The following is a 72,089-nucleotide window of genomic DNA, read 5'->3' as shown; positions in this document are numbered from 1 at the left end:
CGTCAAAATATAGATTTTGCCCCTGCTTGTGATAGGTAACGGGCCTATTGCATCAATCCCCCACTTTTCAAACACATCAAACGCCATAATGGTTTTTCGTAGCTCTGGCTTCAACACTCTCTTCCCAAATGCTTGACACCTATTGCAAGACCTACACCAATGGTGAACATCCTTGTGCAGACTAGGCCATACATACCCCTCTTGCAAAATCTTATGCAAGGTGATCTTTAGAGCAAAATGGCCACCACATGCGCCTTCGTGATTCTCTTCCAACACTCTGTAAAGCTCCTCCCGCCAAGGTACACGTCTCAACACGAGATCAGCCCCTTTCATGTATAAGACATCACCAATCAATTTGTACCTGTATGCTCTACGCACAAAGCCATACTTCTTAGACTTCTGAATCTCCTTTGGAATGATTCCTGTTAGCAAAAACTCCTCTTCTTGAGCCAAACTTTCCCGGCCATGATAAAGAGGTAAAGTGGTCCTCAACACAAATAGCTCCCCAACCATGCCTTGAGCTGCTTCATGTGCCTCTCCATTTAGAGCACGTTCAATGTGTCTGATACTCCATGCTTCAAACTTTTTTAACAGGCCTTTAATTCTGAAGCACATTTCCTTCAATGAGGTGTTCTTGCTCTTCCACACCCCCAACACTTGCTTCACCACTAACAAGGCATCACCTTTTATGCTCAACCTTCGAACCCCATGCTTCAAACAAATGTGTAATCCGGCTTCCAATGTAGCATATTCAGCCTCATTGTTACTATGCGCATCCAATTTGAACCCTCTCTTGCATACTAGCTTCCCCTCTGGATCATAAAGTGTTATACCCCCTGAAGCTGCATCGTGGCTCTTTCTGTATGAACCATCAAAGAACAACACATGTGCATTGCTGATCTGTGGCACTTCTTCAACTACCTTTCTCACCACCTCTTCCTTAACAATAAGGGGATTCTCCTTGTAGGTCAACAAATCAGCTAGGGTAGCCCTTGTACTATCTTCCACTAGAAAAGAGAACTCAAACTCTTGCAGCTCAATTACCCATTTCTTCACCACATTTGACATGTTAATACCATTAATTAACTGTGGCAAAAAGGCATAACTCATCAAGAAAACAAAAGGCCGTTGTAGCAAGTAATGACGAAATCGTCGACAAGCAAATATTACACTGGCCATCACTAGCTCTACTTCCGATAACTTTCTCTCCGCTACCAACTTCACTCGGCTTGCACAATACACTGGCCTCATATAATGGCTGCCTTTCCCCTTTGCAATAGCATGGCTCCGATGGCATCATCCCCCACTGATGGATTTACATAAAAAACTTTCTCCCAATCACGAGCCTGCATGGCTGACAACCCCCCTAACACCTCTTTCACCTCTTGAAACACTTCTTCACACTTGTCATCCCATTGCAATGGATCATGCTTTGCCACTTGCTGTAATGGATAAAGAAGCTGCGAAGACAATGGAATAAACCGTGCCATGTACTTCACTTTGTGTATAAAGGTTGCCAATTGCTTCGTACTCATAGGTGATGGAAGAAGAATAATAGACTTCACCTTATCTGGATCATCCTCAATGCCATTTTCTGACACCATATGTCCCAATAACTTCACCCTTGGCTGTGCTAGATGACATTTCTTTGGATTTAGTTGTCCTCCACATTCATCATATTGAGCCAATACCATCTGCAGCTTCTCATGGTGTTCAGCCCTACTGCTATAAACACAGAAGTCATCCATAAAAGCCTTAACACAACTACCAATGAATGGTTCCAGCACCCAATTTGCTCTTTCTTGATAGAAAGATGGTCCATTTGACAACCCAAACGGCAACACTGTGTAGCAATAGCAGCCCCATGGCGTAATAAATGTTGTTTTTGTGCGGTCTTTAAGAGCAATCTTCAATTGAAAATAGCCTGAAAAACCATCACACACACTGTACCTCTCATAACCTGCCACTGAATCCAAGATCTGATCGATGAATGGAAGAGGATATGGGTTCTTCTTAGTGGCTGCGTTTAAGGGTTTAAAATCTACACAAATTCTCCACTTCCCATCCTTCTTTGGACTGACTACTACTGGACTCACCCATTCTGTGGTCTCCACTGGAACTATGAACCCTGCCTTCAATAACTTGTCCACCTCTACCCGCAAGGCTTCCATTTGCTCTTGAACCATCCTTCTTAGCCTTTGCCGCACTGGCTTAGCACCTTCTTTCAGCTCTATATGCATCTCTTCACCCTTGAACCCTCTGATCTCTTCATATGAAGTAATGAACAAATCAGGAAAACTAGCCAGCATATGCAAATATATATCCTTCTCCATAGCTGAGAGGTCTCCACTAATCATTTGCGTCATTAATTCCTGCTTCTTTGACAACTCAACCTTGGTTTGCATCAGCCCTTCAATCACTTCATAAGGCCCTTCACTTTCATCTTCAACTTCATTCGCAAATGCGACTAAACCACACTCCTGGATTTCTTTATCCATCAAAATAAATGCAACATCAGCATCCTCATCACTGCTGGTAGTGCTATCACTGTCCTCATCTGTCACCGTGGAAGAGTCTTCATCACTAGACTCATCCTCATCTTCATAAAGCTCCTCTAATCGTTTCCTTGTGTCCATATTATAAAGCTTCTTGGTACCTGTCTTTCCATAGAGGCTAATCGTACCATGTCGCCAATCTTGAACAGCTCCCACTGCACGTAACCATGGTCTGCCCAGTATAATAGGATATGCCCCAACCCTGCTGGCATCACATGAAAATCAACCACTGCCTTTGCATCATATGCCTCCACTTCTAAGCTCTTTACAACACCCAAGCATTTTACTTTTTGATGGTTTGCCAATCTGATCCGAAAACCTGACACCCCAGCCACTGTGAGACCCATCTTCTCAACGCATGAGTGTGTTATGACGCATATTTGGGCTCCGCCATCCACATAACCTTGTCCCAAATTTTTCCTTTTATGCCACACATCTACTATTGGACAAATGTCTGGTAGCTCATCCATTGCCAACACCTTTACTGAACCTCTCTCTGGCTCTTTCTCCATTGGGTTAACCATCCTCTTCCACTGTCGCTTTAGTTTAGGAACCATTTCTATGAGCTGCCCAAAAGTAACATCTGCCTTCCTGCTCGTCAAATCCTCCTTCAAGTCATAGCTTAATTGCCCATCCCCTAGTGGAAAATCTGAAACATGAAACTTTCGACGAGCTCTCCTTTTCCTCTTGGCCTTGACATCCTCGCCTTCATGGCTCTTTCCCTTCTTCTTGCTAGGACCTGGGACACTTCTTCCTTCCTTTTCCTCTGTCGTCCTCTTCCCAATAGGCATCACTAATGTATCCTCTAGCTTTGATGCCTTCTCCAAGGTGACTACACTTAGCACTTTTGTCTTTCCCTTTTCCTCCTGGGTCAGTCCACTGGTTCCTTCGTCTCCCTTAATTTCAATGCCATAATCATTTGACCTAGTTAGCACCTGTCTTGGCAATGGATACATGTCTCCCCCCATCCTTGGTGGCTTATCACATTGCGGGCTGATGTGACCCAACTCTCCACAATTATAACATGTGGGCGTCTGCCTCCAAAACCTACTATTACTTTGTCCAGCACCATTCCTAGGTCTTTCTTCACCTCCTGGCTGATTTGCAAACCGCCCCCGACCTCGATTATTTCCCACTTGACCTAGCATGTTTAGGCTGAGATTCTTCATCAGATCAACCACTTGCCTCATGTCTTGCCTTAGGCCATCATCTTGCACTGCTGTAGTGACCACTGCTGGCATAACCTGAGTAGTAACAGGAACCACTGGTTCATGATGAACCCCTGACATGCGCCCTTGTAAAGACTCTATAGGCTGAAATTCAGACCTCATTGGCAAAGACTCCACCCCTAACTGGCTCATTTTCCTCAGCTTCCACTCTTTGTTCCTTGCTACCTCTAGTGCATCTTCATATGTCCTAGGCTTCTTTAGCTCCACTATCCAACGTATATTCTCCCAAAGACCAGCCAAGAACCTGTCCTTCTTCATCATGTCAGGCGGGGGTACCTGTGGTGCTAAAGCCTTGCACATTCGCTCCCATGCCAATGAAAACTTACGTATGTACGCATCTACTGGCTCACCTTCCTTTTGCACCAAAGCCTGTACTTCTTGCCACACCTTGTCAGGGTCTTCTATCTTCACAAACTCCACTTCCAATCCATGCCTTAGATTGTCCCAACTCAATCTTATAGGTGGATCAGCCATACGCAACTCCTCTTCAAATGCTTTGGACCAAGCTCGTGCATCACTCTTCAAACAAATTTGGAGAAGGCGTAACATTTGCGTAGGGTCATGAATCTGGTTGCTAATGCAGGCAACCTCCATCTTTTCCAAAAATTCTTCCACATCTTCATCACTTCTTCCATGAAACTCGGGATAAGAGAAAGCCATGGCTACCCAAATTATGATGCTTTGAGAACCCCTTCGAACACACGTGCAAGAACCCAAAACTTTTCACTTCCCAATCCCTAGAAACTTCAATGGAGCTCAACTTTAGATAAGGACAAACACATGCACATCAAATGAGTTTTCATAGTTGATCATCGGAATGACAACAGGCAAAGGACATTCCAGGATCTCTCTCAATCTTCTTGGCCCAAACATAAAGACTATGCGCTGCTGGAAAAAGATCTTCCTGGACACATGAACATTAATCTGAATTCTTTGCGTTAAATGAAAAGGAGTGAACTGAGGGCCATTTTGATCATCCATTAAAGCCAACCATGAAGCTCCCAAGAAGGCACACCTGACTCAACCTCTGATTTTGCCAAAATTTCAGCAGCATAACAGCATAAATGGCTCAAAATACCAAAAAACCAGCCATCATAACTTGGGAAAATTTCGATAGAGTTTCCCCAGAAGTAGAGCAATGAGAACCCAAAATATAGACTGTATCTGTATGCATAAATTGCCAACCCGAGCATCAAATAGGAATCACTAATACATAGCCTATGGCGAGGTCACGAAAAGGGTGCTCCAGCTACCTGTATCACCGAAAGGATCTCCTCATTTGAGAATCCCCCAGCTCAATAAAAACCTCACGCTATCGACCCTCACACGAAAGCTAATGCAAATCGCGTATAGTCAAGTCTCAGAAATGACTATCTTCCAGACCAAGTCTCAGAAATGGCTGGGACTGCCAAATAAAACCATATATGGCTCCACAAAGGCGTACAATGGCAGTTTCCACAAGTAACGTACAATCCAGCAGACAATGCGCTCACATAGGCGCCAAGTGATGCATTCCCACAACAACTGCAAGTGACATCATTGCTAGTATATCACTGTACTCCAGCTACCTGTACCTGTGTGAATCACCTGTACCTGTAACCTGTAACCTCTAATCTGCACCCTGCAACCTGTAATCCCAAATCTCGAAGCTTGAAGCTCGAAGCAGAAGGTACTCGAAGAAGATCCTCCGTGGGGGCGCCAAAAGAATGTGAGCGGAATGAAAACACACACAGCGCCTTTATAACGACCCGACACACACCCTTGGGAAGATACACACACACACTATGGGGCACCACTCGGCTTAGACAACACACCTGGCCGAGACAGGGAACACACCTCTGGAGTGAGAGGAGAGAAACTATCCACTTATCCACTCCACACAGACACACACACACACACACACACCCAAAAAACTCAGCTCAAAAGAGGAGAATTTCTGATGTTTAGATACAATTGAGCTTGGGCCAACACCAATGGGGTAAACAGCTCACACAATATGGGTAAAAGATACCAGATACAATCACAAATTGGAGAAGAAGCTTCACTCACCGGAGAAGATTACACAGAAAAACAACAGAAAAAGAGTGAGGAATTTGGCAAAATGGACAGCGCCATCGCGTCCGGAACGGCCCAAAACCCCAGTCTACAATGTCAAAGTGCTCAAATCCGACCTCGGATGAGCAGTTTACGGCCAAAACAGGCTCCAAAATGAGCAAAAACACACCTGCGGCTGTTCCTCCTCTCTTCTCCACGTTTTTTCTGGTCTTCTCTCAGTTTTTTCAGTTCCCACACTTTGCTTTATTAGTTGGGCACCCTTGGCCTTTTAGATGACCTCAAACAGACCCCGAACAGGCCGAAAACTGACCTCGCAGTGCATAGTTGTCACCCTGCTGCATCCATACGCCACCTGGCACTCGACTTTTTTCCAATAATGCATCTCGCCACCACGTGAAGTGGCCCCAAAAAGTGGTCCTAATGATGACCTTTCTGCATAACTCTCACAAGAAAACACCCACGTTGTGTCCGTCCTCATCCGCGTGCAAATATTGACCTCGTTCGCCCTCCTGACGCCACTAGATGCCATCTGACGCACCTGCTTACCTCATGTCGTTGGCCCGCGGATAGCTTCCTCGAGAAGTTTTACACGCTACCAACTCCTCCTTATTGTAGAAAAAAACACACTGGTATTGGTAATAGTGAAAATCGATGCACTATGTACATGCTGTCCTACCTGTACACATGTGGGCCCCACATAACCACCTGGCTAAGGAAAATGGGCAATTCTTTATTTGATGCACCATGCATGTGTATGTACATATGCGCAATCCCTTGCTCCAAAAAACTCCTGACAGCGGCCTTAGATGACGAACTCAGAAAAGTTGAAGGGTGGTGAGGTTTGCATGGCATTGGCCTGATACAGTGAAAATCCGGCCTGACTCAGCAATTTGTGATTCCGACCTCCGGTCATTACATGGGGTCATGGTGGAAGTAGGCCAAAAAAGACACTATGGGGGGGTTCTTTGAGTACTCAAAAGGGCCACATCGAAGGCAGTTCAAGAGCTAGCTGCCACATGGCGGGTAGGGTGGTCCCACATGCACGGCCCGCGAGCAGTAGCGCAGGGTACAAGTCCTCAAGAGGGCGCCCATAGTGGGTATCGAAGTGAGTTGGAGAGCTTGGAGCTCCGGCTATGGAGCGAGTGTCGTTGGCGCTGCGCGAGGCGGTCGGTGGTGGTCCGTGGTGGATTTTGGCCAGCTTGGAGGCGCGCGCGTGCGGGCGGCGAGTTAGAGGTGATGACATGGCACCCCGTAGGGTCGGGGCCGTTTTCCATCGTGCGGACCTCGAGGTCCCCCCGCCCAAAGTCTTTTGAAGGAAAACTTGCCGTTAGGAGCAACGACGGCGCCGTCGTTTGTCCCTAAAGGGCTCTCACATGTGAGTGTGCAAGTGTGGCCTCGGGATGTGTTCAAATTGGTCAAAGCAAGGTCAATCCTCCCTAGAAGAGTGCCACATGTCGGCTGACCATGAAAAATGCCTAAAAACTCAAAAACGAGCCCAATAAAGGGGCCAAACTCTTTGTAAAAAAGGAGTCTCTTTGTATTTTTGCATGGTACATATAAGAGAGCAAGTGAGAGAGAGAGTGAGAAGCTTAGAGGAGCATTGTAATGGGGTTTTGAAGCTATTCATGGACAACCCTCTTGGCCAATTGTGCCGTGTCGCTCCCCCCTTCCCCTTTTCCCTTTGCCGTCTCGTCTAATTCTAGCCGCAGTGCTGTTGAAGCGTGTGTACGCCCGGATCGTTGGTGCTTTGCAAAGAGAGAGAGAGAGAGAGAGAGAGAGAGAGAGAGAGAGAGAGAGAGAGAGAGAGAGAGAGAGAGAGAGAGAGAGAGAGAGAGAGAGAGAGAGAGAGAGAGAGAGTGTGGAGGGAGGTAGAGCAGGTGTAGTGAGGTGTGGACTCATTTTGCAATCTTGGAAAGCGCGTGTGCGCTTGGGAACGGTGCAAGTGAAGCGCGTTATGTGCAGATTGTCGTTTTGAAGGTGTCTTCGAGTGGATTGGGGTGTTGTGTTGACCCTCGGCTATAGAGAGGCATCGTCAGTTGTGCCGGGTGTCATCCCTCATTCCCCCTCTCCAACGTCGCTATGTTACAAATAAACTAGCGACGCCGTGAATTTTCACTTTTAAGCGTCGCACTGCGAGGCCGCTAATGTGAAGTACCTCTTGTAGTGTTATGTCTCCTACATGTAAATCCGTTGGTTTCACTCCACAAAGATACACCATTGGCAATGAGCATACCCCGTGCTATTACACATGTGTAAAAGTAACTTTCCATAGTGATTCGGCTCTTTCTCATCCACTAAAGAATAATCATACAAGTGAACTTCCTCCAACTCCCTTGAAATGTATGGCATATCAAATTGTTGAGTATCACGTTGCAATGTTTTTGTGCGAGCATTCATATCCCCAAATACAATAACATCACCTTCACCTTTGCAATAAGCAATATCCTCTTCTAAATCAAAAAATGGATGATCTCTATCCATGCAAGCATAAAAGAGAGAATCATGATGAGGAATGTAGCAACCGGCTACAAAAATGGGTGCTCTTTCTGGTGTCATAATTTTCAGCCATACATAACGTTTGTACTTGTCATCTTTCACAATTGATACAAAATCTTTCAATCCTTTCTTAACCATGCATACTACCCCTCCTTGTCCTCTTCGTTCGTTAAGATTCTTTGACCACATCAATGAATGTACATTGTAATTCTCCAAGCCGTTATCCTTTGTGTATCATGCTCCCAAGTTTCAACAAAAAGTACAACATCGGCTTTGCTTGTTAGTTCATCAATGTCAACCCCCGCATTCCATGGGTATCCGTTACAATTCCAAAAGCATAGTTTCAATTGTAACTCGGTCTCATAGGTCACGCATCCCTATTTGCTCGAGGGATTTGTCTCCTCCTTGGGTACATTTTCTTCATGAGAGATCTCCTTGTTTTTCTTATTCTTTTCCTCATGCCTTGAAACACATATTTTTTTGCTTGATAGTGCGATCTTCACATACAAAACATTTTGTATCCCTCAAATAGATCCAACTCAGATTATCAAGGATAATCTTTCGCTTGGTCTCATGTGGCATGGTGCATACAATTGGCCGTTCTTCCGAGCGAGGAGCTCCTTGCTTCCCCACTCTATGTGCTCCATAGACCATAACTCCGGACATACCAAAGTGGGTTTTGAAGAAATCTTCGATAACAATGGCAAGAGAAGGAGGTGTCTCTAGCTTCTCTTTGGAAATTCTACGAATAACAATGTTCTTGGAACGTCGCTCCCGTTCCTCCAACTCCTCCACATCCACATTCTCAACATTATTTGTTTGAACCATATCTTGCATGAGTGAGGAATTAGAAACCACATTGCTACCACATACATCAACCCAAGACTTTTTTGTGCATACATTTTTCATGTCGCATACATTTCGGCTCATGGTGTCAAATTTCTCCTCTTTCAATACATGGTCATGCTCTACTTTGCTCAATCCGCTCCTTCAAAGCATTCAAGTCCACAAGAGAGCGTTTACATTCCTTCACTTCCTCTTCAAGTTGCATCAAACGTGTTGTTGCATCTCAAGTGTCCTCTTGAGATTCTCATTCTCAACCACAAGTACCTTCAGTGTGCCATTCTCCATTGCCAGTGCTCGTAAGTCTTTGCCTTGTTTGTTTACGGTCTCTTGCAATGATACCAAGTATTCCATGATCATGGTTTCCAATGTAAGATCCCCAACCCGCCTACACCAAGATCGGGATGGGATCCTTGACAGGTCTCTAGGTCTTATAAAAATCGGAGTCTCTAGACAAGAAAAATCCAAGGAATAAACCTTTGCCATTGACAATGGCTTGGATCTATAGCTTTAGAAGAAGACCTAGTCCTGTCTGGCAGCGGAAACGGGATAACGTATTCAAACAGCCTACCAAAAAAATTCTTATTCCGGCCCTATAACTTCATCATTCAAATTATGGTTTCCTTAACCAACGCTTTTTTCCCCCTAACATATGTGAGGGCACAGCCGTTGGTGGATTCCTCTTCCAAGTGAAGAAGTTTCTAAAACGTTTTAGTGCGCGGGAATGGATAGTTACCTGACTAATCAGGTCCACCCTTCCATGATTGACAACCTTAGTCAATCCCCACTTACCACCTCGCACTCACACAAGATTCGTTTATTTTATTATCACATTGTTTTAACATTTAAAATAATGGTTTCTTTTAACGTTCCATCATGGTAATTCCTTGAAGACAGCATTGAAAGCATTCTTTTAGCAAACAGACATCTTTACACTTAAGACATGGTACTGTCAATCAAAACATTTTCCATAATAACCATGACCAGTACTCGTCTTGTCTCAAGACCACCTAAGGGTGAAAAACGGCACCCATTCCTTGTTCAAATCCGGAGTGGAATAAACCCCCACCCAAGGTTCCGGGTGCCCATACACCAAACTACTTGCCCATACAACCGGGCGGCTCCCCTAGGATAAAAACGGTATCCTAACTTATGTAGAAACATCAAGACATGACACGGAGTAGAAACTCATCGTTCATGGGGGTAACCGACTTAACCGTGGCTAGAAAGCCAATCATTATCATCAATTTATATCAAGGAGTCAGAGGTGTCTTGAGACAAGCTGTCTTAAGGATGATCAAACATATCTTTCCTAATTCAACCAGTTTTAAACCAAACAATTCTTTCCTATATTATAAACAAATGCACGTTGGAAGTTACCTTCTGTTTTCAGCCAGTTTATCCTTCTTACGTATGCAATGCTAACTTATAAAATAACTTAAACTAATTAAAGACTTAATTGAACAATGGGATATCCACCTGGGATTGATTGGCCATCTGCTGCTGGCTGGCGCCTGAAGACTCTCCTCCGTAGGCCTACTACTAGGCTCGGCTTCGTCGTCGTCGATGCTCTAGTTCGTTTTGGAGCTACGTCCTCATTATCAGATGTAGGATTTTCTCGGGTCCTTTTTGGTATCATAACTTCTTATCCTTATAAAAAGGACGTCTCATTATTAGGTAAATAGTTGAAAATGTAGACTTAACCTTTGTATTCAACCGTAACCCCTCCAAGGTTAAATTTATAGTCTTAATTGGTAAATTCTTAACCTAGTAATTTCTTATTTGTCTATATAGGTATGATAACTTTTTTCACCGCTTTGCTAAGGGTTTTCTAATCTCTCCTAACTTTCTTATAATTTTCTATATCTTTTTCCTAATTTTTCCATCAACTTTTAAGCTAATAATCTACTTATTTTGGGCTCAATATTTATTGTATTTAATTTCTCTTAAAGATTTCATTTCCTTAACTTGATATCATAGGTTTTTAATTACTATAGTTTTTCTAAAAACTTTTAACCACAAAGTCTATTTATTTTAATTAATCATTTGCTAAAAATGGGACTTTTGGTCAATTATAATTTCATAACCTCACTAATTAACTATGGTATAATTACCACAAGTAGATTATGATATTTTTGACTTCTGGGAATTAACTTATTATTTTCCAACTTAGTTATATAATTTCCATCTTCAATTTTCAGCTAAAATTAGGATAATTTGACTTAAATAAATACTTATACTACTTTTCTAACCTTGACATATTTACCATAGCCTCTTTATTATGTAAGCTAACTGTGATAAATAGAATGTAATCATATAACATGATTTACTAATTTCTCCCTTGAAATTTACACCAAAATTAGGATATTTTGACATAGATAAATATCTATACTACTTTTCTAACCTTGGCATAATTAGCATGGCCTCTGATAAATAGCATGTAATTATAGCACATGATTTACTAATTTCCCTCTTTAGTTTTTAGCTAAAAATAGTGTAATATGACTTAGATAAATATCTATGCTACGTTTCTAACCTTGGCATAATTATCACGGCCATTGTACCCTATAATATATCTCTGATAAATATCATGTAATTATAGAACATGATTTACTAATTTCCCCCTAAAAACAACATAATTCCACTAAGATAATTAGTTAAACTAATTATTTGACATCAGAATAATTATCACAAGTTTCATAAACTCTAACTAACCTCTAATAAATAACTCAATTCAATTTGAATCTATTTGCTAATTTCCCCTATTTAATTTGTCTAAAAATCATAGTTTTTCTACTAAAATAATTAGCTAAATTAAATATCTGAGCTTTCCCTAATTATTATGGGTTATTGAACACCTAATTAACCATTGATAAATATATCACAACATTTAAGTTCCATTTACTAATTTCCCCTATTTAAATTACTCAAAAAACAGAGTATTTTTGCTTAATTGATTATCTAGATTAATTTTCTTAGCTTTTTCTAATTATCACGGGTTTTTGAACACCTAATTAACCACTGATAAATATATCACAACATTTGAATTCCATTTACTAATTTCCCCTATTTAAATTACTCAAAAAATAGAGTATTCTTTTAAATTATTTAGCTAGATTAATTTTCTGATGTTTTCCTAATTATCACGGGTTCTTGAACACCTAATTAACTACTGATAAATATATCACAACATCTGAAATCCATTTACTAATTTCCCCTATTAAAATTGTTCAAAAAACACAGTAATTATGCCTAATTAATTAGAAAAACTTCTCAGAAAATTATAGGATAATTTTCCTAGATTAATAACTGTCTAATGCATTTCTTATAATTACTTCAACTTAATCTAATCTTAATTAATATATTTACCATTAATTCATGGTTAATTTGGCTAATTTCAGGCCTATTATAATAGTATAATTAATTAGCTTAGTGTTACTAAGCTTAATTCTAATAATCAACAGAGATTAATTAATTAAGAGAGGTTTGAGGAGCATACATGGGCCTAATCTTTGATTTATTAACAAATATCTTAATCTAATCTTGCTAGTTAAGCAAGATTAGACTAATTACCGTTTAGGTTAATCAATTAGAGATTAATCTCTAATGATTTCTGCGTAGTGTCCTCTCTAGATGAGAGAGAGAGTATCAAGGCTCCGAGTCTCTGTAAAATGTGAAGCTAAGGGTCCTATTTAAAGTTTTCTGGCACTCATAAGCTCTCACCGACTGAAAAAGGAAGTTGCTTGAAGTTCAAGCAGCCCCAACAAGTCAAAAAATGCCCCCTGCTGCTAAATGAGTCCGTGGCAGGTCAGTAATGACCCTCCCATTACCTGCCAGCTTTTAAAATGTCAATTTTGTTATAATTTGACCTAGTTTTGCTTAATTGGTAAATATCTTGTAAATATCTAGGAGAACTTTAATAAAGTCTATGCTTAAATGATTACTGCAACCCTTCAATTTTACCTATTTTACTTAATTCACAGTGTAAACTTTCAGGGGTCATAAGTATGCCAGTTTTTATCGGAATTCAATTCTGAAAATTTCTAGCCCGGGGTTTGTTGTGCTTAAGATTCAAAAAATACCAATATTTTCCATGATCGGACAATTCTACATTGCTTTTCAATAATCATATCAGTTTGATTAAGCTTTATACAACCTTTAAGGTTTCAGAAACTGGAAACCTTACATCCGATGTCGTTGGTTGGGTGGTTGGGTTGCTATCTCCATAGTTAGGATATTTTGGATCATTTTCCACAATGGTTGTGGACCTTGTTGAAGAAGAAGAACCCTTGCGAGTGCCTGAAGATATTGTGTGTAAAATAAGATATAAGAGTCAATTTTTCTAAACCTCTTCACTTTGGAAATGTTGTTACAGAAATGACTTCCATAACTCTAAAAACTTATGTCATTACATCAATGTGTAGAGGGCTTTGTGCTCTTCGATTGAGGCTATAGATCACCCAAATCGGAGTTCGAATGAAGAAGTTATGATCAAAAGAGTAAACTGATGTATACTAGGTCAAAAACGGATGTGTTTTTTGTTGGAGAGAGAGAGAGAGAGAGAGAGAGAGAGAGAGAGAGAGAGAGAGAGAGAGAGAGAGAGAGAGAGAGAGAGAGAGAGATCAAAAAAAGGGGGTTTGCTGGGTTGGAAAAAACACTGGTGATGTTAAATTGTAGACTCAAAATTAGCAAGTGAATAGGTAGCCTTATTATGTACCAAGGCAGTCGTAAATACACCCAGCAAACAGACTGTTGGTTATTGTAAAGAGGAGTATATGGGATCTTTTTAATGCTAAAACTCGACTAGTACCTAGATTCGTATCTTACTCTAAGTGTGGATTTAGCAATAGGTGACATGTGTAGTAGGAAGGCTAATGGGGCTCATCAAAAAATTGATAGAGCATCAATCGCTCCAGAAGAGCTTATATATCGATATCAGTATAAGCTTTGAGCTCAATCTCCCACAAAGGGCTATGACTATAGTATCTGACTGTAAGAGAAGAGACTGCGAGACTTGTTGAGATGGAGAGAGAGAGAGAGAGAGAGAGAGAGAGAGAGAGAGAGAGAGAGAGAGAGAGAGAGAGAGAGAGAGAGAGAGAGACGAGACGAGACAAGAGACACACCATGTACGCTCCCAAAGACTGATTCATATTGAGGACAAGATATAAATATGTAGGTGAGACCAAGTTGAGTAGAGTGAGCCATATATAGCTCCAACACCCCCACTCAAACAAAGGCCTCTAGCTTTGGATGAAAAAAACCCTTGGGGTTCAAGGGAAAAACCCAAGCCCCTATACAATGTGAAAATATGAACTAGCGATGATGATGTAAAAGTGAATTGTGTATCTATGTACAAATATACAAGTGACTCAGAGATCACAATGTGCAAATGTGGAGTGTACGTAGTGCATGGTACCTATAGGATTACAATGTCATATGTACAAAGCTACACAATAGCGGAGAAGCTAATCTAGAAAGAGTGAGGCCAAAGCAACTCCAAGCTCCCAGCGCAAGAGGATGAAACGTGACTCGTTGAGACCTTTGGTAAGAATGTCTGCAATCATCTGGTCACTTGGGCAGTGCTCAACCATAATGGTTCCTTTGCGTACTTCATACCTGACATAATGATAATGGACAGCAATGTGCTTTGACTTATTATGTTGAACATAGTCTTTTGCAAGGCTAATAGCACTTTGGTTGTCACACCGCAAGGGTGTGCTAGAAAGAGGAGAGTGACCAATATCAACCAGCATTTGTGGAAGCCAGATTAGCTCACGAGCTGCAAGTTACTCCACGATATATTCTGACTCGATTGTAGAAACTACAACACAGCGTTGTTTCTTGGTGGTCCAAGAAACATGACAACCATTTAAAAATAATTAATTTCCACTAGTAGATCGCATAGATAAATGTGAGCTTGCCCAGTCTGCATCTTTGTAACCCAAAATAGAAAGAGATTGCATGGAATCCGATGTGAGTTGTCGACGATAGACCAAACCAAAATCTGTAGTGCCTTTCAACTATTTCAATACACGCTTTACTACAGACCAATGCTTAAGAGAAGGACGTGCAAGATGTTGTCCAAGATAATTAGCAACAAACAGAATATTAGGACGAGTATTCATGCCAACAAGCTGAAGATATCCAATCAAGTTAGCATAAGATTGATTTGTGAGAAGTTGACCACCATTGTCAGAAGTGTTCTTCGTAGAGCTCACAAGACAAGGTGTGTTGTTGGCTGAATGTGCGGATTCCATACCAAATTTTTGCATAGTATCTGCAATAATCTTTGTTGTCGAAGGAATAAAATATCTTTAGTACGGTTTTGTTAAATCCGAATGCCAAGACACGAGTGAATCTCTCCAAGATCCATCATATCAAATGCAGAAGAGAATAACTTTTTCACTTGCTGAAGAAATTTCAAATCATTGGAAACAAGGATGGTATCATCCACATAAAGAGCAAGAATCACAAAGCTGCTACCTTGGTGTTTAATGTATAAGTTGGGGTCTGAAGAGCAAGAGATGAATCCTTTAGAGGTGAGAAAAATATCAAATTTTGTATACCAGGATCGCGAAGCTTTTTTGAGACCATATAGTGCCTTATGGAGTTGAGCAACAAGGTCTTCTTTACCTGGAATAACAAACCCTTTTCATTGTTCCATAGAAATTTCCTCTTCCAAGTTACCATTAAGAAAAGCAGTTTGCACATCCATTTGATGAGCTTCTAAATCAAATTGAGCAGCAAATGCCAATAAAACTCGAACACTTGTAATGCGAACAACTACTGAAAAGGTCTCTTGATAATCAACACCAGCTACTTGGGAGTAACCTTTTGCAACTAGATGTACCTTGAACTTGTCAAAAGATCCATCTGCTTTTGCTATTGTCTTATACACCCACTTACACTTAATAGCTGCACGACCAGGACGTAGTTCAGTTAGTATCCATGTACCTTTAGAGATAAGAGAATCGTACTCTGCTTCCATAGCCTCTTGCCATTGATCCTTTTGTGGTGAAGAGATAGCTTCATCATAAGTAACGGGATCTTCAAAAGTAGACAAATCATTATCAACAATATCGTCATCATAAACATGACATGAGCCATGTTCAAAATCAATAGGCAGATCAGCAAAAATATCAATATCATCATTGGCAACATTTGGAATGGATGGTTGTAAAGAGGAAAGTTTCTCTTTAGGAATAGTTTCATCATCTGAAAGATATGAAAAAGACTGAAGCAATGATTTAGTATCATCAGAATCATCCATGGACCATGATCCTCCCATAAGTTTTTCGTTAAAAGTGGCATCACGATTCATAATTACTTTCTTGGAGGAACGGTCATAGAATTTGTAACCTTTGGAAGTGTCAGAATATCCTATAAAAATAACTTTAAGGCCAGGAGCATCAGGCTTTGTTCGTGTTTCTTTGGGAATATGAATATACACAATGCACCCAAAGGTTCAAAAATGAGATACAGAAGGAATGTCACCTGTCCATGATGTGATGGGTATCTTACCAGAGGGTGCAGTAGTAGGAAGCTGATTCTAAATAAATACTTTTGTCAAAGTAGCTTCAGCCAAGAAAACACGAGATAAACTAGAATGACCAGCATATATCTTACAACATTGAGAATAGTGCGATTCTTTCATTCAGCAATGCCGTTCTGTTGAGGAGAATATGGAATAGTGTGTTCATGATGAATTCCACTGTCAGCACAGTAACTCACAAACTCTTGAGAAACATATTTGCCTCCATTGTCACTACGAAGCTTCTTAAGGCGACGACTGGTTTGAAGTTCTGCAGCCTTGTGGAATTGTTTGAAAACAGATAAGGCCTCATATTTTTGTCTAAGTAGAAATACAGTCGTATACTGTGAGAAATCATTAATGAAAGTAATGAAATAGCGATATTGTGATCTCAAAGAAGGTAGAGGTCCACATATATCAGTATGAACAAGATCCAATATGTCATGAGAATAAGTTGTATTTGAAAGAGGAAAGGGTTTACGATTATGTTTCCCAAAAGCACAAAACTCACAAATTCCCACATGGGGATGGGCTTTAATATCCATGCCATGAACAAGATCACGATGCTGAAGATCAAAGAGTTTTCAGAAATCGGCATGAACAAAATGGTGATGCCATACTTTGCAATCATGATCACCTGGAGCAGTGACAACATTTGCTATAGCATCGTTGATAGAGAGAGTTTAAACAAATTACCATTTCAAGGAGCAGTGGCTATAGTCTGTCCATCTTTCTCAATTCTGCAGTTGGTATGATCAAATTCAACAAACAGACCAAGATCAACAAGTCTAGCAATTGAAAGAAGATTATGTTGAAGATCTGGTACATGTAATACTCCTTGCAAGATTCGAGTGGAATACCCTTTACTTGACAAGTCGTATCATCAGAAAGATAAACAACACGTTGAATTGGTCGTGGATGATAGTTATGGAGCCACTTAGACTGATATGCCATGCATATTTCTTGTAGCACCAGAATCGACAATAATAAGTGATCCATCACGTACATGAAGTATTCTGTCTGGAGCAACTGAACATAGGACCCAGATTTTTTCTGGTACAATATTGTTCCGATATTCAGTAGCATATGCTCTATTATGATGTGTGTCGAATCGACTCTTATAGTACATATGAGTGGGATGATCAGATCGTCCACAATATTCACAAGAAGAAGAAGAAGAGTCTCTAGATAAACATGGTTGTTTCGTGGTAATATTGTGTTCTTCATCATATTGATGTTGTCGTGCGATGGCACGTTCATAATGTGAAATTGAAGTATCTAGCCTAGAAAGTTCAATGCGGACAATCTCGGCCAAAAATAGCAGGTTTTGTGCGCTGGTGTGAAAGACGTGTCCAAAGTTCTTACCAAGTGGGAAAATGAGGTTCAACATGAAATTTGAACCCAATGGGATTTTTCCACAATTTTAGGGATTTTTCCCAGCTTGTTTGGGCTTTTTACGGACAAAAAGTGACATTTTTGGGCAAAAAATGGTCAAAAATAGCCTTAAAAATACTCAAAATAGCTCAAAATGCCACATCAAAGACGCTGGCATTGTTGCTCAAGTGTGTAGGAATTTTTAGAGCCAAGAATGAGCTCATTTGGGTACATGAGCAAGGAGATACAGCCATTCCTTTACAAGGTGCTAGTATAGTCCCGTGCTGCTTCCACTACATGGTTGAGGCTGTGAGGCCTCCAATTAGGATTTCCCCTCCTCAAATAACTACTTGGGCTTCTCCAAGAAGTACTGAAGCTTCCATGAAATGGTCACGAAGAAGAATCGAAGCGTAAATTTAGGGTTCTTAACAGGTCGAATGAGCACTGCATCTGTGCAATTGGGAGAGAGGCTACACCTAATCTTCACACACACAAGAGTTTTGAGTTAGTATTGGTTCTTTTTCAAAGTGGAGCTTTCATGACTGGATTTTTGTTCTTTTTTAGTGTGTTTTTGGCTTCAAATCGTCTATGCCTTGCTTGATTTTGCTACGAATCCTCACAGTCAGAGGCCCAACGCTTTCCTAGTGGCACTGCGCACTTCTTGACATGTTTTTGGTGAACCCGACGCGAAGTAGGCTAGGGTGAGGGTTCAAAAGCTTCATTGAAGGTCTCAAAAGAAATTTTTAAATCTATGGAGCAACAAGAGCAACACAGGGTTTGGTTTGATCCAGTCACAATGCAAATGTTTCAAGCTTTTGCAGTGTTTATGCAGCAGCAGCAAAGCTGCAGAAAGGAGGGAGCTCTCCTCAACGAAAGCGCTTCAATCTGTGGTGAAGAAATTGGACCAATTTAAAGGTAAAGATGTAACAAAGTATCTTTGTGGATATGTAAAGGAGATGGAGCTTCATCGAGTGCCCGAAGCAGAGATGGTGCAAAGTTTTGAACTTGATGTGGTTCCCGAGATCAGAGAGCATGTAAGGGGAATTAGAAATGAGCATGGGGCAACTTGGGAAGCATTTTAATTAGCCTTGAAGGAAGAGTATTTCATGGAGGATTCCGAAAGGGTAACAAAGAGGACTTTCTTAGAGTGGGTAGTTTGGCCAAAAGAGAGGCTCTCGCCTACGGAAGTGATAAGGGAATTCGAACGCCGTTATGATCAACTTTCAAGAACTGAAAAGGATACTCTAAACTCGAAGAAGACAGATCTCTTTTTGCAAGCCACAGGTAAAGAGATTCAAGAGAAGTTAGAGCTACTACTTGAGGATAAGGATGCGGAACAAGGTTTGAAGACTGATTGGAATGAGGTCGAAGACGCCATTTCACTGCTAGCTAAGCGACAACGACGAAGAGACAAGATGATAGTCAACCCTACTCAATTACCAAGTGTTCCCGAGAGTCCTATAAATACTGTGATTGTGGTTCCAAAGAGTGACAAATCCATCCTAGATGATATTGTCAAAGGAATGCAAGAGCTCAAGTTAAAGCTTACAAGGTTAGAAGAAAAGGGGCAACCATCAGGTCAATCTACAGGGCAACGACCGCAAACCAGAGAAGGCTTTGTCAATAGATGCATATGGTGTGATAGTACTGACCATGGAAGGAGGGATTGTGAAATTTTTAAAGACGCTTTGACAAAGGAGCTCGTTTTCTTTAAAGATGGAAAAATTCACTTAAGTGAAATAGGTAAGCTCTTGGGAAAGAACTTTGGCAAAGGCGGGATGAAGAAACTAGTTGAGGACATGGCTACTAGCCATGCCATCTCAATGGTTGAGGCAGCCGCCTATGGGTTGAAGGTGGATCCTATTAAAAGAAAAGGATCAATCAAGGTTGGAGAAGAGGAATCTAATGGTATTGGAGAGCTATGGCCATGCGGTATAGAGTTAAAATGACTACACAGGTTTTACATGAAGCTGGAGATTGCATTCGGCTTGAAACAGGTTGGAATGACCCTGTCGACTCTTTGTCAGTGCATGCATATATTGCCAAATTTCAAGCAAATGAGGCCATTGCTGAAGAGAAACGTAGGCGAGAATGGGGATGAAGGGCCTTCAAAGCGGGCAACGAGGAGTGGAGGTAGAAATGACACAGTGCCTCCTAGATCACCTTCCCCGCAACAAATGCATGTCCCCAAAGTGCCTATGCAAGAAGCCTCTAAAGACAAGAAGAAGGATGCAACAAAATCGAAAGCAAAGGGTACGTCCTACAAACTCCAATCCAATATAGAGGTAGCAACGGATCTCAAAAAGGTTTTGGAAGAGAGGATTCTAAACAGTAAGGTGGAATTTACCTTGGGTGAGGTCCTTGGTATAGCAAAGCAGGAATTCCACGAAGAAATAATTGATATCATAAAGAGGAAGCGACCATCTCTTACTGAATCTATCCATGTACAGGGTGAAGAAGAGACTTTAAATGCACAAGGTGTACAGGTCTATGGCAAACAAGGTGATGAAACTATTGTTGGATGCTACAAGTCTAGGGGAGGAGTAAAACACGTTCGCTTCTTGGATGATGAAGATGAAGTGGAGACCACTCACAAGAGCCACTACTTGAATAGTCACTGGGCAAGAGCAACTACTGAGACACTGTTAAAAGTGGGAGACTTGGAAGAGCCATACATTGCATTGATAGATCATGGGTCAGAAATTAACCTCATGTCAAAGAGTCCTTATCAAAAAGAAAAATGGCCAATTGATATAAATCATGGATGGATGATTCGTGCAGCAAACAACTCATCAAGGGAGCTGTACGGAGCTTGTGCAAATGTTAAGGTGACTATAGGGGATGTGAAAAATGACCAGAATTTCTTTGTACAGGAGATGTCTACATATCCTCTTATCCTTGGGCAGCCATACATCACTGCTACTCGCATGGAAACCAAGGTGATGGATGATGGGTCAGCTTATGCAAGAATAAGGAGCAGGGATGGGAAGCGTGCAGTACAATTCCTTACTGTTTGTGTGGACCATGAAAGGAACCGTGAAAGTCTTAGAGAGAAACCCTTGCCAAAGACGAACAAAGAATTCAAGGACACTAGGGATATGAGGGGTTTTGGCCATGTACCATTGTAGAGCGGGATTGCAGTGGTACAAGAAGAGAAAGGTTCTTGCATGATGTATATGCAAAGGATACATTTTCTACATGTTTTGTAGGATTATCTGACTATGTATCTATTGCTTTTACAGAGTGTGAGGACTTCAAGCGGCGTGAACGACAACATGTAAATAGTGTACAAAGAGGTTTGAAGATGAATGGTTTGCTAGAAGATGATGAATGCATTGCAGGTGTGTTTTATGAGTGTTCTTTTGTGGATACTATGCAAGATTTGGAGTCTTTAGTGGATTGCAATTTGCATATGGGAAGTGAGGTCGTGAAAGTATGCTCAATAGAAATGTACAAAGTCATTGAGGATTTCAAAAATGCTCAAAGTGTTGATGTACGAGTGGAGACTAAGTATAAGTCCGTGGCAAAGAAAGTGAAACCAGTGGCATTACCTCTACCAAAAGACTGCACAAATAAGATGGAACAAGTTGCTTTGCAACCTAGCCTTCGTGACCCAAGCAAGATTGGACACAAGTTCACAAAGGATTCTTTGAAAGAGTTAAAGGTTGGTTGCGAGGACAGTTTGACAAAAGTTGAAAAGATATTCTTTGAAGACATGCTTACCAAACACGGAAAAGCTTTTGCATTTGAGCCTTATGAGATAGGGTGTGTTGATCCATCCATTGTTGCTCCTATGGTGATCTTCACTATCCCTCATGTACCTTGGAACTTGAGACCTATTCCTGTTCCAAAGGCTCATTTGCCAAAACTCATTGAATTACTTAATGAAAAGATCAAGATGGGTATCTTGGAGCCTTCTTGTGCTCCGTATTCAAACAGGTGGTTCACAGTTCCGAAGAAAAATGACTCTTTACGCTTTATTCAGGATATGCAACCTGTAAATAAGGTGACAATCATAAATGTGGGTATAGGGCCAATTGTCGATGAGTTTGTAGAGGCATTTGCAGGGAGGGCAATATATTCTATGGGAGATTTGTACTCAGGGTATGATCAATTCCAACTAGCAATGGAAAGCAGGGACCTGACTACCATGAGGACACCCTTGGGTTTAGTAAGGATGTGCACCTTACCTCAGGGGGCAACTAATTCCGTTGCACATATGATGAATGGTATGAACAAAGTCCTATGTGACTTCATACCTCAAACTACAATGCCTTTCCTTGATGATGTGCCAATCAAAGGATGTGATGTAAGTGATAAAGATGTGGCTCTAAACTCGAGGGGGTGCCGAAAGTATGTGGCAAGCCATATCAACAATTGTGATGTCAAGGTTGGAAGAGGTGAACATTACCTTGTCCGGCCTAAAGTCAGTGTTTGGTGTGAATGAAGTTCTTATTGTGGGACATATGTGCGGGCCATATGGTAGAAGGCCTTGTCCTGCAAAGATTGATGTAATCCAGAGAATGAAAGAGAAATGTATAAATTTCACTGAGGTTCGAAGGTTCTTGGGTGCATGTGTGTTTTATGTTATCTGGATTCCGCACTATGCACATGTAGCAGAGCCTTTGTATCAGCTTTTGAGAAAGAACAAAAGGTTTCAATGGGAAGAAATGCATACCCATGCCATGAGGAAATTAAAGAAGTTGCTGCTTATGTATCCAACTTTGAGAAAAACAAACTATGAATGTGGAAGATATGTAATTGTGACAGTGGATACCAACCCCACTGGAATTGGATGGACGATTGGGCAAGATGATAATGATGGCAAGCGATATGTGGTGAGATTTGGAGCAAAAGTCCTAAGTGCTCGTCAACGCAACTATCCACAGGTAAAAAGAGAGTTATGGGGAGTAGTCACAGCTTTGAAATGTGACAAAGAGTATTTGATAGGAGCAAATGTAATCGTGGAGACTGATTGTGTACCCCTTCTTGAAATGATAACAAGTTGCTCAACTCCCGACATTGCTATGTTGAGATGGATTGCCTACATAAAGTCCTTGAATCTAGAATTTAAGCATATTGCAGGGAAAGATAATCCAGTTGCAGATATGCTTTCAAGAGCAAGGTATGAAAAAGAAGAAGACATGGTTGTCGAGGGCGATGATGTAGGCACACAGTTCTATAGTATCTCTCATGCCAAGGGTGATCATGTTTGCCTGTCAAATGCACTTGAGTCATTTACAGAGGACCTATATCAAGGTGATTGGTTGCTCATTGGACGCTATCTGAGCACTTTGACAAGGCAAGAAGGGTGAACTGATCAAGAGTTCAAAAGAATATGGAGAAAGGCCTATGGATACTTTTTGAAAGATGGGTACTTATGGAAGCGTCCAAAACAAAGAAATGGAATTCTAGTGAGAGTCGTGAATGATAAGGACGCTCAAAATGAGCTTATGAAAAAGTTTCATGAGAGTCTCTATGCTAGACATAGAGGTGTATGGTCCACCTTCACTAAAATGAAAGAGAGGTATTGGTGGAAAGGTATGTATAAAGATGTATCTCACTTTGTGGAGTCCTGTGAAACCTGTCAAATGTATTCAAATGTACGTCATCGTGATGGGTTGCACCCTACTTACCCATTGGTCATGCATTACAAGTGGGTAGTAAATCTGGTTACAATGCCATTGGGCTTATGGCAAATGAGATACATAGTGCTTGCACAAGAAGACTTAACCAACCAAGTTGAAGGTCGTGCTCTAAGAACAAAAAGCACAGAAGGGATATGTAAGTTCCTCTTGGATGATGTAATTAGCCGTTATGGCTGTGCTGGAAAAATAACAGCGGACAGGGGTGAGTTGGATGCTGAAAAAGCAAGGGAGCTTTCTCTAGGTTCGGCATTAAACTTGCTCTCACTACTGCATATAATCCTGAGGGAAATGGTAAATCGGAGCGTGGGCATCCTCCTATCATTAAAGATTTAGCTAAGGCCAGCAAAGGTAAAATGAGAGAGTGGCCTAGGTTGTTGCCTTATGCTTTATGGGCTGATCGTACAACTCATAGCTCGGTTACTGGTTATATGCCTTTTGAGTTGATGTATGGTCAGAAACCTATAATGCCAATTGAGGATGTAATTCCCACATGGAATGTATTACCTTGGGAAGATGGAATGAGTAGGGAAGACCTTCTTGCTTTGCACATACAACAGTTAGAAAGAAGGCCCCAAGATATTGAGATTGCAGTAGTACGATTGAAAGATGCAAGGTTAAAGAATAAGGACAGATTCGACAAGAGGCATAGGCTCACACCTAAAGCTATTGAGGAAGGTGATTGGGTGTTGGTGTATGATAGTAGTCTTGAAAACCAACATTCAACAATAAGAAAGCTTTCAAAGAGATAGTTTGGTCCTTATGTGGTTCAACATGTACATGGGAATGCGACTTATACCTTGCATGAATTAGATGGGACAAAAATGAAGATTCCCATTGCAGGGAAAAGAATCAAGTTATTCAAAATAAGAGGCGATAAATATCCCTTTCATTCACAGGAAGGTCAAAATGAATGCTCTGATGAAAATGGTATGGATGTGGATGAAGAACAAGAGGATGATGCGTTAGATTTTGTTGCAAGCGATGATGAAATCGACATGTATGTTGATTTGAATGAAGACTGAACCTGCAAAAGATATGTGTGGCAAATGCCAAAGGATGTGCAGGTTTAGAGAGGGTGGATGTCGTGCGATGGCACGTTCATAATGTGAAATTGAAGTATCTAGCCTAGAAAGTTCAATGCGGGCAATCTCGGCCAAAAATAGCAGGTTTCGTGCGCTGGCATGAAAGACATGTCCAAAGTGCTTACCAAGTGGAAAAATGAGGTTCAAAATGAAATTTGAGCCCAATGGGATTTTTCCATAATTTTAGGGATTTTTCCCAGCTCGTTTGGGCTTTTTACGAACAAAAAGTGACATTTTTGGGCTAAAAATGACTAAAAATGGTCAAAAATAGCCTTAAAAATACTCAAAATAGCTCAAAATGCCACATCAACGATGCTGGCGTTGTTGCTCAAGTGTGTGGGAATTTTTAGAGCCAAGAATGAGCTCATTTGGGTATATGAGCAAGGAGATACAACCATTTCTTTACAAGGTGCTAGTGTAGTCCCGTGCTGCTTCCACTACATGGTTGAGGCTGTGAGGCCTCCAATTAGGGTTTCCCCTCCTCAAATAACTACTTGGGCTTTTCCAAGAAGTACTGAAGCTTCCATGAAATGGTCACGACGAAGAATCGAAGCGTAAATTTAGGGTTTTTAACAGGTCGAATGAGCACTGCATCTGTGCAATTGGGAGCGAGGCTACACCTAATCTTCACACACACAAGAGTTTTGAGTTAGTATTGGTTCTTTTTCAAAGTGGAGCTTTCATGGCTGGATTTTTGTTCTGTTTTAGTGTGTTTTTCGCTTCAAATCGTCTACGCCTTGCTTGATTTTGCTACGAATCCTCACAGTCAGAGGCCCGACGCTTTCCTAGTCTCACTGCGCACTTCTTGACAACGTGCCCAACAATCATCTTCAGTATGGCCATTTTTGTAAGAACATTGCTTATTGAGAAATTTGAGGGGAGAGAAAACATTACCGCGATGGCCACCTCTGCGGTTTCCTCGTTGAAATGGACGCCTTCAAGCATAAAAAGCACGTTCCATCTGTCGTGACTCGGTCTCCTCTTGTGAAATCATAGTTGTATCATGACCATCATTACGACGTTCTTGACCTTGAGAGTATTCAATTAAAGACATGCAGCCTTGTTCGAAATCCAGACCATCTTTATTGGAGAGAATAGTAACAATGTTATCATAAGAGGAGTCCTTCATCGTATCAAGAAGAAGTGTAATCAGTTGCTTTTGTGGAACAGGATCACCTGCAGCATCAAGTTGATTAATAATGGACATGAAATATTCATATGTCCCGTCATGGCAGTACCAACTTCATATTGTAACTTGTTAAGCAACCCTCTCAAATAAAGTATTTTTGTAACAGATTTCTTCTAAAAGTTTGCAATAAGGTACTTCCATACGTCGTGGGAAGTAGGTAGTTCATACATATCAAGCAAAAGGGAATCGGTAAGAGAGAAAAGAATATACCGACGAGCTGCTTTAGCACGTCATTGCCAATACGTATAGGCAAGAAGAAGAAAAAAAGGTTTGTAATTTCCAGAGTCACTACCATGGCAAGTGTTTCTTTCCCCACCTTCAGTGGAAAGAAGGGAGAAGATCTCACCACCGACTTTTTGGATGATTTTGACATTGCTTGTGTCGTCTCCAACAAAGATGACGACGCTTCACGACCTAGAATTTTTCCTCTACTGATGAAAGTAAAGGCCATGTCTTGGTATAATGCATTGCCCCAGGCCACCAAGAATGCATGGGATGTGTTAAGGGCTGCTTTTGTAAAGAGGTTTGGTGGAGGCACAACCTCGGAGAAGCTATGGCAGTTACTGATAGAATTAAAGCAGGGAGGTCTGCTTGAGTATGCCACCTACGAGTCCAAATTTGTGGACTTATGGGAGAGATGGGTTGCCTCACTGGAGTAAGAAGAAGGAGTGCCTAATTTCCTAAAGAAGGACCATTTCATTGCTGGTCTATGGTCGCCGCTTAGAGAGAAGGTGAAGGGAAGGTTTCCTGCAACCTATGAGTTGGCAGTCGAAGTAGCCCACCTTAAAGACAAGAAGCTGTGCATACAAGCAAGAGTAAACGAGTCAGAGGAAACAAGCTCGGCCCGACCAACCCCAGTGACTGCAACAGCCAATCATAGATCCCAACCGCAAGAGGCATCCGAAGACTAGCAAGACCTGCTAAGTCGCATCACCACCCAACTAGAGAGTTTATTTGTGCATCTGGTGTAGCAAGGGCATGCCCCTGTCAGGAATCAAGAACAAGGAAGAGGACAACGAAGGCAGAACCAAGAGTACCACTGTTACAACTGCGGGGAAGACGGCCATGGAATGTACTACTACCCACACCCAAGGAGGTAGAATTTCAATAGAGGGCGGAGGCAGAATCAGCTCTCTCTGCCAAGAGCAAGACCACCACCACCTAGGAAACCAGGGCCGATCCCACTGGTCCAAATCCTTCGACCACCTGTACAACAACAACCACCACCCCAACCTCTCATTCCACCACTACCCCCACCACCTGCTGTGAACCAAGCGGTGAGTGTTATTAGCTTGGAAGCTAAAGGGAAGGCAAAGGTATAAGAATCAGTTTGAGAGAAGCACAAAGGGAAAGCAAAGGTAGAAGAGGTGGATGCTATGGGAGTGAAGCGTGCCAGGCACGAGGAAGCCTCTCAAAGAGAAGAAGAAAGGGAAGGCCGAGTCTAGCAAGCAAGCAGCTAAACTAGGACGGAAGATAGACATCGTGGACTTCTCACTAGGTGAGTATGCAAAAACCTATGACTTAGTTCATGATGTGTTAATGCAGGGCCCGAAGATAACTTGGCCCCAATTACTCCACCTTGCACCAAGGATGAGGAGGCAATGGACAAAAATGGTAAGTACCAAGAAATCAAGACCCTGGATAGCTGGGGCTATCTCTGGAAGGGATCTCGACGACATCCTACCACCATGGACGCTCACATCAAGGGGCAACGAATCTCAAGCGTCTACATAGATGGTGGTGCGCAAATATGCGTCATGAGTGAAAAGATGATGCACCATCTAGGTCTAGAGGTAAGTAGGCTGACATTCTGTAGAGCCAAGATGGCAAACAATGTAAGAGTGAAATGCGTATGCATTGTAAATGCGATCAAAGTAAAAGAATTCAATACAGAAGTAGAGGTAGACATCTTCGTCATGCCACACAAAGAGGAGGGCTACCCCATCATTCTTGGGAGGCCTTGGCTTATGGCTATGGAAGCTAAACAAGATTGGATCACCGGGATGATTTAGATGAAGGACGCAGATGGTAGTAGTCAGAGAACATTGAAGATACGGTAGATACAGTTCAGAGATTTGATGGACAACTACCTAATGATTAATCTAGAACATTGATGATAGGGTATAAGACTTATTTCATTTTTTTGGTATGTTTACCAGTAATGTGAGTCTGATGATGGAAAGAACTTAAGTTACTATTAACAGATGCAAATTGAAGTGCAGTTGGCACAGACCAGAGGCTGTGCAGGTTCAGAGGGGTGGATGTCGTGCAACTCCGCTTCCATGATAAGAAAAAGAGCAGAGAAATGTAAGCTAAGATTAGTTAAAGCCTACACATTTGCTGAGCAGTGATCAAGGCTTGTTAATAGGCCAAGTTTAATTATTAATGTATGCCAGATGTAGCTTAAAAGGGCCAACAGATGCGTCAATGATGCCAAAAATGAGTACGCTTGCAATGACCATAGATGAGAGATTATGAGCTAGAACTGTAGTGCTTGAAGTGCTCTACCGGCCTGTCTTTACGGCTTGTCGATTGGAGTCACGGTGAAGAAGTTATGGCAGCTTGCAGATCCGTACCGGATTGGGCAACTGCAACTGAGGTGTCAGAAATGAAATGAATGCACGGAATTGAAGTACTCACTTTGTGGAGTGCGTCGGTCTTTTCAGATCAGCAATCGGAGTTCCGGTTGCCAAGATATTAGCCTTTAAAGATTCGCCGGGGGCCGGCTCCGTACCAGTTTGATCTGCTCGGTCGGTGTTCCGTCTGGGTGTTTTGGGCAGCAACTAGGGTTTTGAACGCAGTATAATAAGTGCTCGAGGTAATTGTGCTTTGGTTGAGATGTAAGCTGGATGTGATGCACTTCAAAGAGCACAATAAATGATTAAGTGGAATCTTTTTTTAAGGTCCTCTCTTGATACGGACAACAGATTTGATCAGGAGGTTGCTCGACAGGGGCTGCTAGGGAAAGATGATATGCTTAGCAATGCCTTGCATGATATTGTAACAGAGTGGCGCCTTTACAGAAGCCGATCGCCAAAAGGCCGCCCAACTTAACCCATGAAGGCCGCCTAATTGTTTTGTTTGGCAATGCTTTGGCCACTATGCATGCCAAATGTGATGCCCTTAAATGGTGCTTAAGCCGAAGTGTATGCCAAATGTGGTGCCCTACAAGGGCATTAAGTCGGCCGCCCAAGCAACATAACAATGGCCGCCCGCCCAAAGGCTCACTGAATGGCCGCCCTAACTATCAAAGGGTGGGAAGCCATGAAAAGGAAGGAAGGGACCAAGGCAGCGACGAACAACGCGAGCTGCACAGGCAGAGAAACGCTCGTGCAGGGCCGAGAAAACGTCGGCTGAGGACCAAAAAGAAACGAAAAGTGCCCAGCATGCCATGGCGCAACATTTCGGAGCTGCTCCTGCGCGATTCCGTGCTGGTCGAAATCCCACCCTCCCACGTCATAGAGACGATTCTTGCCACGTCAGTAGCGGCGGCGCTATTGACTAATAATACGACGCTTCTTTTTGCATGAGAGGGATGGCAAGCCAATGAGAACTGGGAGGGAACCAAGGGCGATTGCATGGAAGCGAGAACGACGAGGGCAATAAGGAAGAACATAACCAAGGCGAGGAGGTGAAGGGAGCCAAGGCGAGGTTTCTCTCTCTCGATCTCCAATCAAAGCAAGGAGTTCTCTCTCTCTCTCTCGACCATGGTGACATAGGGGAGCCAGGAGGGTTAATTTCTCTCTCTCTCTCTCTCTCTCTCTCTCTCTCTCTGATAAGCAAAAGGACTTGTTCTCTTGCACAAGCAAGAAGACTCTTTCTCTCTTGCTCTCGACATTCAACTAAGAAGAGAAAATCTAACGAGTGAAAGGTTTCGAGCAGAAGAAGGTAATCAAGAAAGGAAGATTGAAGTGGTTTGGAAAGAGAGTCGGATCTTGAAGGAAATAAAAAATCAAGTTGATTAAAAGAGAAGTTGAGGTCGTGAATGACAGATAAGGCAGTGCAAAGCGCACAAAGCAAGAAATTGCAGGATAATCGATAATAATTGAGGCTTGATGATTGAGGCAGTGAACTGACTTGAAGCTTGCAGAATCTAATGGAACTTGAAGCAGATAAAGCGACAGGAGGAAATTTTCGTAACCGTCATCAGAAGCTAAATCTTGAATTAACATTCTTTCAAGTCTGGTGTCGTTAACGGCCCGGTTAATCCTATAATTGGGAGCTTAAACTCCTAGTTAGCTGGCGATCCAAGTGATGGTGTTGTTAACAGCCTGCCTTGGCTAACGTTTAAGTTGTACCTAGAGCATTAATCAATTAATTGATGATTACGGTGATTTCTAGATTCAATTACATCTGTTGTTCTTGTTCTCTCTCTTTCACACCTCCCATAGCCAGAGGCCCAGCGCCTGACCGGCTCACGTTGCGAACACTTATCCCCTGACATCGTGGTTTAAATGCGGTTATAGTTAAGAACAAATACCCATTTCCCAGAGTAGATGAGTTGTTTGACAAACTCACTCATGCTCGCATTTTTACGAAAATAGACTTGCGGTCAGGATATCACCAACTCCGTATTCGACTTGCCGATATAACCAAAACTGCATTCCGAACACAGTTTGGACACTACGAGTTCTTGGTTATGCCCTTTGGGTTAACCAATGCACCTGCAACATTCATGACAGTTATGGATAGTGTCTTGAAGCCATATTTGAGCAAATTTGTCATTGTTTTCCTCGATAACATCCTAGTCTATAGTGCTTCTCAAGAAGAACACTTACAACATCTCAAGCAGGTGTTTGAGTTGCACAAACAAAATATATGCCAAGGAATCTAAATGTGATTTTCTAAAAGACGAAATTCACTATTTAGGGCGTGTTATTTCAGCTAATGGGCTATATATGGATCAATCCAAAGTGGATACCATCTGAAAATGGCCTTCTCCTAAAAATCTGGAAGAATTACAATTTTTTTTGGGATTAGTAGGTTTTTACCGAAGGTTCGTTAAAAACTATGCTAAAATTGCTGTTCCCATGACGGATCAACTAAAAGGCAAAGGCAAAGCTTTTCAGTGGGGATCCGCTCAACATCACACTTTCGATATGCTCAAGGATGCATTAGCTACAACTCCTATTTTGGCTATTGTAGATCCTTTGAAACCATTCATTTTGGAAACGATGCCAGTGATCGTGCTATTGGAGCAGTCCTGTTACAAGACGGACGATCGATTGCATTTGAAAGCAAGAAGCTTGATGCAGCTTAGTAGAACTATTTTGCTAACGAACATGAACTCTGTGCAATAGTGTCTGCCTTAAAAACATGGCGGCATTATCTGTATGGTGCTCAATTTGAGAATGTGTTTGACCATGAAAGCATCAAATGGTTTACACAACAAACGGGTTTGAAGGGTCGAAAATCCAGGTGGGCCGATATTGTTCAAGAATATGATGCCAAGCTACGGTATCGCAAAGGCTGATACAATGTAGTGGCTGTTGGAATTAGGGTTGCAGAGAAACACACATAGCTTGGAGAAGATGAAGGAAGCTCAAGGCACACAATAGAGAGTGTGTTACAATGCATGGGGGAAAAAACCTCCTAAAGAGGGAAAAAATGCCCCGGCGGTCCTAGTGTGTTCACACACATCACTACCACATGTATATGGTAACAAATCCCCCCTGGAGTGATGCGGTGAACGAGAGCTGGCACATGAGTAAAGGGAAGTTCCATGCCCTGAGGACATGATCAGTCCACAAAGGGGAGTAAGCCCAAAGATTTGCGAAAAGCTTCAAGCTTCTCATGAGACAATGCCTTTGTGAAAAGATCTGCAAGGTTGTCCCATGTTAGCACATACGCCAAGCTGATCTCTCCTGCTAAGAGCCTCTCCCTGACATAGTGGTAATGCACCTCAATGTGCTTTGTGCAAGCATGAAAAACTGGGTTCCTCGCAACTGCCAATGCACTCTGACTGTCAGTGTAGATAGTGTTGGCATGCAGTGTCCTGTCCAACACCCAAATCATCCATAAGGCGTCTGAGCCAAACACACTCAACCGTAGCTGTGAATACTGGCCTGTACTCGGCCTCACAACTCAAAGTGGCCACAATAGGTTTCTTCTTTCTCAACCATGATATACATGAACTGTCAAGCATGAAACAAAAACCACTTGTGGACACTCGTGTGTCAAAACAACCAGCCCAATATGAGTCCGAAAAAGCATGTAAGTCTGGCGGCAATGATCCCCCCTTGGGATAAAACAAGAAAAGATGTAAAGTGCCACTAATGTAGCGGAAAATCCTCTTGATAGCCTGCCAATGCTTAGACCCTGGGCTATGCATAATTCTGCTGACCTGTGAGACTGCAAAATGAATATCCGGCCTCGTGTTGCATACATAAATGAGGCAGCCAACAGCAGTTTGGTAAAGAGTGACATCAACAGGATCGCCAGCATCATGTGGACTCAACTTCAAACCTGTTTCCATGGGAGTGGTAATAGGTTTGCAATCCTCAAGTCCAAACTTACATAACAATGTCTCTATGTAACTTTTCTGACACAAGGCAATACCACCATCACACTGCTTAAACTGTATACCCAAGTAATGATGCAACAGCCCCAAATATTTCATCTTGAAAGTAGCATTCAAATCAGCCTTAAATTCAGCAATATGTCTCTCATTTGGTCCAGTGATCATCAAATCATCAACATAAAGAACCACAATGAGAAGTACATCACCCTCACGCTTTACATACAATGTGATTTCTGTTGGACTGTTACGAAAGCCTCGTTTAACCAAATGAGTGTCAGCTTTCTCATACCAAGCACGAGGAGATTGCTTCAACCCATACAAAGCCTTCTTACATCTGCACACTTTGTCCTCTTGTCCTTTTATGACAAAACCACGAGGCTGCGTTACATAAACTTCCTCAAGTATGTCACCATTCAAGAAAGCAGTAACAACGTCTGATTGATGTACATCCAACCAAAATGAGCTACCAATGCACATAGAAAACGCACAGTAGTCATACGACAAGTGGGAGAAAAAGTCTCTTCATAATCTATGCCTTTTTTCTGTGCATAACCCTTTGCAATAAGTCGAGCCTTATGGCGATCGATCTCACCATCCGCCTTGCGTTTCAACTTGTAAACCGACTTCGTACCAATGGCCTTTTTGCCAGGAGGCAAATCACATAAAGTCCATGTGTCATTTTCTATAAGTGCATCATATTCTGATTGCATGGCAGCCATCCAATTTTTTGAATTCTGTGCTTCATCAAAACACAGAGGCTCCTCAACATCATGTAAAATAGACACACCCAAAGCAAAACAATCTGATGCATAAGATGCATGGCGAGAGCCTGAACAAGTATGACTAGACAAAGGTGCATCCAATTTACTGTCACGCAAAGTGTGCACTAGCCATTTTGGCATACCTCTAGCCTGCTCATTTTCAGCCCTTGCCTCATCAAGTACATCATGTACATCTGCATCAGTAAAATAGGCTGATCTCAAACATTTTCACAAACCCCCATAGGCTGTACATTTGCCTCATTGGAACTTACATTCGTATTTCCACCACTGAAAAGAGGCAACAAAGTGTCATAAACGTCCTGCGAGCTTACATTACTGTCTCTAGTACATGACAGCAAGGGCTGAACAGAATCTTCCACAAAAAATGTCATAAAATCTAATATCTAATATCTAACCAACCCAAATGATTTTCTCATATTAAATTGATCACTTAATGCGGGAGAATAAACGGGAACAAGTGTTAAGATATAGACATGTACTAATAGATCTATCTCAACAAGGGGCTCAAATGAGAGATGGTCTATCAGAGAGAAAGGCTAACTAATGGAGCATAAGACCTTAGGGTTAGCTTCATTGAAGACCTGCAATAATGTGTGTAAAAGGCCTTTGACCTTAGGTAAGCTAGGGCTGAGCTTGAGGCGCGGGAACCCGACCGAGCTCGAGGTGCTTGTCCTGCTTGTCATGCTTGATGACTAAGGTGCTTGAGGTGCTTGATGATTGAGGTGCTTGAGATGCTTGAGGTGCTTAATTATTGAGATGCTTGAGGTGCTTGACATGCTTGAGATGCTAGGGTTGCACTTAAGGTGAGAACCTAGCCCAAGCTTAAAGTGCTTAACGTCCAAGCTTGTGGTGGGAACTGGGCCTATGTATGAGGGGCTTGAGGTGTCAAAAAGTCAAATATTCAATCCCTACAAGGAGGGGGTGAGCCCTACATGAGGGGGGATGAGAGAGAACACCCACATACTGACACAAGGCATGCATGGTACAAAGAAAGCAAAAGGGACACTTGCCAAGTTCCTCCTCATGTTGCCCTCATGGTGTGCCTAAAGCCTATTGGTTGGCCACCCAAGGGGTCCAATAATAATTTAGGAGATTTAATTAAATTATTTAGCATTTATCTAACTCTCTCTCTCAAAGGGGAAAGGGGGACACTTGGCTACCCTTGCTGCTTGTAATGCCTCGTGCTTGTGATTGGCTAGGCCTGGAGGGGTCCAATGAGCTTCAAGCATGAGCTACAAGGGGGGGTGGACCCAAGCAAGCTAGGGGGTTTCTTAGGGGGTATACTCACCCACACACACTCACAAACACTCTCATTGTGTGCTATGCAAAGTGCAAGAGCTCCCTCTCCTTCTCCAAGAAAGTAGAGGTTGAGAGCCTACACCAACACTCTTGGATATGGAGTGCAAATCCAACCAAGAGCCATGCTTCAATGGTTAAGCTTGCCATCTCCTTCTTCTTCGTTACTATGCTATTATGTATGCTAGCTACAAGAGTTATGATAATTGAGGAACTAATTATTTCTCCTACGAAATGTTTCTTCTTCCTCTTCCCTACCCTCATTCCCTGCTAGCTCTCTCCACCTTCGAAGGTGTTTGAGGTCTTGGGAGTGAGGCTTGGGATAGTTAAAGCTTTCTTCAAGTTTGTGCTATGTTTGTGATGCATGAATCTTTCCATCTTCATTGCATCACCTAGGTCACAAGGAACACAAATATTGTATTGTAACAAGTCTCTCTTAATGGGAGAAATCATAATACAAATGCCTATTGGAGGGGGGACCGGCTCCACATAAATCTGGTCCTCAACTGTTGTCATGTTCTCTAAATTCTCTCTCTTGCAAAAGTATTGTTCATGCCAAGTGTACTAATTGCTATGATTATGTTGCTATCTTCAATTATGTTCACCCGCTATGCTCACAAAGTCATTTCTCAAAAGTACTCTTATTAATTTCCTCTACTCTCAAATTAAATAGGCCAATTCCATTACATTGGTATTAGAGCATTTGGTTTCTCTTTTCTTGCTTAAGAAGAGAGGTCCTTAAGTAGCCTATAAATGGTTGATGTTGTTAATTATATTAGGATAAGTGGAACAGGGATCTATTATCGGTTTTGTTGAGCCCACTATGTGGGGGATGGTGCACACCTCGGGACCTTTGGACTTAATAATGGAGTCTTTTTAGACTTGCCTACGGCTTTACCATTATTGAGCCATAAGAAGTCCGAAAGGAGCTAGCCCTCGGCAACTCTGCTATGTTAGACCTACTCCTCTACTCTCTATAATTAACCACTTCGAGCCGTGGGTGTAGATACTTAAGAGCCGATTTTCAAAGGCTAAGAGGAGTGGCAACTAAGGTTTTGAATTGCCAAAGCATACACTAAGTACATACATAAATTTTATTAACATGGCTGACAATAATCAAGAGAGTAGAATGAACATTGATATCATTGATTTTGCACATGAAGGTGCTAATGATGATGCTCCCATGTTTGTGAATTATCTCGTCACTAGGTTGCAGCAAGCTATGGGCAAACTTGCTTTGCAAGCCAAAGTTACTCAACAACTTCGTGCTTATGGAGTTTCCCTTCCTCTCCAAGAGGAAGGGAAATTCTCCAAGCTCTCTCTCTAAGAGGAGAGAGAGCTTAGGAGGCCTCTTGAAGAGACCCCCAAAAGAAGACTCTCTCCCATTCGAGAGGAGGAATCCAAAGAGCATGAAATTTTAATTTCCTCTGAAGATGTGGCTCCACGAAGACGGCGGTCTAGACGATCGCTCACTCCTCCCAAGAGAAAAAGATCAACATATAGTCCTTCTCCTCACCACTCTGAAAGGCAAGAGAGGAAACAAAGGAAGAAAAGGGCTAGGAAGAGGTCACCCTCTCCTCCTTCTTCTTCACCTTCCTCCTCTTTCGACGAAAGTTATGGCTATTCTCCTAGAGAATACAAGAGGAGAGGACATCGCAAATCATTTCCTACATGGCGAAGGTCACAAAAGCTAAAGAAGTTCAAGGAGGGAGGAAAGAGTATCTCTTTTCTCACCTATGATGGCACCTTCGGTGCTACTGACAAATTGTTGGCCTTCATCCAGCAATTTGATGCCGCCTTTGGAGATGAGGGCTTCACAGAGTCCTCCAAGCTACGTCATGTAGCTATGCACTTTCAAAAATCAGGTCATCAATGGTGGGCTACCCTTCGTGGCAATGGTGAAGCCCCAAAGACATGGAAAACTCTATGAGTTTCCATCATGAAGCAATTCCTTGCAAGCAGATGCGAAGGACAAAGTGCTTAACAAATGGCGCAGCTTGAAGCTCCTCTCCCATGAGTCTATCCACAAATATGTAGACAAGTTTTGGGATTTATATCTCAAGGCTACTGTCTTTCAAAAGACAGACTTTGCCGAGCAAAGGCAGCAATTCTGTGCGGGATTACTTGAAGAGATGGCCGAATACATCAACTCTCAATGGCATGGTACTATTAGCGAAGTAATCCATCACACCATGGTTGCTTCACGCATCAATTTCCATCAAGGGGCTAGACGTAATGTCAAGACCATGGAAAACAAAGACAAAAATGATGCAAAGAGGAAAAGCAATGTTCAAAATACTTCCCAAGTCAATTCCAACAACAACAACAATCGGTCCAAGGAGAAGGGAGTTTACAAAGGTTAAAAAAAACTCTCCCCTGAAGAGCTTGAGGCTTTTCGCAAGGACCATACGTGTTTCAAGTGTGAGGAGCAAGGACATGGCTATCGTTCTTGCCCCAAGAAGAATACTTTCAATGAGACTCCTAGGGCTTCCACCATCGAAGCTCCAAAAGAGGATGCTCATTGCAAAGGATCATCACTTTCCTATGCTTGGGGAAAGGTAAGAGAGCATGATGCCTTCATCTTGTTTGACCATGGCTCTACTCTCAACTTCATATCAACAGAGTTGGCCACCAAGTTGGGCATTCAAGATTTTGAGATGGGAGATATAGTAGTGGATGATGCAGCTTTCAAGGGACAACAAGCCTCCGTTACTCCTTTGATTGGGAAGTTGAGGCTTCATGTCCAAAGCTATGTCGACAAAAAAGACTTCTTCATCTCTCCTCTCCAACATGAGGATGTTATCCTAGGGGCACCATGGTTTGATCTCATGGCTACCAACATGAAGTTCCTTGAAAGGAGAACCTACTTCACCTACAGGGGAAAGAACATGTATATAGATGCTAGTGAGCATGGTCGCACTATCCCACTTGTAAATCCTCTTGCTTTTGATAAGTCAATGAAGAGCTCAGTTTCTGCGTACATGATTTTTGTCAAAGAGTCTCTAAAAGATACTAATGTTTCATCAAATGTAAATGGTAGGAATCAAGAAGAGTTAGACTTGGCTAATTTTCTAAAAGGATTCCAAGATGTGTTCATCGATGATATCCCTATGGACCTACCTCCAAAACAAGGGAGGAACATAAGCAACGAGGTGCTTGTCCTGCTTGTCATGCTTGATGACTAAGGTGACTGAGGTGCTTGAGATGCTTGAGGTGCTTAATTATTGAGATGCTTGAGATGCTAGGGTTGCACTTAAGGTGAGAACCTAGCCCAAGCTTAAAGTGCTTAACGGCCAAGCTTCTGGTGGGAACTGGGCCTATGTATGAGGGGCTTGAGGTGTCAAAAAGTCAAATATTCAATCCCTACAAGGAGGGGGTGAGCCCTACATGAGGGGGGATGAGAGAGAAAACCCACACACTCACACAAGGAATGCATGGTACAAAGAAAGCAAAAGGGACACTTGTCAAGTTCCTCCTCATGTTGCCCTCATGGTGTGCCTGAAGCCTATTGGTTGGCCACCCAAGGGGTCCAATAATAATTTAGGAGATTTAATTAAATGATTTTACTAGCCCTGTCTCTCAAAGGGGAAAGGGAGACACTTGTCTCAAGGCTACCCTTGCTGCTTGTAATGCCTCGTGCTTGTGATTTGCTAGGCCTGGAGGGGTCCAATGAGCTTCAAGCATGAGCTACAAGGGGGGGTCGACCCAAGAAAGCTAGGGGGTTTCTTAGGGGGTATACTCACCCACACACACTCACAAACACTCTCATTGTGTGCTATGCAAAGTGCAAGAGCTCCCTCTCCTTCTCCAAGAAAGTAGAGGTTGAGAGCCTACTCCAACACTCTTGGATATGGAGTGCAAATCCAACCAAGAGCCATGCTTCAATGGTTAAACTTGCCATCTCCTTATTTTTCGTTACTATGCTATTATGTATGCTAGCAACAAGAGTTATGATAATTGAGGAACTAATTATTTCTCCTACGAAATGTTTCTTCTTCCTCTTCCCTACCCTCATTCCCTGCTAGCTCTCTCCACCTTCGAAGGTGTTTGAGGTCTTGGGAGTGAGGCTTGGGATAGTTAAAGCTTTCTTCAAGTTTGTGTTATGTTTGTGATGCATGAATCTTTCCATCTTCATTGCATCACCTAGGTCACAAGGAACACAAATATTGTATTGTAACAAGTCTCTCTTAATGGAGAAATCATAATACAAATGCCTATTGGAGGGGGGACCGGCTCCACATAAATCCGGTCCTCAATTGTTGTCATGTTCTCTAAATTCTCTCTCTTGCAAAAGTATTGTTCATGCCAAGTGTACTAATTGCTATGATTATGTTGCTATCTTCAATTATGTTCACCCGCTATGCTCACAAAGTCATTTCTCAAAAGTACTCTCATTAATTTTCGCTACTCTCAAGTTAAATAGGCCAATTCCATTACAAACACTACATCTCGAGAAACCAGAATACTTTTTGTTTGCGGATGATACAACCTGTAACCTTTGCTTTCAGCACTATAGCCAAAAAAAATACATTTGACAACCTTATCATCCAATTTTTTGTGCTGCACTTGTGGCACCAAAGCATATGCCAAACAGCCGAAAACACGCATGTGATCAATAGAAGGCTTTCTATCATGCCATGCTTCATATGGAGTAATAGACTGCAAAGCTTTTGTAGGACACCTGTTAAGTACATAAGTGGCACACATGATGGCCTCAAGCCAAAAAGAATGCGGCAAAGCTTGACTTTTGACCATACATCGTGCCATTTCTGTCAGTGACCTGTTTTTCCTCTCAGCAACACCATTTTGCAGAGGTGTATAAGGCACTGTACATTGGTGTTTTATCCCACGACTAGCCAGAAATGCATTAAATTCATGAGACATATACTCCCCCCCTCGATCGGAATGGAGGGTGCCCATAGTACATTTCGAGACATTTTCAGCCATAGCCAGAAATTGTTTGAAGCATATAAAAACTTCGGACTTCGCTTTAAGCAGAAATACCCATGCATGCCTGGAGTAATTATCAATGAAAGTCACGAAGTACAGGTAATTGCCCAAGGACAGAGTTTGCATGGGCCCACAAACATCATTATGCAGAAGCTGCAACCTACATGTGGCCCGAACTGAACCATCGTTTGGAAATTTAGAACGCTGCATCTTACCCAAAATACAGCCTTCACAAACATGTTTGACAGGTGCTTCAAGAGGCGGCAAAGAAGCAACCATATCAGATTTCTGCAAACGCTGCAAACTGGAAAACTTCAGATGACCAAAACGTGTGTGCCAAAGTTTTGCATCTGAAATAGCCCTTGAATCTGCACCCGGGTAGGTCACCTAATAAAAATGTAACCTATCACGTGAGTTCAACAGAAGGGTATTTAAAGTTCTTGAAACTTACAGAAATATATATACAGAAGGGCATTATTTCTTCAAATTTGAAAAAAAATTACAGATTTTAAAAGAAAAGGGTACATTATATTCTTAACAAAATTCACAGATAAGGGGTTTTACAAACATGTCTTTAACGCACGTGATATGGTAGTTTTACACATAGTGAACCCCCGAGAATTTGCAACAGCATTTGCAAAATTTTGTCCACACTTGTCATACAAAGTGAGCTTATACAGCCCACGGCATAAAAGCCCAGATGCAACAATTTCATCACCAAAACTGAGATCATGAACTGTACATCTGTCATCCACAAATTTGACTACAAGTCCAAGTCTAGCAAGTGCGGATACAGAGAAGAGATTCTTCTTGATCCCAGGTACATAAAGTGCATCAACAAGTGTGAAGGAACTGCCATTAGCAGTAGTGAGCACAATCTTTCCAACTCCCTGAATTGGATAAGAGGCGTTGTTGGCACAAGTGACTGAATTCCCATGAGGGACAGACTCGAGAGAGATAAACAATTCACGATGTGAGGTAATGTGCTTTGTAGCACCACTGTTGAAATACCACACATGTGAATCTTGAGCAATTAACAAGCATGCATCATGGACATCAGGATTGTAAGTGCACTCTGCGCTAAAAGCCCATTCTGCATCAATATCAGCAACACAGTCTCGTTTCACAGAAGACTCAACAATGGCTGCATTTGTAGTGGAACCAGCATTTGTAGTGGAACCACCCTCTTTCTTCTTAGCCTCTTTGGACTTCAACTTAGGACATGACTTGATCAAGTGATCATTGGCTTTACAATAATGGCAACGCATCTTCTTTTTGCCCTTATCACCAGAATTTCCAGACGAATTGCTGCTAGCAGAAGCATTAGAAACATAATTTTTGCCACTCGCAGCAGAACCATAAGAAGTGGCTGCATTGCTATTACCACCCTTTCTTTGAGAAGCAATAAAAGTCTGTTCAACTGCATGCTGTCTAGTCCTGTTTTTTTTGGAAAGTGACTCTTGCAACAGCAATGTGCATAATGCATCAACCTTGAAAACTTCTGGATTTCCTTGGGTCATAAGTCTCCAAGTACTAGCAAAAGTCTGGTAAGAGTCTGGTAAGGCATCAAGAACAGTCTGCACAAGGAAACTGTCTGAAATAACTTCACCTGTAGAAATAAGTTGCTCATTGATATCCTTGACACTAGCAAGGAAAGTGTCCATATCATCTTCCTCATGCATAATCTTCGACTCGAGCTCTTTACGTAGCAAAGAAATTTTAGCCTCATTGCGGCTTGCATAAAGACTTGCTAGAATATCCCAAGCCTGTTTTGCAGATTTTGTTGAACGGATGTGAGGAACAATGGTGCGCTTCATAGACAACGTAATCAATGCATGAGCATGTGCATCCTTAACATCCCAACGAGCTTGTTCTACCGTAGGCAAAACAACTCTAACAGCTGCAATCCTTGCAGCAAGACCTGCAACATCCTCAACATTGCCTACATCCTCAGAACCAGAACGTACATCAATGCCCTCCACAATGTTCCACAGGCCCTTTGACACAAGAACATGTTGCATCATATAAGCCCACATAGGGTAGTTGTCCCCATCCAACTTGTCCTCAGCAGCAACAAACATCTTGAACACATCTGTGTTGTTGTTGTCAGCCATGGTAAATGCTGCACCCGATGTGAAAACTGCCCGAAAATAGGAGAAACGGAGCGGGAATAACCTGTGCTATATAGCACAAATCGTAGAAGACTATAAGGCACCTGTTATGCAGAAAACGGCACTGACAAAAATTTTGCACAAAATGATGAAATAGCCTGTGCAGTATTGCCTGTAGTGGAAACGGAGGCCGAAATGAGCCCAAATCAAAATTCTGAGCAGACCGAGCTCTACGAGTTCTCCCAAAATATTTTTTGACCTGCGAACGCTTGCCAAAGCTCATTGAAATCATAGAAAGTGAGCAGGCGTGTGCTGGAGCAGCTGGTGGCTAAGCCCGGGAGGACGTGACCTGCTCTAATATCAATTGTTGGAATTAGGGTTGAAGAGAAACACACACAACTTGGAGAAGACGAAGGAAGCTCAAGGCACACAATAGAGAGTGTGTTACTTAGTGTGCAATGGAATGATAGATAGCCCTAGAGTGATGGGCGTATATACAATGCACGGGGGAAAAAACCTCCTAAAGAGGGAAATAATGCCCCAGCGGTCCTAGTGTGTTCACACACATCACTACCACATGTATATGGTAACAGTGGTGGACGCTCTAAGTCGAATGCCAAAGATCAATTCTCTTTCATTTCACGGAACTTCGTAGTGAACTTTTAGATTATCTCAAAGGAAAATATGAGAATGATGAAGCATATTCCAAAGTGTGGAGCCATGTTCAAAAGAGGGATCCTTCTCACTTCAATGATGGTAGTGTACAATTAACCTCCACACCTAGTTCTCCTTTATTAAGTGATGAACTACAACGATGAAAGCATTTTGCCATCGACAATGGATACCTACTCCATAAGGGGAGAGTTTGTGTACCGACGGACACAAACATTCGGTGCCAAATTCTTTATGAATGTCATGATAGTTCAAGTGCAGGGCACACGGGGATTAGAAAAACGTATGCTCTCGTACGACAATAGTTTTACTGGCCAGGTATACATGGCTTAGTTCAAGCTTATGTCTTGCATTTCCAAAAATGTCAAGTTAACAAAACAAAGCGCTTGAAAGCAGGAGGACTCTTACATCCTTTGGAGATCCCCAATGGAAAATGGGAAAGCATCTCTATGGATTTTATCAGTGGTTTACCAACCACTGTATGAGGTCATGAATCGGTATGGGTGGTCGTAGATAGGTTGACTAAACTATGTAAGTTTATTCCAACCAAATCAGCGATTAAGACACCAGAACTAGCCAAGTTATTTCTGGACAATCTATACAAATTGTATGGGTTGCCAAGCAACATTGTTAGTGACCGTGATCCCAAGTTTAATAGCCACTTTTGGAGAGCTGTATTTAAACGATTGGGTACACAACTAAACCTCAGTATAGCTGATCATCTAGAAACGGATGTCAACGGAACGGGTTAACCACGTGCTAGAGGATATACTAAGAGCATACGTCAGCAAAAAACAGTCAGACTGGGAAGAATACTTACCTATTCTAGAGTTTGCCTACAACAGTGCTAAGCATGTCACAATAGGTTTTAGACCTTTCATGCTCATGTACGGGTTTCAACCTAGGTCACCAATTACGGTGGGGTTGGCAATCGAAAAACTCCAATAGGTTAAGGATTTTCTCCAAGACCACATGGATATGCTGAAACTTGCTCGTCAGAATGTTCGGCAAGCACATGATCGGTATAAGAAATACGCTGATGAGAAATGTCAGCAAGTTACCTTCGAAGAAGGGGAGGAAGTATTTTTACGTGTGTCAGAACATTCAAAAAGTTTGAAAACTAGACCGACACCTAAATTATCTCCCCATTGTGGGCCTTTCAAAATACTCAAGCGAGTAGGAGATTGTGCCTACAAATTATTACTACCTTCACATTCTCGTATTCATCCGATGTTTCATGTAAGACGTTTACATAAGCGGTTACATGGGGACGACAATGTTATCGACCAACAGATTTTGGTTGATTTCATTGAACCTCCTACCTTACCCCATGAACCTGAACGTGTTCTTGATTATCGTGAGTTGCGTACACATCATCACATACGTCAATAAGCCTTAATCAAGTGGAAAGACAGACCCGAGGAAGGTGCCACTTGGGAAAACATTAGTGTTCTTAGGAAGAATTTCCCCACTTTTTTTTTCGAGGACGAAAACTCTTCTTAAGGGGGGAGTAATGTCAGGACACCGGCAAGGCCGGACTAGAAAAGGGTAGGGCCAGGCTAGGCAATGTGGAAAGGGAGTCCAACTAGGGCAAAGGGCTAGGGTCTATGCTAAATAGTGGGTGGTTGGGTGGTGGACGCTTTGGTTCTAGTTCCCCTTGTCTTACACCTCCATCCGAGCAATACATGGTGCAAACTCTAAAAGGGGTAATCAACATGATGAAAGAGATCCCGGATCTTGCTTGTCAGATGCTTGTAAAGATTGCCAAAATGCTCATCACATGCATTACAACTTTCAGTGACATTGAAGCAGCAGAGCATCCCTGGCAGGTTTTTGTCGAAGGTACGTGGGGCATTTGCTGGAATATGGAAACAGAAATCCCAAGCAGAAATGTCATCATGGGATTATATGCAAGAGTCATGTTTCTACGCTCTCATTAGATGCAGACCTTTGAAGAAGCTTTCATGACAGACTTCTTTGAAGTGGACTCTTCCATATACAATCCCATGACAAAAGATCTGCCAGCCCGCCACATCGCCTACCAAAGTACCATCAATAATAATCCCTTCAGAGAGCTGTCAACCGAAGTTGAGATTGAAGCAAGAGCTTAGAAATTCAGAAATCTCACTACAATTCTCAAAAGAAGACAGTAAAGTAAACTCACTCAGAGATAGCTTGCAGGAGGAAGTGCAATGAATAGGAAGGGGGGAATGTTTGGTGGATACATGCGCATACAGGTGTATGCACACCAAACCCTATGGACACTCTATTTTTTCCGAAGAAATCCATGTAATTCAGCCTAAGATGAGTTGTAATCGTGATGTGATTAGACAGTACCCTCTTTATTTCTCTGAGTCTACACCCTTGTAAGAGGCCGGATGGCCATGGGAAAGCCCCCTTACTTTTAAAGTCAAAACCCTTAGTTTTGAGAAAATAAGGATCATTAGCTGGAAGAAGGAAAAACGTGCACTGTGGAGACTTCTTGTGACTACAACTTGTAATCTTCTTTTCTCTTGAGCTGGTAATCAGAATTCGATTGCGAAAAGCACATTGCATTCCTTGTCTCTTACTCTACAATCTAAGTGTAATCATTTCCAATTCTGCTGTGGTTCGCGATGTATTGTTTGTGAGCTAAATGCATTGATTTGGGGGTTAAAATGGTTGTTTTTTGATGTTTTGACCATGGATAAGTGTTTCAATGCTTAAGGAAGACCTTTTCAAGTACTTCTGTTTAAGTTTTCTGCAAATTTTTTGTGATGGATCGTGATTTATGTACCTTACCAGATGGTGATAGAACTTGGTAGGATTGAGACCTTAAGTGCTATGATACCTCTCCTTAAGTTTCATGGCATTCCGTATTCGTTTGGATACCGAAAAGGCGTGATGAAGTAAAGTGGTGAGATTGGATGCATACTGATTTTCTGACTAGGAAGTGGTTGATTTTCTTTTGTCGTAGAACGAGTAGCCCTGAGTTCACTTCGGTGAGATTGACACTTTCATTAAGTCTCCGTGCCCCATCTCGAGTCGCTTCCTTGCATATTGACATTATGTTAGTACAAAAGAGCTATGTTGCAGAGGTCGTCGCGGCGACCTGCTAACAATTGTTAATTATATTAGGGTAAGTGGAACTGGGATCTATTATTGGTTTTGTTGAGACCACTATGTAGGATATGGTGCACACCTCGAGAGCTTTGGACTAAATAATCGAGTCTTTTTAGACTTGCCTATGGCTTTACCATTATTGAGCCATAAGAAGTCCAAAAGGAGATAGCCCTCGACAACTCTGCTATGTTAGACCTACTCCACTATCCCGTAACTAGGTTGCAGCAAGCTATGGGCAACCCTGCTTTGCAAGCCGAAGTTACTGAACAACTTCACGCTTATGGGATTTCCCTTCCTCTCCAAGAGGAGAGAGAGATTAGGAGGCCTCTTGAAGAGACCCCCAAAAGAAGACTCTCTCCCATACGAGAGGAGGAATCCAAAGAGAAAGAAAGCAATGAAAGTTTAATTTTCTATGAAGATGTGGCTCCACGAAGACAACGGTCTAGACGATCGCCCACTCCTCCCAAGAGGAAAAGATTAACACACAGCCCCTCTCCTCGTCATTACGAAAGAGAAGAGATGAAACAAAGGAAGAAAAGGGCGAAGATATGAAACAAAGGAAGAAAAGGGCTAGGAAGAGGTCACCCTCTTCTCCTTTTTCTTCAAGAGGGGAGGACATCTCAAATCATTCCCTGCATGGTAAAGGTCACAAAAGCTAAAGAAGTTCAAAGAGGAAGGAAAGAGTATCTCTTTTCTCACCTATGATGGCAAGTTTGGTGCTATCGACAAAGTGTTGGCCTTCATTCAGCAATTTGATGCGGCCTTTGCAGACGAGGGCTTTACAGAGTCCTCCAACCTACGCCATGTAGCTATGCACTTTCAAGACTCAGCTCATCAATGGTGGGCTAGCCTTCGTGGCAATGGAGAAGCCCCAAAGACATGGAAAACTCTACGAGTTTCCATCATGAAGCAATTAGGATTGCAAGCGATGCAAAGGAAAAAGTGCTTACCGAATGGTGCAACTTGAAGCTTCTCTCTCATGAGTCTATCCACAAGTATGTAGACAAGTTTTGGGATTTACATCTCAGGGCTACTGTCTTTCAAAAGATAGACTTTGCCGAGAAAAGGTAGCAATTCTGTGCGGGATTACCTGAAGATATGTCCGAATACATCAACTCTCAACGGCCTGGTACTATTAGCAAAGTAATCCATCACACCATGGTTGCTTCACGTATTAATTTCCATCAAGGGGCTCCATGTAATGTCAAACCCATGGACAACAAAGGCAAAAATGATGCAAAGGGGAAGACCAATGCTCAAAATTCTTCCCAAGGCACTTCCAACAACAACAACAACAACAACAACAATCGGTCCAAGGAGAAGGGAGTTTACAAAGGTAAAAACAAACTCTCTCCTGAAGATCTTGAAGCTTTTCGTAAGGATCACAAGTGTTTCAAGGGTGGGGATCAAGGACACGGCTATCGTTCTTGCCCAAAGAAGAATACTTGCAATGAGACTCCTAGGGCTTCCACCATCAAAGCTCCAAAAGAGGATGCTCATTGCAAATGCTCATCACTCTCCTATGATTGGGGAAAGGTAAGAGAGCATGATGCATTCATCTTGTTTGACCGTGGCTCTACTCACAACTTCATATCCATGGAGTTGGCTGCCAAGTTGGGCATTGAAGCTTTCGAGATGGGAGATATGGTGACGCCTGATGTAGCTTTCAAGGGATAGCAAGACTCCGTTACTCACTTGATTGGGAAGTTGAGGCTTCATGTCCAAAGCTATGTCGACAAAGAAGACTTCTCCATCTCTTCTCTCCAACATGAGGATGCTATCCTAGGGGCACCATGGTTTGATCGCATGGATGCCAATATGAAGTTCCCTGAAAGGAGAATTTACTTCACTTACAGGGGAAAGAACATGTATATAGATGCTAGTGAGCGTGGTCGCACTATTCCACTTGTAAACTCTCCTGCTTTTGATAAGTCAATGGAGAGCTCATTTTCTGCGTACATGATTTTCGTCAAAGAGTCTCTAAAAGATCCTAATGTTTCATCAAATGTAAATGATAGGAATCAAGAAGAGTTAGACCTGTCTAATTTTCTAAAACAATTCCAAGATGTGTTCATCGATGATATCCCTATGGACTTACCTCCAAAACGAGGGGATGGTGACTATCGCATTAAGATTCTTCCTGGAAGCTCACCACCTAACAAGACTCCTTATCAAGTTTCACAAGCTCAACAAGAGGAGATCATGAGGCAAGTACAAGAACTGGTAGACAAAGGGATGGTGAGGCCTAGTTCCTCTCCCTTTTGCTCTCCAGTCCTTTTAGTGCAAAAGAAAGATGGTACGTACCGTATGTGTGTGGACTATCGAGCACTAAACCATATCACTATCAAAAACAGATTTTCCTTGCCTCGAGTAGAAGATCTGCTTGATAATCTACAAGGCTCTACCTACTTCAGTAGGATTGAGCTTAAAAGTGGCTATCATCAAATAAGGTTAGTGGATGAAGATATCTTAAAGATTGCGTTTCGCACAACGTTTGGTTTTTATGAATATCTACTCATGTTTTTTGGCTTGACTAATGCACTAGCTACGTTCAATCGTCTAATGGAGAACTTTTTTAGACCATATCGTAAATTCACTGGAGTGTTCTTTGATGATATCATCATCTACTCCAATTCTTTGGAAAAACGTAAGCAACATCTCCAAGTAATTTTTCAAGCATTAAGGGAGAACAAGCTTTTTCTCAACAACAAGAAAAGAGAAATTTTCCTTCAAGAGATTCAATACTTAGGTTATATTATCTCTCAATATGGTATCCGTATGGATCCATCAAAGTTAGAGGTAATAAGAGCATGGCCTAACCCAAGGAATCTACATGAGCTAAGAAGCTTTATAGGTATGTGTGCATATTACAGATGCTTCATAGCAAAATTCTCTCAAGTAGCAAGGCCACTGCATGACTTAACTAAGAAAAACGTTAAGTATATAAGGACTGCTAAGGAGAAAAATGCTTTTGACAAACTGAAGGAGAAGCTTATCTCTCAACCTGTCCTCATACTTCCGAATCTCTCAAAGCCATTCGAGGTTTAATGTGATGCTTGTGGTGATTGCCTTGGAGCGGTTTTTCTTCAAGAAGGGCATGTATATCGCATATGAGAGCCAAAGGCTCAATACTGATGAACAAGCCTTGGGCATTTATGAGAAAGAGCTTTTAGCTATTACACATGGAAGAACTACCTATTGGGGACTCCATTTATCCTACAAACCGACCACCAAAGTCTCAAGTATTTCATGACGCAAACCAAGATTTTTGACAAACCAAATGAGGTGGGCAAATTTTACTATCGCAATTTAATTTTCATATTGCTCACATTTTTCGTAAGCACCATCAAGTGGCTGATGCACTTTCACGACGCCCAAAATTTAATGCAGTGTCTATAGCTACTCACAATGATCTATCTTCTATATACGCTACTGACCCTGATTTTAGAGACATAATGTCAGCCCTTGCTTTGGGGAAGAAAGAGGAACCATTCACCTTGCAGGATTGTTATCTTCTCCACGGCAATAGGCTATGTGTTACCCATTACCTTAGTGAGAAAGTTATGTATGAATCCCATGCTCCTCCCTATGCGGGGCATAGAGGTATTCAACCTACTCTTTGAGGAGTAGAGATGTATTTCTATTGGCTTACCATGAAAGTGGACATACAAGAGTATGTCTCAAAATGTGCAGTATGCCAAAAGACCAAATATGATAGAGGGAAGCAACCTGGATTACTCCAGTCCTTGCCTATCCCAAATTCACCATGGGAGAGTATATCCATGGATTTCACCTTTGGATTACCCAAGTCTATCCATGGGAATACGGGAATATGGACAATAGTCAACAAGTTTAGAAAACAAGCACACTTTATTCCTGTCAAAAAGACTATTAAGGCACACCAAATGGCAACTCTCTTCATATCACAGATTTTCAACCACCATGGATTACCCACATCCATTGTGTCAGATAGAGATCCTAGAATGACTAGTAAATTTTGGAAAGGCTTCTTTGAAAATGTAGGAACAAGATTGAACTTCTCTTCGGCCTACCACCCACAAACAGATGTCCAAAGTGAGATAGCCAATCTTACGATACTTAAAGACGTATGTTATAGAAGTAGATCAACACTCACAATGGGAAAAGTACTTACCTCTTGTAGAGTATGCCTACAATAATACTGTACATACTACTATGGGAAAAGCACCTTTTGAGATCATTGAGGGAAGACCTAAAACTCCCTTGCTACTCAAAGTACATGGGAAGATCTTTGCCGCCGATGAGTATAGCCGTGACCTATAAGAATCTTTTCAAAAGATTAAGGAGGCTATATCCAACGGCAAAAATCTGCTGCCGACAAGCACAAAAGGGCCTTAACATTCAAAGAAAGAAATTGGGTCTTGCTTAAGTTTCCTAAGGCTCAATTAAGGAAAATGACGAGCAAAAATCCTACGGGCCATCAAAAGTGTTATGCTAAACTAGCAAAAAGATACTATGGTCCTTTCCAAATGTTGAAGCCCATTAATAAGATGGCTTATCAACTCAAGTTGCCCAACCATTGGCTCATACACAATGCCTTTTATGTAAGCCTACTTAAGCCCTACAAAGGAGACCCACCAAGTGAACCAATTAACTGAAGACCCTCCCAAAATTGAAGACCAAGAAGAGGTGCTACAACCCGAAGCTATCCTTCGGCATGAAGACAAGGTACTACCCATGTATGCATGCTTAGAATCATGTTTGTGAGGACGACGTCTCTCAAACACCAAGTAGAATTTGTCACTCTACTTTGGGAGAATGAAATGGATTAAAGAGCAGACATGCTTGCGGCAGCTATGTCTCCCAATCATCAAATGGATTAGTCATCCATCTTGGAAAGATGTCGTAGGGTAAAAAGGGATCCTTTACCCGCTAAATAAAATTGACTAATGACTATGACTTTATCTATTCTACCATAGTCGGGGACGACTATGATTTCAAAAGAGAGGTAATGTCATAAAATCTAATATCTAACCAACCCAAATGATTTTCTCATATTAAACTGATCATGTGGGAGAATAAACGGGAACAAGGGTTAAGATACATATATTCTTATAGATCTATTTCAACACGGGGCCAATGGTAAAGGGGCCAAAATGAGAAATGGTCTATCAAAGAGCAAGGTTAACCAATGGACCAGAAGACCTTAGGGTTGGCTTCATTATAGCCTCCAAAAAGGTAAGTGTTGAAAGCCTTAGGACATAATCTTTAAATTTTAAACTTTAGTCAAGTAAAATCCAAGCAGGCAAGGGGACAACTTGCTTAAGCAAGGGTTGTGCTTAAGCAGGGGGCCTGCCTGCTTACCAAGTTCAAATAACTTGCTACAAAGAAGGAGGCAGCCCTACAAAGGAGGGATGCGTGTAGTAAGTATGCACCTCACCAAGGACCCATACTCTTATGAAAGGAAAGGGGCCACATGTCAAGTGTAGAGGCACATTGCTCAAGCAAGCAAGGGTTGTGCTTAAGCAAGGGGGGTGCTAGCTTAACCTCACAAGAGGGAAAGAAGGACACTTGTCAAGAGACTATACAAATTTGCCCCAAAGGGAGCCAAGCTCTTATTGGCTAGAGGGCTACATGGCCCAATGAGCTTGAAGGAAAGCCTAGGAAAAGGGGGTCGACCTAGCTACCTCTCTCTCTCTCTCTCTCTCTCTCTCTCTCATTCTTCTCTTCAAACACTCTTGTGAAGCAAGAACTCCATCTCCTTCTCCAAACTTGGCCTACTACAACAAGCTCTTGGCTATGGATGCAAATCCACACAAGAGAATGCTTATTCTTGCTTATCAATCTCTCTAATCTCCATTAACACTATGCTAAGCTATGATACAAGAGCTATGAGTGATTATGTGCAAGGGATTATTGCTTTCTCGTAGAGCTACTTCTACTTCTCTCTTCTTCCTCACTACCTACCAACTCTCCTCACCTTTCATGGTGTTTGAGGTCTTGGGACTGAGGCTGGGCATTCTTCAAGTTCATGCTAATCATGTTTATTGTTGTTACCATGCTAATGTTGGTGAGTGAAGCTTACCATCTTCACCTCATCAAGAAGATTTCAAGGAAACACAATAAGTTGTATTGTAAACAAGTCTTTCGTCATGAAAGAAATTATAATACAAATGCCTATTTGAGGGGGGACCGGCTCCGACTAATCCGTTCCTCTATTGGTGTCAATTTCTCTAAACTCTCACTCTCTTTTACAAGAATTGATCATGCCATGTTAATGAAGTAATGTGTTAGTGCTACTCTCTCCATCCAAGCACTTTCTTTCTCACTCTACATCTACACACAAGGAAATGCTCAATATGTTATTCACTTTCCGCTGCAACTCAAGTTGAAATGTTAATTTCATTACAGTGCTCTTGGATTAGAGCGGGTTTTTCCACACCATTTGAGCGGTTTTGCTCGCTTGTTTGTTACATTGATCACCATATTTTTTGACACTTCTCTTAGATAGCTTATGCCAGCTTATGTTGTATTTTGATAGTACTTGGTGTATGAGTTAGTTAGGCTTTGGCTATTTTCAGTTGATCGATTTGTGCTTGGTCGTGCCACAGGTTATCGCTATGGATTTGGCATGTACATCATTGTCAGGGTTTGTGCTTTTCCATACAAAGTTTGATGGTTCAAACTTTGAGTATTGGTAAGCAGGTATGCATAATGCATTGACTTAGTTGGGCCAAGTGTTTCCACTACAGGGCATGGATGCTATGCCAGAGTCTATGACTGACAATGAGTGGGAGGACTTGGATGAGCCTGCACGTTTGACAATCATGTTACACCTTGGTGAGTCTATCTATTGCATTGGTTTGGATGCATGTACAACTAGAGAGTTATGGAAAATATTGTGCAATGATTTTCGCACAAATGAGTCTAGAGAGATGCCTACAATCAAAGGACAATCTTGCAGACATGGAGATGTTGTGTGTTGGCATTGTGGTCATACAGGGCATGTACGTAGGCGTTGTTTCTGGTGGATGAGACAACGCAAGAGACAACACAGGAGGGATGCTATCACTTTGGATGATGTGGGAGAAGATGTAGTGTATGTGGCTACGCTTGATGGAGATTTTGACTTTTCTTCCATGTTTACTCTTGACTTTCTTATGTCGGTTTGATGATACATTACCTTTGCATTGGATACTAGTGTGAGTGCTAGATTCCATGTCACGCTGAGTCGTGAGTGATTTAGCACATATGCTAGTGGTATGCTTGGATGTGTGTGTCTAGGTGATGGTTCAATGCATGACATAGTTGGTGCAAGAGATATCACACTATCGTTGCCCAGTGGTGCATCATACGTGTTGCGAGATGTACATCATGTTCCAGGTTTGCCACAAAGCTTGATATTTGTGGGTCAGTTGCGAGACAGTGGATGCCAGGTAGTGTTAGATGAGCATAGTTTCATATTGCATTGTGGATAACTAGTCATAGCAAGACGTGCTAGTGTTGGCACGATTCATGCAATGTGAGTACATCACATACGAGATGGCACAGTCTTCGTGAGTATGCAGCCATTCAGAGAAAGGAGGCATGTCTCCTTTGCAGATAGGTTGTATGATGCTCCAGCTTGTGAGCATGTTGAGCCAGTTGTGCAGCAGGGCATGTCATTTGTGGATACAATGAAGGATATGAATGGCTTGAGTGTTGAGGATTCGGCCATGATTCAATCATTCATGGATATGCTTAGGCCAGAGGCTGATGCGTGTGAGTTAGAGCTAGGCATTGCTCTTACCACACAGGGTTTAGGACAGATAGATGCTCTAGGTGCGCATGTGACATGCGATGGACAAGAGGATGGGTTCTAGGGATCGGATTTCGGGTGTTAGGTTAATTTCCATGAGTGGAGTTCTGAGCCAGATTTGACTGAGATGGTCAAATTGACAGATATTGCTAGGATTGCATCAGCATTCAGGAGTCTCATGTACGAGATACTTGTCTTGAGACTCAAGATTGCATTTGCAGTTGAGTAGTTAGTCGTGCAGTGACTGACGCTGGCCTTGAGCATAGGGGCACTTAGCAGCGTATGGTGAGATACTTGCAGGATGTGTGCGACTTTGGTGAGGAGTATGTGTCGATCGCTCTATACTTTCTCTCTATGATTAGAGCTAGATGCACACAGATTCAATGAGCAAGTGGACATTGACTGAGTTCATACTTGTGATGGCCTTGTATAGGTTTTGTACGGTTTTCTTTTCTCTCTCACAACCACATTGGCATTTACGTGGGAGGTTGTTGGGGTAAAGCCCCATGTGGCCGGTTAGGCCAGGTTCCCGACCACTATACTTATTCATTATGTACATAATAGAATAAGGGGGCTCACATGTAGCGAGTGAATTTTAGCCCCTGCAAACACAAGGTCTCCTCTTCTCCTCTCTTCTTCATTGCCATACTCACACACGCTCCCGCTCGTGCACTTCAGGTATCAAAGTAGATTGCATCCTTCTGGGCTTAGTCGCCAGCAACTCCAGCACACGCCTGCTCACTTTCTTCAATTTTTGTGAGCTTTGGTGAGTGTCAGCAGGCCGACAAATACTTTGGGATACCTTGTATAAATTGGTATGCTCAGATTTTTTATTCGGGCTCATTTCGGCCTCCATTTCCACTATAGGTAGTATTTCATATGCTATATCGTCATTTTGTGCAGAATTTCTGTCAGTGTCGTGTTTTGCATAATAGGTCCTGTCACGGGACCAGAATAATAAAGATGGACAACAAAAGGTAGAGAAAGAGATCTTTGTATTGATGGATTTTTGTAGAGTTAGATACAACAGAGGAGCAATTGAATATGGGCGCACTCCGTTGTACGGAGCTCGAACCTCCCGACCACCCCCGAGCTTCAGTTCGCTTGCATGCAGCGTCTCACTTGCACTCGCACTCGCACTCGCACTCGCACTCGCAGAAGAAGATATCGGTGAATGATCCCCAAATGCACCACCCGTCGTGCTTTTATCCTTCTTTTCCTCGAAAAGCCTGCACGATTTTCGCACCAAGTATACCTGCAAGAATACTATAAGAACGTGATCGCTAAGCGATCCGTAAAGGTTGGATTTCTATCATGACACTTTGCACAAATCCTGTTTCACACATTGATTTCTGCATCGCCTACAAAATAGCCAAAAGAACATACTTGTGAAACCAATTCAACATGATAATCAAAGTAAAAAAACATAATTATATACCTTCATAATCTCAATTGCCATACTCTACCATGAAGAAACAATCCACTTCTTGGTTGATAGCAAAGATTAACGAGTTTAATGGCATCGAGAAAACTGGCGAAGATCTCAAAGCATGGATTGAAGAGTTAGAAGATTATTTTGCATTGAAAAAGTTCTCTGAAGAAGCAAAAGCAAAGGTTGCAGTTATTCATCTTCGACAAACCGCAAAGCTTTGGTGGAAAGCATACCTTAAACAGCGAACAAAGGTTACTCCAATCACTTGGGAGGAGTTTAAAACGCAAGCGTATAAAAGTTATTGTTCTCCACACTATGAAATGGATAAGAAGATGGAGTTTTACAAGTTTCAATAGCAACCTGAGGACGAGCCAAGTCTTACTGTTCATGAGTATGAGGAGAAGTTCATGCGACTTCACAAGTATGCACCTGAAGTAGAAGGAGAGGCATTGACAAACAAATTTATCGAAGGATTGCGTAAAGATCTGTATTATCAAGTAAAGGGTGCAGGGGCTACCGATTTTCTGGCTGCTATTGCGAAGGCCAAAAATTATGAGAAGAAGGTGAAGTATGAGAGCCGCAACTCTACTCCAAGCAGAATTATATCTAGCGGGCATAGAACGCAGAATAGGCCTTTCCAGACAAACACTGAATTTCCTCGAAGGAATTTTTCAAATAATCAGAGAAGACCACCTAATAATTTTTCAAATCAGAATCAGAATTTCAATCAAAATCAGAGTACAAATCAGAATGCTGTAAACAACCGCAATCAAAATTTGGGTCAGAATGATGCAAATCAGAATCAAAGAAGACGACAACCGCTGCGGTGGCAACATGATCCTGCTTTTCTAGAACGAGCAAGGAAATTTGGGTTATGTTTCCGTTGCGGTGAGCAAGGTCACAAGACGTTCGAATGCCCAAATAAGGAGATCGATCAGGCGGTTCTTGCACGAATGGAAGCCAATATGAATGCGATGGACACCACGATTGAGGAAGCGAGCGAGGAAGGTTAGTGCTCTGAAATTCCTATGAAATGTATGACAACGTCTGTTCATCATTTAAGGGCATCCGTTATAAGAATTCGGGGTAAGATAGGAACTGAAATTGTGAATTTTCTCATTGATTCGGATAGTACACATTGTTTTATGTCTAACAAGCTTGCGCAGACTTTGAAATTGAATTCTGATTCCCACATTAGGCGACCTGTAGAATTGGCCAATGGGAAGAAACATTATACACAGGGTCATATTCAAAATTTACCTTTTTTGTTGAACAAAGAGAAACATTCGGGAGAATTTTATGTTATTGGCATGGGTGAACGGGATGTAATTCTGGGAATGGATTGGTTGGCTGCGAATCATGCTTTGATTGATTGTGAGAGGGGTGAATTGGTTTTTAAAAACAGAGATGGTCATGCGATTAAAGCTGAGGAGAGAAATACTAAATCACTTTTGATTTCTGCCATGAAACTTTTGAGGGGGGTGTGACAAGGGTGTGAGACATTTCTTGTGTTTGCTAACGAGATTAAAGAAGAATCTGGGAATAAACAGGAAGGAACAAATCCAGAATTTGTAGAGGATCTCTTACATGAATTTAAGGATGTGTTCCCAGACGATCTTCCTGGTATGCCTCCGCCTAGAGCGGTAGACCATGCCATAGATCTATATCCAGGAGCCACACCTTATTTAAGGGCTCCATACAGGTTCAATATTGATGAGCTTAAAGAGCTCAAGATACAACTTGATGATCTTTTGAAAAAGGGTTTTATTAAACCTAGTGTATCTCCTTGGGGTAGTCCTGTGTTATTCCAAAAGAAAAAGGATGGTACATATAGGTTATGCATTGACTACAGGGGATTAAACAAATAGACCATCAAGAACAAATATCCTCTTACTCACATAGATGAATTGCTTAGCCATTTGAGTGATGCCACAATATTTTCAAAGGTCGAACTACGTTCTGGCTACCATCAAATCTGCATCAAGGCTGAGGACATTCCAAAGACTGCTTTTCGTACACGTTGTGGGCGGGATGAAAACACACACAGCGCCTCTATAACGACCCGACACACACTCTTGGAAAGATACACACACACACTAGGGGGCACCACTCGGCTTAGACAACACACTTGGCCGAGACAGGGAACACACCTCTGGAGTGAGAGGAGAGAAACTATCCACTTGTCCACTCCACACAGACACACACACGCACACACACACCCAAGAAACTCAGCTCAAAAGAGGAGAATTTCTGATTTTTAGATACAATTGAGCTTGGGCCAACACCAATGGGGCAAACAGCTCACACAATATGGGTAAAAGATACCAGATACAATCACAAATTGGAGAAGAAGCTTCACTCACCGGAGAAGATTACACAAAAAAACAGCAGAAAAAGAGTGAGGAATTTGGCAAAATGGACAGCGCCATCGCGTCCGGAACGGCCCAAAACCCCAGTCTACAATGTCAAAGTGCTCAAATCCGACATCGGATGAGCAGTTTACGGCCAAAACAGGCTCCAAAAACCCAAAAAACACACCTGCGGCTGTTCCTCCTCTCTTCTCCACGTTTTTTCTGGTCTTCTCTCAGTTTTTTCAGTTCCCACACTTTGCTTTATTAGTTGGGCACCCTTGGCCTTTTAGATGACCTCAAACGGACCCCGAACAGGCCAAAAACTGACCTCGCAGTGCATAGTTGTCACCCTGCTGCATCTATACGCCACCTGGCACTCGACTTTTTTCCAATAATGCATCTCGCCACCACGTGAAGTGGCCCCAAAAAGTGGTCCTAATGATGACCTTTCTGCATAACTCTCACAAGAAAACACCCACGTTGTGTTCGTCCTCATCCGCGTGCAAATATTGACCTCGTTCGCCCTCCTGACGCCACTAGATGCCATCTGACGCACCTGCTTACCTCATGTCGTTGGCCCGCGGATAGCTTCCTCGAGAAGTTTTACACGCTACCAACTCCTCCTTATTGTAGAAAAAAACACACCGGTATTGGTAATAGTGAAAATCGATGCACTATGTACATGCTGTCCTACCTGTACACATGTGGGCCCCACATAACCACCTGGCTAAGGAAAATGGGCAATTCTTTATTTGATGCACCATGCATGTGTATGTACATATGCGCAATCCCTTGCTCCAAAAAACTCCTGACATAATTTACCCACCCCCTAGCCTGCTAGATCATTCATGATCAACAGCAGCAAAGAGAGATATGAGACTCGCCGCATCACAGGTCTCCTCATCCCTCACAGACATCACTCGCTCTTCAGAAAACTCATCTTGCTCCACCATCATCAACCTGGCATGATACAACTTAAGACGCAACCCATTTACCCTTGACTTATGTAGAATACCATCCAGGTTAGCCAGCTGATATGTGCCATTTGGAAAACACTCTACTACCTTGAAAGGGCCTTCCCACTTAATTTGAAACTTCTTTTGGAAGGTGCTGTCCAGCTTACTGTTGTAGCGCAAAACCAAGTCATGTTTCTTGATACCCTTACTTTTGACCTTTTCATTTATCTTTGCCAAAGCCTTATCCTGCATCTGCCCATAATGCTCCAATGCGCTCATCCTATCCAACTGGACCTCTTGTAACTGCAAGAGCCTCTCTTTGAATGCATCACTAGGCGGCCCAAGCAACTTCTCTAACATCTTGACCGCAGGCAACTCTACCTCCATAGGCAATAGTGCTTCCTTTCCATACACCAAATGAAATGGAGTAAACCCTGTACCTGTCTTCACCGAAGTACGGTAAGCCCATAATGCACTAGGCAATTCCAAATCCCAATTCTTTCCTTGGTGCTCTGTCACTTTCGAAAGAATCTGTACCAACTCACCATTGAATCTTTCATTTAAGCCATTACACTGCGGGTAATAAGGAGTGGTATGCTGGTGCCTAATCTTCATCTTTGCACATAAAAAATCTAGCAGTTTAGCTCTAAAGCCAGGCCCCTTATCTGAAAGTAACTCCAGTGGCACCCCAAACTTGCAACATATTTCATCATACACAAATTTTGCCACATCCTTTGCAGTGATCTGTTTTACTGCTATAGCCTCTGCCCATCTAGAAAGATAGTCCACTGCCGTCAAAATATAGCTTTTGCCCCTGCTTGTGATAGGTAACGGGCCTATTGCATCAATCCCCCACTTTTCAAACACATCAAACGCCATAATGGTTTTTCGTAGCTCTGGCTTCAACACTCTCTTCCCAAATGCTTGACACCTATTGCAAGACCTACACCAATGGTGAACATCCTTGTGCAGACTAGGCCATACATACCCCTCTTGCAAAATCTTATGCAAGGTGATCTTTAGAGCAAAATGGCCACCACATGCGCCTTCGTGATTCTCTTCCAACACTCTGTAAAGCTCCTCCCGCCAAGGTACACGTCTCAACACGAGATCAGCCCCTTTCATGTATAAGACATCACCAATCAATTTGTACCTGTATGCTCTACGCACAAAGCCATACTTCTTAGACTTCTGAATCTCCTTTGGAATGATTCCTGTTAGCAAAAACTCCTCTTCTTGAGCCAAACTTTCCCGGCCATGATAAAGAGGTAAAGTGGTCCTCAACACAAATAGCTCCCCAACCATGCCTTGAGCTGCTTCATGTGCCTCTCCATTTAGAGCACGTTCAATGTGTCTGATACTCCATGCTTCAAACTTTTTTAACAGGCCTTTAATTCTGAAGCACATTTCCTTCAATGAGGTGTTCTTGCTCTTCCACACCCCCAACACTTGCTTCACCACTAACAAGGCATCACCTTTTATGCTCAACCTTCGAACCCCATGCTTCAAACAAATGTGTAATCCGGCTTCCAATGTAGCATATTCAGCCTCATTGTTACTATGCGCATCCAATTTGAACCCTCTCTTGCATACTAGCTTCCCCTCTGGATCATAAAGTGCTATACCCCCTGAAGCTGCATCATGGCTCTTTCTGTATGAACCATCAAAGAACAACACATGTGCATTGCTGATCTGTGGCACTTCTTCAACTACCTTTCTCACCACCTCTTCCTTAACAATAAGGGGATTCTCCTTGTAGGTCAACAAATCAGCTAGGGTAGCCCTTGTACTATCTTCCACTAGAAAAGAGAACTCAAACTCTTGCAGCTCAATTACCCATTTCTTCACCACATTTGACATGTTAATACCATTAATTAACTGTGGTAAAAAGGCATAACTCGTCAAGAAAACAAAAGGCCATGGTAGCAAGTAATGACGAAATCGTCGACAAGCAAATATTACACTGGCCATCACTAACTCTACTTCCGATAACTTTCTCTCCGCTACCAACTTCACTCGGCTTGCACAATACACTGGCCTCATATAATGGCTGCCTTTCCCCTTTTGCAATAACATGGCTCCAATGGCATCATCCCCCACTGATGGATTTACATAAAAAACTTTCTCCCAATCAGGAGCCTGCATGGCTGACAACCCCCCTAACACCTCTTTCACCTCTTGAAACACTTCTTCACACTTGTCATCCCATTGCAATGGATCATGCTTTGCCACTTGCTGTAATGGATAAAGAAGCTGCGAAGACAATGGAATAAACCGTGCCATGTACTTCACTTTGTGTATAAAGGTTTCCAATTGCTTCGTACTCATAGGTGATGGAAGAAGAATAATAGACTTCACCTTATCTGGATCAGCCTCAATGCCATTTTCTGACACCATATGTCCCAATAACTTCACCCTTGGCTGTGCTAGATGACATTTCTTTGGATTTAGTTGTCTTCCACATTCATCATATCGAGCCAATACCATCTGCAGCTTCTCATGGTGTTCAGCCCTACTGCTATAAACACAGAAGTCATCCATAAAAGCCTTAACACAACTACCAATGAATGGTTCCAGCACCCAATTTGCTCTTTCTTGATAGAAAGATGGTCCATTTGACAACCCAAACGGCAACACTGTGTAGCAATAGCAGCCCCATGGCGTAATAAATGTTGTTTTTGTGCGGTCTTTAAGAGCAATCTTCAATTGAAAATAGCCTGAAAAACCATCACACACACTGTACCTCTCATAACCTGCCACTGAATCCAAGATCTGATCGATGAATGGAAGAGGATATGGGTTCTTCTTAGTGGCTGCGTTTAAGGGTTTAAAATCTACACAAATTCTCCACTTCCCATCCTTCTTTGGACTGACTACTACTGGACTCACCCATTCTGTGGTCTCTACTGGAACTATGAACCCTGCCTTCAATAACTTGTCCACCTCTACCCGCAAGGCTTCCATTTGCTCTTGACCCATCCTTCTTAGCCTTTGCCGTACTGGCTTAGCACCTTCTTTCAGCTCTATGTGCATCTCTTCACCCTTGAACCCTCTGATCTCTTCATATGAAGTAATGAACAAATCAGGAAAACTAGCCAGCATATGCAAAAATATATCCTTCTCCATAGCTGAGAGGTCTCCACTAATCATTTGCGTCATTAATTCCTGCTTCTTTGACAACTCAACCTTGGTTTGCATCAGCCCTTCAATCACTTCATAAGGCCCTTCACTTTCATCTTCAACTTCATTCGCAAATGCGACTAAACCACACTCCTGGATTTCTTTATCCATCAAAATAAATGCAACATCAGCATCCTCATCACTGCTGGTAGTGCTATCACTGTCCTCATCTGTCACCGTGGAAGAGTCTTCATCACTAGACTCATACTCATCTTCATAAAGCTCCTCTAATCGTTTCCTTGTGTCCATATTATAAAGCTTCTTGGTACCTGTCTTTCCATAGAGGCTAATCGTACCATGTCGCCAATCTTGAACAGCTCCCACTGCACGTAACCATGGTCTGCCCAGTATAATAGGATATGCTCCCAACCCTGCTGGCATCACATGAAAATCAACCACTGCCTTTGCATCATATGCCTCCACTTCTAAGCTCTTTACAACACCCAAGCATTTTACTTTTTGATGGTTTGCCAATCTGATCCGAAAACCTGACACCCCAGCCACTGTGAGACCCATCTTCTCAACGCATGAGTGTGTTATGAGGCATATTTGGGCTCCGCCATCCACATAACCTTGTCCCAAATTTTTTCTTTTATGCCACACATCTACTATTGGACAAATGTCTGGTAGCTCATCCATTGCCAACACCTTTACTGAACCTCTCTCTGGCTCTTTCTCCATTGGGTTAACCATCCTCTTCCACTGTCGCTTTAGTTTAGGAACCATTTCTATGAGCTGCCCAAAAGTAACATCTGCCTTCCTGCTCGTCAAATCCTCCTTCAAGTCATAGCTTAATTGCCCATCCCCTAGTGGAAAATCTGAAACATGAAACTTTCGACGAGCTCTCCTTTTCCTCTTGGCCTTGACATCCTCGCCTTCATGGCTCTTTCCCTTCTTCTTGCTAGGACCTGGGACACTTCTTCCTTCCTTTTCCTCTGTCGTCCTCTTCCCAATAGGCATCACTAATGTATCCTCTAGCTTTGATGCCTTCTCCAAGGTGACTACAATTAGCACTTTTGTCTTTCCCTTTTGCTCCTGGGTCAGTCCACTGGTTCCTTCATCTCCCTTAATTTCGATGCCATAATCATTTGACCTAGTTAGCACCTGTCTTGGCAATGGATACATGTCTCCCCCCATCCTTGGTGGCTTATCACATTGCGGGCTGATGTGACCCAACTCTCCACAATTATAACATGTGGGCGTCTGCCTCCAAAACCTACTATTACTTTGTCCAGCACCATTCCTAGGTCTTTCTTCACCTCCTGGCTGATTTGCAAACCGCCCTCGACCTCGATTATTTCCCACTTGACCTAGCATGTTTAGGCTGAGATTCTTCATCAGATCAACCACTTGCCTCATGTCTTGCCTTAGGCCATCATCTTGCACTGCTGTAGTGACCACTGCTGGCATAACCTGAGTAGTAACAGGAACCACTGGTTCATGATGAACCCCTGACATGCGCCCTTGTAAAGACTCTATAGGCTGAAATTCAGACCTCATTGGCAAAGACTCCACCCCTAACTGGCTCATTTTCCTCAGCTTCCACTCTTTGTTCCTTGCTACCTCTAGTGCATCTTCATATGTCCTAGGCTTCTTTAGCTCCACTCTCCAACGTATATTCTCCCAAAGACCAGCCAAGAACCTGTCCTTCTTCATCATGTCAGGCGGGGGTACCTGTGGTGCTAAAGCCTTGCACATTCGCTCCCATGCCAATGAAAACTTACGTATGTACGCATCTACTGGCTCACCTTCCTTTTGCACCAAAGCCTGTACTTCTTGCCACACCTTGTCAGGGTCTTCCATCTTCACAAACTCCACTTCCAATCCATGCCTTAGATTGTCCCAACTCAATCTTATAGGTGGATCAGCCATACGCAACTCCTCTTCAAATGCTTTGGACCAAGCTCGTGCATCACTCTTCAAACAAATTTGGAGAAGGCGTAACATTTGCGTAGGGTCATGAATCTGGTTGCTAATGCAGGCAACCTCCATCTTTTCCAAAAATTCTTCCACATCTTCATCACTTCTTCCATGAAACTCGGGATAAGAGAAAGCCATGGCTACCCAAATTATGATGCTTTGAGAACCCCTTCGAACACACGTGCAAGAACCCAAAACTTTTCACTTCCCAATCCCCAGAAACTTCAATGGAGCTCAACTTTAGATAAGGACAAACACATGCACATCAAATGAGTTTTCATAGTTGATCATCGGAATGACAACAGGCAAAGGACATTCCAGGATCTCTCTCAATCTTCTTGGCCCAAACATAAAGACTATGCGCTGCTGGAAAAAGATCTTCCTGGACACATGAACATTAATCTGAATTCTTTGCGTAAAATGAAAAGGAGTGAACTGAGGGCCATTTTGATCATCCATTAAAGCCAACCATGAAGCTCCCAAGAAGGCACACCTGACTCAACCTCTGATTTTGCCAAAATTTCAGCAGCATAACAGCATAAATGGCTCAAAATACCAAAAAACCAGCCATCATAACTTGGGAAAATTTCGATAGAGTTTCCCCAGAAGTAGAGCAATGAGAACCCAAAATATAGACTGTATCTGTATGCATAAATTGCCAACAATAGAACCCGAGCATCAAATAGGAATCACTAATACATAGCCTATGGCGAGGTCACGAAAAGGGTGCTCCAGCTACCTGTATCACCGAAAGGATCTCCACATTTGAGAATCCCCCAGCTCAATAAAAACCTCACGCTATCGACCCTCACACGAAAGCTAATGCAAATCGCGTATAGTCAAGTCTCAGAAATGACTATCTTCTAGACCAAGTCTCAGAAATGGCTGGGACTGCCAAATAAAACCATATATGGCTCCACAAAGGCGTACAATGGCAGTTTCCACAAGTAACGTACAATCCAACAGACAATGCGCTCACATAGGCGCCAAGTGATGCATTCCCACAACAACTGCAAGTGACATCATTGCTAGTATATCACTGTACTCCAGCTACCTGTACCTGTGTGAATCACCTGTACCTGTAACCTGTAACCTGTAATCTGCACCGTGCAACCTGTAATCCCAAATCTCGAAGCTTGAAGCTCGAAGCAGAAGGTACTCGAAGAAGATCCTCAGTGGGGGCACCAAAAGAATGTGGGCGGGATGAAAACACACACAGCGCCTCTATAACGACCCGACACACACTCTTGGGAAGATACACACACACACTAGGGGGCACCACTCGGCTTAGACAACACACCTGGCCGAGACAGGGAACACACCTCTGGAGTGAGAGGAGAGAAACTATCCACTTGTCCACTCCACACAGACACACACACGCACACACACACCCAAGAAACTCAGCTCAAAAGAGGAGAATTTCTGATTTTTAGATACAATTGAGCTTGGGCCAACACCAATGGGGCAAACAACTCACACAATATGGGTAAAAGATACCAGATACAATCACAAATTGGAGAAGAAGCTTCACTCACCGGAGAAGATTACACAGAAAAACAATAGAAAAAGAGTGAGGAATTTGGCAAAATGGACAGCGCCACCGCGTCCGGAACGGCCCAAAACCCAAGTCTACAATGTCAAAGTGCTCAAATCCGACACCGGATGAGCAGTTTACGGCCAAAATAGGCTCCAAAAACCCAAAAAACACACCTGCGGCTGTTCCTCCTCTCTTCTCCACGTTTTTTCTGGTCTTCTCTCAGTTTTTTCAGTTCCCACACTTTGCTTTATTAGTTGGGCACCCTTGGCCTTTTAGATGACCTCAAACGGACCCCGAACAGGCCGAAAACTGACCTCGCAGTGCATAGTTGTCACCCTATTGCATCCATACGCCGCCTGGCACTCGACTTTTTTCCAATAATGCATCTCGCCACCACGTGAAGTGGCCCCAAAAAGTGGTCCTAATGATGACCTTTCTGCATAACTCTCACAAGAAAACACCCACGTTGTGTCCGTCCTCATCCGCGTGCAAATATTGACCTCGTTCGCCCTCCTGACGCCACTAGATGCCATCTGACGCACCTGCTTACCTCATGTCGTTGGCCCGCGGATAGCTTCCTCGAGAAGTTTTACACGCTACCAACTCCTCCTTATTGTAGAAAAAAACACACTGGTATTGGTAATAGTGAAAATCAATGCACTATGTACATGCTGTCCTACCTGTACACATGTGGGCCCCACATAACCACCTGGCTAAGGAAAATGGGCAATTCTTTATTTGATGCACCATGCATGTGTATGTACATATGCGCAATCCCTTGCTCCAAAAAACTCCTGACAACGTTATGGGCATTATGAATTTACAGATCTTGCTTTTGGTTTGACTAATGCACCAACAACTTTCATGTGCTTAATGAATAATATTTTTCACCCGTATCTTGATGAATTCATTCTGGTATTCTTGGATGATATTTTTGTGTATTCTAAGAATGAAGAAGATCATGCATTGCACTGAAAGAAAACATTTGAGGTTTTGCGTGAACATAAATTGTATGCCAAAGCAAGTAAGTGTTCTTTTGCAAAGGATCAGATTGTGTATTTGGGAAGAGTGATTTCTAAAGAGGGGATTCACATTGATCTTGACAAAGTTAAGACTATTGTGGAGTGGCCAACACCTAAGTCATTAAAGGATGTGAGAAGCTTTATGGGTCTAACACAATATGAAAGAGCACACATTATAGATTTCTCTAAGATAGCTAGTCCTTTGACCGAATTGACCAAGAAAGATAAGGGTTTTGTGTGGACTTCTACCTGTGAGACTGCTTTTGAGACCTTGAAGGCTAAAATAGCAAAAAATTGTGTTTTAAAAGTTCCTGAGATGGGCAAACCATTTGTTGTGTCATGTGACACTAGTGGTGAACAATTAGGTTGTGTTTTGACACAAGAAGGAAGAGTGGTTGCATATGAGTCTAGGAAATTAAGATGACATGAATTGAACTATGCAACACGTGATCTAGAATTGCTTTCTGTTGTTCATGCATTGAAACATTGGCGTCATCTTTTGCTTGGTGTCAAATTTGAATTGCGTACTGATCATCAAAGTTTGAAGTATATTTTCACTCAGCCATTGTTAAACAACAGACAAAGGAGATGGATTGAATTTCTGGTTGAGTATGATTTTGATTTGAAGTATTTGTGTGAAAAAGAAAATAAAGTTGCAGATGCATTGAGTCGTAGGCCCATGTGTAATTTGTTGACTGTTGTGTGGTCTAGTTTGATTGATGAGATACATGCTGAAGTTGAAAATGATTCCTTTTATATGTCTATTTTGAAATTCTTGCGTGAGAATATTGGTGAGATGTATGAAAAAAGATATCACTTGTATAAGGGAAATCTGTATTATTTTGACCGCTTGTGTATTCCTGCAAATTCTTCTTTTAAGAGTCAAATTCTGCATGAGTGTCATAATTCACCTTTTTCTGGTCATCCTGGATTGAATAAGACATATGAAAAGATTAAAAGTTCATTCTTTTGGCCGCGTATGAAATTGGATGTTAAGAATTACGTGCGTGAATGCTTTCAGTGTCAACAAGTTAAAATTGAACATAAGAGGATGCCTGGTGACCTTCAACCCTTAGACATTCCTTTAGAGAAGTGGGAGTCTATATCCATGGACTTTATCATTAGACTTCCTACTACTCGTGGAGGGTATGACTCGATCTTTGTGGTGGTAGATAGACTCACAAAACAAGCTAACTTCTTTCCTGTAAAAATAACTGATACTGCTTTGACCATTGCACGCTTGTTTGTGAAAGAGATATTTCGTTTGCATGGCATGCCCAAGAGTATAGTGTATGACAGAGATTCTAAGTTCACTTCTCATTTCTGGAGAGTGAATTTTGACTCTATAGGTACCCAGTTACGCATGCCTACTGCTTTTCATCCTCAAACAGATGGGGAAACGGAGAGAGTGAATCGTATTTTAGAAGATATGTTACGAATGTATGTCAACAAAAACCAATCTAATTGGAATGAATATCTGCCTTTGGTTGAATTTGCATATAACAATTCATATCATTCATCTATTAGGATGACTCCGTTTGAGGTAATGTATGGCTATAACTGTCCCACACCTATTCATTTTCTTAACTTGAGGAATAAGGTAGAACTGTCACGTGAGATGCTTGAGAAAATGGATAGCGAGTTGACCAAAATCAGGGGGAATATTAGAGAAGCTCAAAAAGAGACATAAATTGTATTATGACAAGAAACATTGGGCTGTGGAGTATGAAACTGGTGATATGGTTTTCTTAAAGGTTATTCTCGAGAAGTCTCATTTGATTCTTGGAAAGGATAGAAGATTGTCTTCACGATTTGCTAGGCCATTTAAAATTTTGAAGTGCATTGGTTCATTAGCTTACAAATTGGAATTGCCTTCTCATGTTAAAGTGCATCTTGTATTCCATGTGAGTTATTGAAAAAGTATGTTCCTAATGTGCATCATGTTTTACAAGATAACCCTAAGTTGAAAGATGACGGAACATTGACTGTAGAACCAGACTTAGTGCTAGATAGGCGTGTTAAACATCTGAGAAATAGAGACATTGTGGAAGTTTTGATTAAGTGGCAGAACTATCCAGTAGAGGATGCATCATGGGTTGATCTTAGTGTTTTGCAAAGAGAATTTCCCTCCTTCCAACTCTGAGAACAGAGTTAATTTTGATAAGGGGAGAATGTAATAGGACTAATCTTTTAAGTTCTTAAAGTCGAAAGGAATATAGTAGGGCATATCTTTCGTTTAGCACGATTTGAAAGATTGTTGAATAGTCTATTAAATAGAGCTTATATGAATGAGTTTGAGATATTAAGAGAGAATATATATATATTTTTTAACTAATACACTAAACACGTATTTGATAAAAATTAATGAATAACAGATAGTCTATCTACGGACATTAAAATTGAGATTTTTGTTAATATCAATGTTTTATAATTATGTGTTTTAGCTTAAAATGCATGGGTAGGCTTAAAATAAGTTGAAAAAGTAGTGGAGACCCAAAAATAGAGGTTTTAAGAGTCGCGACCTAAAAGTTGCGTTTTCAGCCAAAGAAAGACGTTTTTCGAAATTCTGTCTACGTAGCCTTGTAGACCAAACCTATTCCCGTCGTTTTGAGTACCTAGATTGCTCTGTTCTGAGTTCGTTTGTAAAAGTTATGATGAAAACAAACAAAAGGCAGCAGCAGTGTAGTATACACAGGGACAGACAGACATACAACATCATACAGTTCTCCCTGCTATCAACCAAGAAGTGGATTGTTTCTTCATGGTAGAGTATGGCAATTGAGATTACGAAGGTATATAATTATGTTTTTTTACTTTGATTATCATGTTGAATTGGTTGCACGAGTATGTTCTTTTGGCTATTTTGTAGGCGATGCAGAAATCAATGTGTGAAACAGGATCTGTGCAAAGTGTCATGATAGAAATTTAACCTTTACGGATCGCTTAGCGATCACGTTATTATATTATTCTCGCAGGTATACTTGGTGCGAAAATTGTGCAGGCTTTTCGAGGAAAAGAAGGATAAAAGCACGACGGGTGGTGCATTTGGGGATCATTCACCGATCTCTTCTTCTGCGAGTGCGAGTGCGAGTGCGAGTGAAGAGATCATTCACCGATCTCTTCTTCTGCGAGTGCGAGTGCGAGTGCGAGTGAGACGCTGCATGCAAGCGACTTGAAGCTCGGGGGTGGTCGGGAGGTTCGAGCTCCGTACAACGGAGTGCGCACATATTCAATTGCTCCTCTGTTGTATCAAACTCTACAAAAATCCATCAATACAAAGATCTCTTTCTCTACCTTTTGTTGTCCATCTCTACTATTCTGGTCCTGTGACAGGTCCCTTACAATATTCTATGGTTTGTGCTATATAGCACGTGTTGTTCCTGCTTTGTTTCTCCTCTTTTTGGGCAGTTTTCACATGAGGTGCAGGAAATTGCCATGGCTGACAACAACAGAGATGTATTCAAGATGTTTGCTACTGCTGAGGACAGATTGGATGGGGACAATTATCCTATGTGGGCTTACATGATGCAACATGTCTTTGTGTCAAAAGGGTGTTTGGAACATTGTGTAGGACATTGATGTATGCCCTAGTTCTGAGGATGTAGGCGATGTTGAGAATGCTGCAGGTTTTGGTGGCGGAATTACTGCTGCAAGAGCTGTTTTGTCTATGGCTGAGCAAGCTCGTTGGGATGTAAAAGATGCACATGCTCATGCATTGATTGCGTTTTTTGTGAATCGCACTATTACTCCTCACATTCATTCAACAAAATCTGCAAAACAGGCTTGGGATATTCTGATTGGTCTTTATGAAAGTCACAATGAGGCAAAAATTGCATTGTTGTGTAAAGAGCTAGAGTCAAAGATTATGCATGAGGAAGATGACATTGGACACTTTCCTTGGTGGTGTCAAGGATATCAATGAGCAACTTATTTGTGCAGGTGAAGTCATTTCCAACAATTCCCTTGTGCAGACTGTTCTTGATGATTTGCTAGATTCTTACCAGACTTTTGCTAGTACTTGGAGACTCATAACCCAAGGAAATCCAAAAGTTGTCAAGTTTGATGCATTATGCACATTGATGTTGAAAGAGTCACTTTCCAAAAAAAAAAAAAGACTAGATAGCGTGCAACTAAATAGGGGTATTGCCTTGTGTCAAACAAGTTACATAGAGACATTGCTATGTAAGATGGACTTGAGGATTGCAACCCTATTGCCACTCCCATGGAAAATGGTTTGAAATTGAGTTTCCATGATGTTGGTGATTCTACTGATGTCATTCTTTACCAAACTACTATTGGATGCCTTATTTATGTATGCAACATGAGGCCGAATATTCAGTTTGCAGTTTCAAAGGTCAGCAGATTTATGCATAGCCCAGGGTCTAAGCATTGACAGGCTGTCAAGAGTATTTTTTGCTACTTGAGTGGTACTTTACATCTTGGATTGCTTTATCCCAAGGGGGGATCATTGCCGCCAGACTTACATGCTTTTTCAGATCCATATTGGGTTGGTTGTTTTGACACGCGAGTGTCCACAAGTGGTTTTTCTTTCATGCTTGGCAGTTCATGTATCTCATGGTTGAGCAAGAAGCAATCTGTTGTGGCCACTTCTAGTTCTGAGGCTGAGTAAAAGGCAGTCTTCATAGCTATGGTTGAGTGTGTATGGCTCAGTCGCCTTATGGATGATTTGGGTGTTGGACAGGACACTGCCAACACTATCTACATTGACAATCAGAGTGCATTGGCAGTTGCAAGGAGCACAATTTTTCATGCTCGCACAAAGCACATTGAGGTGCATTACCAGTATGTCAGGGAGAGGCTCTCAAGAGGAGAGATCAACTTGGCTTATGTGCCAACATAGGACAACCTTGCAAATATTTGCAAAAGATATTGTCTCGTGAGACGTTTGAAGATTTTTGCAAAGCTTTGGGCTTACTCCCCTTTGTGGATTGATCATGTCCTCAGGGAATGGCACTTCCCTATACTCTATGCGCCAGGTCTCGTTCACCGCGTCATTCCTAGTGGAGATTTGTTATCATATACATGTGTTAATGATGTGTGTGAACACACTTAGGACCGCCGGGGCATTTTTCCGCTCACTAGGAGTTTTTTTCCCCCATGTGCATTGTATATACGCCTATCACTCTAGGGCTATCTTATCTTTCCATTGCACACTAAGTAAAAAACTCTTTGTTGTGTGCCTTGAGCTTCCTTCGTCTTCTCCAAGCTGTGCATGTTTTCTTGCAACCCTAATTCCAACACTTAGACCTTTTTGAGCACATTGGATCAGGAACAATTTTAGTAGCCAAAAATTGTTGGATACTTTCTCTTGGGGGGTTCATCGTTTAGTACCCCCCTATATAACGTGCATTCGTGTGGGGTATTAAAAAAATCCTTCTTTTAACAAGTTTTAATGAATAAAATGACCCCTTATTTTAGGATTTTTTTCCAAAACTAGATATATAAACCCTTTATTTTAATGTATGTTTGTTAGATTGCTTAAAATTTTGCATTTTAAAACCCATTTTTAAAAACTCATGTTATACATTAACATGATTACATAGTGCACCCCCTGAGGACTTGGTAAGATGAGAAATATTGTTAAACAACTTTAATGGATGGTTGTTTATATTTATAGAAAAGCTATATTCTATTAACAAACATGTTTCATTTAGGTGTGATTGATTTTCACATTCTATTATGGTCCAAATATGTTAGCACGACTTTCACATGGAAAAATTTAGTTCTTTCCTTGTGAGCTGTGAGCATAACATTAGCCATAAGCATTGGCAAGTATGATAATGGATATGCGGGTTTGAATTTGCTTTTGCTAAATGCATGCACACTAGGTGTTATGGCCCCTAGTGTTTAGCAAAGGATGATTTGGAGTGGCATGCACATTCATGACATTAGCCACTTATAAAGCTTCTTGCACTCTATGTACATTATCTTTATGGGATATTTTTTATCTAGCAATCACCAATATAGATCATGGCTTGGTTTGGGTGTTTGTGGATCTCTTAAGTTAGCCAAGATGGTTACTCATAGCATTGTCGATTCCTCAACAATGTTGTAAGGCATTGTAAACCCTGTTTATCAATCGTTTTGGAAGATTGTCTATAAACGGTAGGGAAACACACCTGAATACTATCATTTATCCAAAGAGGATAGGCAGATTACAAGTGTAATCTTGTGCTAGAGGAAATGGTAAGGGAGTACGTAGCACCAAGCAATCCAATTAGAAAGAAAACATCTCTCTAGTTGGAGTTTGCATACTATAAGGCACTCGGGGGGAGGGGTTCACTACGTATGAATTGTGTATACCGTGTGCATTCAGGGTATCCTTCAATATGTGAAAATGTGAGAAAAGTTGAAATTTAATTACCCCTTCTGCTGCACTCATGTGATAGTCACATAGTTATTAAATGACCCCCCTGAGATAAGGCAAAGCATGTTTGTGGCTAAGTTTGGTCTCTTCA

The sequence above is a fragment of the Adiantum capillus-veneris genome, chromosome 13 (genome assembly GCF_014529385.1).
Source record: "Adiantum capillus-veneris isolate H3 chromosome 13, ASM1452938v2, whole genome shotgun sequence".
In the NCBI taxonomy this organism is placed as follows: domain Eukaryota; kingdom Viridiplantae; phylum Streptophyta; class Polypodiopsida; order Polypodiales; family Pteridaceae; genus Adiantum; species Adiantum capillus-veneris.
The sequence above is the reverse complement of the archived record's forward strand: the minus strand, read 5'-3'. Positions refer to the sequence as shown.